This window comes from Nomascus leucogenys, chromosome 20 (genome assembly GCF_006542625.1).
Source record: "Nomascus leucogenys isolate Asia chromosome 20, Asia_NLE_v1, whole genome shotgun sequence".
In the NCBI taxonomy this organism is placed as follows: domain Eukaryota; kingdom Metazoa; phylum Chordata; class Mammalia; order Primates; family Hylobatidae; genus Nomascus; species Nomascus leucogenys.
Window position 1 is genome coordinate 70,975,882 of NC_044400.1, and position 72,089 is coordinate 71,047,970.

The following is a 72,089-nucleotide window of genomic DNA, read 5'->3' on the forward strand; positions in this document are numbered from 1 at the left end:
CCAGGCTGCTTAGGTAAACAAAGCAGCCAGGGAAGCTCGAACTGGGTGGAGCCCACTACAGCTCAAGGAGGCCTGCCTGCCCTGTAGGCTCCACCTCTGGGGGGCAGGGCACAGACAACAAAAACACTGCAAGAACTTCCACAGACTTAAATGTCCCTGTCTGACTGACAGCTTTGAAGAGAGTAGTGGTTCTCCCAGCACGCAGCTGGAGATCTGAGAACGGTCAGACTGCCTCCTAAAGTGGGGTCCCTCACCCCTGAGCAGCCTAACTGGGGAGGCAACCCCCCAGTAGGACAGACTGACACCTCATTCAACCCCGTACTTCTCTGAGACAAACTTTCAGAGGAAACTATCAGACAGCTGAATTTGTGGTCTCACAAAAAATCCGCTGTTCTGCAGCCACCGCTGCTGAACACCCAGCCAAACAGGGTCTGGAGTGCACCTCTAGTAACTCCAACAGACCTGCAGCTGAGGGTCCTGTCTGGTAGAAGGAAAACTAACAAACAGAAAGGACATCCACACCAAAAACCATCTGTACATCACCATCATCAAAGACAAAAGTAGATAAAAACCACAAAGATGGGGGAAAAAACAGACCAAAAAAACTGGAAACTCTAAAAACAGAGCACCTCTCCTCCTCCAAAGGACACGCAGTTCCTCACCAGCAATGGAACAAAGCTGGATGGAGGATGACTTTGATGAGTTGAGAGAAGAAGGCTTCAGACGATCAAACTACTCTGAGCTACGAGAAGAAATTCAAAACAACAGCAAAGAAGTTAAAAACTTTGAAAAAAAATTAGAAGAATGGATAACTAGAATAACCAATGGAGAGAAGGGCTTCAAGGAGCCGATGGAGCTGAAAGCCAAGTTTCGAGAACTACGCGAAGATTGCAGAAGCCTCAGTAGCAGATGCGATCAACTGGAAGAAAGGGTATCGCTGATGGAAGATGAAATGAATGAAATGAAGAGAGAAGGGAAGTTTAGAGAAAAAAGGATAAAAAGAAATGAACAAAGCCTCCAAGAAATTTGGGACTATGTGAAAAGACCAAACCTACGTCTGATTGGTGTACCTGAAAATGATGGGGAGAATGGAACCAAGTTGGAAAACACTCTGCAAGATACTATCCAGGAGAACTTCCCCAATCTAGCAAGGCAGGCCAGCATTCAGATTCAGGAAATACAGAGAACGCCACAAAGATACTCCTCGAGAAGGGCAACTCCAAAGACACATTATTGTCAGATTCACCAAAGTTGAAATGAAAGAAAAAATGTTAAGGGCAGCCAGAGAGAAAGGTCGGGTTACCCACAAAGGGAAGCCCATCAGACTAACAGCTGATCTCTCAGCAGAAACTCTACAAGCCAGAAGAGAGTGGGGGCCGATATTCAACATTCTTAAAGAAAAAGAATTTCAACCCAGAATCTCCTATTCCCGCCAAACTAAGCTTCATAAGTGAAGGAGAAATAAAACACTTTACAGACAAGCAAACGCTGAGTGATTTTGTCACCACCAGGCCTGCCCTAAAGAGCTCCTGAAGGAAGCACTAAACATGGAAAGGAACAAACCGGTACCAGCCACTGCAAAAACATGCCAAATTGTAAAGACCCATCGAGACTAGGAAGAAACTATAGCAACTAACGAGCAAAATAACCAATTAACATCATAATGACAGGATCAGATTCACACATAACAATATTAACGTTAAATGTAAATGGGCTAAATGCTCCAATCAAAAGACACAGACTGGCAAACTGGATAAGGAGTCAGGACCCATCAGTGTGCTGTATTCAGGAAACCCATCTCACGTGCAGAGACACACATAGACTCAAAATAAAGGGATGGAGGAAGATCTATCAAGCAACTGGAACAAAAAAAAGGCAGGGGTTGCAATCCTAGTCTCTGATAAAATAGACTTTAAACCAACAAAGATCAAAAGAGACAAAGAAGGCCATTACATAATGGTAAAGGGATCAATTCATCAAGAAGAGCTAACTATCCTAAATATATATGCACCCAACACAGGAGCACCCAGATTCATAAAGCAAGTCCTGAGTGACCTACTAAGGGACTTAAACTCCCACACAATAATAATGGGAGATTTTAACACCCCACTGTCAGCATTAGACAGATCAATGAGACAGAAAGTTAACAAGGATATCCAGGAATTGAACTCAGCTCTGCATAAAGTGGACCTAATAGACATCTACAGAACTCTCCACCCCAAGTCAACAGAATATACATTTTTTCAGCACCACACCAACCTATTCCAAAATTGACCACATAGTTGGAAGTAAAGCTCTCCTCAGCAAATGTAAAAGAACAGAATTATACAAACTGTCTCTCAGACCACAGTGCAATCAAACTAGAACTCAGGATTAAGAAACTCACTCAAAACCGCTCTACTACATGGAAACTGAACAACCTGCCTCCTGAATGACTATTGGGTACATAATGAAATGAAGGCAGAAATAAAGATGTTCTTTGAAACCACCACGAGAACAAAGACACAACATACCAGAATCTCTGGGACACATTCAAAGCAGTGTGTAGAGGGAAATTTATTAGCACTACATGCCCACAAGAGAAAAGCCAGGAAAGATCCAAAAATTGACTCCCTAACATCACAATTAAAAGAACTAGAAAAGCAAGAGCAAACACATTCAAAAGCTAGCAGAAGGCTAGAAAATAACTAAAATCAGAGCAGAACTGAAGGACAATAGAGACACAAAAAACCCTTCAAAAAATTAATGAATCCAGGAGCTGGTTTTTGGAAAAAGATCAACAAAATTGATGGACCCGCTAGCAAGACTAATAAAGGAAGAAAAGAGAGAGAAGAATCAAATAGATGCAATATAAAAAATGAAAAAGGGGATATCACCACCGATCCCACAGAAATACAAATCTTACCATCAGAGAATACTACAAACACCTCTATGCAAATAAACTAGAAAATCTAGAAGAAATGGATAAATTCCTCGACAAATACACCCTCCAAGACTAAACCAGGAAGAAGTTGAATCTCTGAATAGACCAATAACAGGTTCTGAAATTGTGGCAATAATCAATAGCTTACCAACCAAAAAGAGTCCAGGACCTGATGGATTCACAGCCGAATTCTACCAGAGTACAAGGAGGAAACTGGTACCATTCCTTCTGAAACTATTCCAATCGATAGAAAAAGAGGGAATCCTCCCTAACACATTTTATGAAGCCAGCATCGTCCTGATACCAAAACCTGGCAGAGACATAACCAAAAAAGAGAATTTCAGACCAATATCCTTGATGAACATTGATGCAAAAATCCTCAATAAAATACTGGCAAACCGAATCCAGCAGCACATCAAAAAGCTTATCCACCATGATCAAGTGGGCTTCATCCCTGGGATGCAAGGCTGGTTCAACATACGCAAATCAATAAATGTAATCCAACATATAAACAGAACCAAAGACAAAAACCACATGATTATCTCAATAGATGCAGAAAAGGCCTTTGACAAAATTCAACAACACTTCATGCTAAAAACTCTCAATAAATTAGGTATCGATGGGACGTATCTCAAAATAATAAGAGCTATCTACGACAAACCCACAGCCAATATCATACTGAATGGGCAAAAACTGGAAGCATTCCCTCTGAAAACTGGCACAAGACAGGGATGCCCTCTCTCACCGCTCCTGTTCAACATAGTGCTGGAAGTTCTGGCCAGAGCAATCAGGCAGGAGAAGGAAATAAAAGGTATTCAATTAGGAAAAGAGGAAGTCAAATTGTCCCTGTTTGCAGATGACATGATTGTATATCTAGAAAACCCCATTGTCTCAGCCCAAAATCTCCTTAAGCTGATTAGCAACTTCAGCGAAGTCTCAGGATACAAAATTAATGTACACAAATCACAAGCATTCTTGTACACCAATAACAGACAAACAGAGAGCCAAATCATGAGTGCACTCCCATTCACAATTGCTTCAAAGAGAATAAAATACCTAGGAATCCAACTTACAAGGGATGTGAAGGACCTCTTCAAGGAGAACTACAAACCACTGCTCAATGAAATAAAAGAAGATACAAACAAATGGAAGAACATTCCATGCTCATGGGTTGGAAGAATCAATATCGTGAAAATGGCCATACTGCCCAAGGTAATTTATAGATTCAATGCCATCCCCATCAAGCTACCAATGACTTTCTTCACAGAATTGGAAAAAACTACTTTAAAGTTCATATGGAACCAAAAAAGAGCCCGCATCGCCAAGTCAATCCTAAGCCAAAAGAACAAAGCTGGAGGCATCATGCTACCTGACTTTAAACTATACTACAAGGCTACAGTAACCAAAACAGCATGGTACTGGTACCACAACAGAGACGTAGATCAATGGAACAGAACAGAGCCCTCAGAAATGATGCCGCATAGCTACAACTATCTGATCTTTGACAAACCTGACAAAAACAAGAAATGGGGAAAGGATTCCCTATTTAATAAATGGTGCTGGGAAAACTGGCTAGCCATATGTAGAAAGCTGCAACTGGATCCCTTCCTTACACCTTATACAAAAATTAATTCAAGATGGATTAAAGACTTATATGTTAGACCTAAAACCATTAAAATCCTACAAGAAAACCTAGGCAATACCATTCAGGACATAGGCGTGGGCAAGGACTTCATGTCTAAAACACCAAAAGCAATGGCAACAAAAGCCAAAATCGACAAATGGGATCTCATTAAACTAAAGAGCTTCTGCACAGCAAAAGAAACTATCATCAGAATGAACAGGCAACCTACAGAATGGGAGAAAATTTTTGCAACCTACTCATCTGACAAAGGGCTAATATCCAGAATCTATAATGAACTCAAACAAATTTACAAGAAAAAAACAAACAACCCCATCAAAAAGTGGGCAGAGGACATGAACAGACACTTCTCAAAAGAAGACATTTATGCAGCCAGAAAACACATGAAGAAATGCTCATCATCACTGGCCATCAGAGAAATGCAAATCAAAACCACAGTGAGATACCATCTCACACCAGTTAGAATGGCCATCATTAAAAAATCAGGAAACAACAGGTGCTGGAGAGGATGTGGAGAAATAGGAACACTTTTACACTGTTGGTGGGACTGTCAACTAGTTCAACCATTGTGGAAGTCAGTGTGGTGATTCCTCAGGGATCTCGAACTAGAAATACCATTTGACCCAGCCATCCCATTACTGGGTATATACCCAAAGGACTATAAATCATGCTACTATAAAGACACATGCACACGTATGTTTATTGCGGCACTATTCACAATAGCAAAGAGTTGGAACCAAGCCAAATGTCCAACAACGATAGACTGGATTAAGAAAATGTGGCACATATACACCATGGAATACTATGCAGCCATAAAAAATGATGAGTTCGTGTCCTTTGTAGGGACATGGATGAAACTGGAAAACATCATTCTCAGTAAACTATTGCAAGGACAAAAAACCAAACACCGCATGTTCTCTCTCATAGGTGGGAATTGAACAATGAGAACTCATGGACACAGGAAGGGGAACATCACACTCCGGGGACTGTTGTGGGGTGGGGGGAGGGGGGAGGGACAGCATTAGGAGATACACCTAATGCTAAATGACGAGTTAATGGGTGCAGGAAATCAACATGGCACATGGATACATATGTAACAAACCTGCACATTGTGCACATGTACCCTAAAACCCTAAATTATAAAAAAAAAAAAAAAAAAACCAAAAAAAAAAAAAAAAAGAATTTCAAAACAGGGACAGCAGAGCATTAAACTAAGCAATAGCCCTTCTAAGTGTGAGGGCCTATGGGACAAAGTTACTCTGCCTACGGATGGATGTGCAGGAAGTTTGCCTCTGCTGCTTTTATATCTTAGAGTCTTTTGTTCAAATCTGTGTGAAGATCATCAGAAGCATGACTGTGGGGATGTTATTTTTCTGCAAAATAAAACTCTTATGCTGGAAAACTTTCAACTAAATAAGGCTTTATTGCTACCAAAACCAGTCTTAGTAAACTTTATTAAAACTCGGTGCAATAAACAATAGTGAAACAAAAGGAAATAAGAGCAACCAGAGAAAATTTTTAAGGAACCAGGAGACTAAAATCCCAACTAGACTAACTCCTGTTGAGCAAAGTAATTGTCTAAGATCAGAGGCAGCAAAGAACTCCTTGAGTTCCAGAATTCCCTCATTATAATTGAAAAACACTTTAGAATTTCCTGAAATCATTGAATTTTTTTCCCAAACAGGGTTTGAAAGTACAATGCAAGAAAAACAGAAACATCATGAAAAATTATCTAGGAATTAGAAACATAAAACCTTTTATGTTTCAGAAATAGAGGCCATAAAAACAAAATATCTACATTTAACTGCTCCTGTGGATCGTAATGAGATCTTTGTAGAAGAGAAAAAGCTTATAAGGCATCTGTGCGCTGCCTTGTTTAGATCAGGTTAGATTACAATGGAATGACTAACCAACTGCAGGCTTTATGGTTAAACACAATTTCATCTTATTTATGTGTGTGTTCTCTTTATTGCTCTGCAAAATTTCTGCTTCTTAGCATTGAATATGGACTGAACTCTCATCTACTTAACATTCAGGAAAGCAGGGTCATTTTTTTCTTAAGGGATCAAGTGTACCAATTGAAATAAATTACCGAAGTAAAGTAGTCATGGGGGATCTCAGAAGAAGTCCCAGTCTTCCCACTCAACAGCCTAGGAGATGTGCTCATTAGCTAAGCCTTGGGACCTCTGCCCAGACCTCAGTCTCTCTTGGTTTCTTCTGAGTCTATGACCTCCCCTTCCTGTAAGCATGCGTCTTGTTGGGATCCACCTCCACATCCAGGCCTTCCAGAACTCCTGTGCAAGTCCTTGAGAATGAAACAGCAGCCTGAGCATTCAATTCAATGGCATTTAGAACACCAAGTAGGAGTTGAGAAGATGGTAGTTATGTTATTAGAGCAATGATTAATAATAATTGACATTTACTGAAAAGTCACAGTTGATTGCCAGAGGGTTTAGCATTTTGCACGGATTATGTATTTCATTTACTCATCACAACAACTCTGGGGTAGGTACTATTTTAGCCCCATTTTAAAATGAGAAAACTGAGGCCTAGAGGAGCCAAACCCTTTCCCAAGGCCACTCAATTGGTTTATGACAGAGTCAGGATTAAAACCCAGCCAGGTAAACTACAGAGGTTGTGTGATTAGCCACTGGGTCAATGTTTTCCAAACTTTGGTCAGTTTTACACCACTGTAAATGTCTTTATTTATTTCCTTAAAATTCCATTTTTATTAAATTGTTTGAAATAAATAAGATGTTTAAAAAGATGTAGCTACCATAATGTTACCTGATGTTTTTATAGAATAGTTAACAATTTTTAATGTTTAATAATAAAAGATTTATTAGATTTTACTATGCTAGAGAAGAAAACTTTGCAATCATTACAGATGAACATATATATATATTAATACGTTCAGTTTATATGTTCGGTGTCTTTAAAAAGACATTCATCTATTGATTCCAGTTATATATCTTTCCTACAACATTAAAGTTAATATTAATACATGGAAATGTAAGTTATTTACCACATACCTTCTAAGATCATCTTGAACACCACTCAAATTCATTTGACAAATATTTATTAGGTCTTTGCTAATGTGCCAGGCATGGCATTATAGCAAGAAAATAAGAAAGGCAAAAACCTTTGGAGAAAGACATGATTATTGAAGAATAGAACACTCTGCTGATGTCCCATAAGGAGTCCAAGGAGACAGTTATTCTAGAAGAGCACAGCTGGGTTGAAGTGGACAGATTTGATGGGAACAAAGGAGGCATTGTCCCATTTTATGTTATGACTAGTTGGGGGCTCTCAAGACAGGACACCAGAAACAAAGAACGGGACACAGCCCTACTGTAAGTGACCTCCAACTGAGAGAAGATAGGACCTATGCCGAGTTTGTCACTCCACATATCCGTGTTCCCGCTACACCTCTTGCATCCCTCCAGAGGTGCACTGTTTATTCTGTAGCATATGCGCACACGTGACTGCTATCTGTCCCAAGTATGAACTCTAGGCCAAAGAGTAGGTCAGCATTTATCTTTGTGTTTCTCTGGAATAGTGGCTGCTTCTTGGTAGGATTCCTTAAATGTACCATAATGAGAAAAGTTTCTATATGGTGGAGCATACTGGTTCTCCTCAGGTATCCGTCCCCACTGGTTTCTGGATGTGCAGTCAGAACCAGAATGTAGCTCAGCTTTTCAAAAAAGAAAAATGTCCAAAGGAACAAGCGTGTGGAAAGGCCTAAGATCTTTCCACCTAGGCAGAGAGCAAATGAAATTGATTAGCCATTTCCCTGTCACCTCTGCAGGGTTCTTACCTAGCCTGGATTTCTACCTCCTAATCATCTGTGAAAGAAGCACAACAGCCAGGAAGCACAAAGATAAACATTAACAACCACTGAAATGAATCTTACTGGAATGGACACTCCCTGTGGGCAGGAACTTGCTGTATCTTGATGCCTGGAACCTCCCATGGCGTAGGGTTGATGCTCAATAGCTATTTGTTGAATTAGTAGATAAATTAGAACAGGTACCTTCCTTCCTTTGTAACAGTAAGTTGAAGAGGTAAAAAAGTGATGTGAGTCAAAGATTCACTCATGTATTGTGTAGTTTAGACTTTTCCAGTATCCCCTGAAGAAATACCCCTGCCCTAAGAGATGTGATATTCAATCTAGTTTTATACTGATGCAAGTTACTACACTTTCCCAGAATACCTTATCTCCTCAAATCCTTCTACCATAAAAAATTCAAAATTTATTGGGGATTTACCACTCTGAGTGAATCATATATATTATTTAAATATTTTAAAACTTACATCCCAGGAGGCAGGTAGTACATTATCACAACTTTACAAAAAAAAAAAAAAGAAAAAATTTGGTTACAAAAAGTTTTCAAAACATGCAGCTTGTGAGTGTTAGAAACAAGAGTCAAACCCACTCAATCCATGTTCTTAACTACTGTTTTATTGCCATCCCAATGCTCTCAACCCCAGCTCTAACCCCAGCGTAAAATTGCAAGATACTGGCACCCACCTTCAGGGCTTCATCCTCTCTTCTCTGTGACCATTCATCCATTTCAGCCTTTAATACCACCCTCACTGCTTTGTCTAGAAACAGCATGCGATGGTTAATTTTATGTGTCAACTTGACTGAGCCACGAAGTGCCCAGACATTGGTTAAAATTATTTCTGGATATGTCTGTGGGTGTTTCTGGATGAGATTAACATTCAAATCAGTAGACTTGAGTAAATTAGATTGCCCTTCTCAATGGGAGTTGGCCTCCTCCAATATGTTGAAGACTTAAATAGAATAAAAGGCCGCACTATCTTTGACCTGGGCTATTGGTTGTCTCCTGCCTTTAGACTCAGGCTCAGACTGAAACTACATCATCAGCTTTACTAGGTCTTAGCCTCTTTAACTGTGTGAGTCCATTCCTCCATTCCTTATAATAAATGTATTTATATATATAAATAAACAAACACACACACACATCCTATTGGTTCTGTTTCTCTGGAAAACACTACATAGCCCCACCAACCTATTCTTATTTCTAAATAGGAAGATAAGTCATTTATCAAAGCATACATTTACTAGGGCGTGATTCCCAGGTTAACTGCCATGCATCTGCTGATGAGTAGAAAGAAAATGGATCATTTTTTAGGTTAATAATTTATGTTCCCTCTTTCTCCTCCCATTTCATTTGAATGAGAGGGATGTCAAGTCTTGAGCAGTGCACCAAGATAGAAACAGTATGTGTGGAATAAACTAGAGCTCTGCAGTTAGACCCAGTCAACTGGGGCTAACTCCATGTCTACCAGATCCCATCTTGTTCACTTCCTCTTGTGATTCTCCATGACGGTTTCTCATGTCAAACTCTATGCTCAGCTCTAACGTGGTTCCTCCTGTGTCTTGGGTACCATCCTAGTGGTCTTTTTACCTCCCTTAGTTTCTCAGCCAAGAAGATGGCTTTCCTTTCCTTTTTGGGTCTGATCTCTGTTCCTGGCACCTGATTAGTTTAACAATTTGGCTTAAGGAGCTCTCCAGGAGCTGATACATTAAGGCCTCGACCCCCAATTCCCTTCATAAGTCAATGTTTTGACTAATTAGCTGGGATCATGATGCCTCTTCCCTGTCTCAGGTTCTACAATTCTACACACTGAGGGACAACTATTAAAAAGTTACTGATTTTTCACTTCATTATCTGTATAATCAGAAGCAGCAGTGAGTCAATGAAAAGGTCATTGAGATTAAAATCAAAAGAACTAAATTTAAATCTCTGCTTTATTACATTAAGTCCCTTAGATTCAGTCATCTCATCAATGTAAATGATAATAAAGCCTCACTCACTGATGTTTTAAGGTTTCATTAAGATAATGTGCATGAAAGTGTGTGTTAATTATTATAAACTACAAAAAAAATGTCAAATGCATTTTTAATATTGTCAGCTTCATCCTGTACTGAGATTTTCTAAACATCATTGGAACTAAAAGAGAGGATCAATTCAAAGCAACACACATTTCCTGGTCACCTGCTTCTATGCCAGACTTTGTGTCTGCTGCTAGGCACAATGGGCACACAAGGAGCTCACAGCTTGGGTGGCACCAGAGATGGTAAATAACCCCAGTTAAGATTTGGAAATACCTAGTACCCAACAGGTATTTTTTCAAAAAGAAAGAAAAAAAAAAGACTTGGAAATACCAAATTATGCCTGAAGATTAGTGAAGACTCATTTGTCATTTGGAAAAGCAAGCCAGGCATGAGTCTGTCCAAACAAGTCTTTTAAATACCTGTATATCACCTTTAAAAACAAGTGCTTCCTGGAGTGATGTCTGGTATGTCTTCATTAACTAGATTCGATCTGTAGTAAGCCCTCTAGAGGTCAGTTGACATTATCGTCTGCATTTTCTCCTAGGAGCCATTAGTTCTTGCTTTAAGTAGTAACTAATTTCCAGGTGTGGACTGCTAGATCTCAGAGAATTCAGTACTCAATATCAGCTTTTAAAAAGAAAACTAATATTGAAATGGTAAAAATATTAATTTGCTTTAACCTCATTTATATTTTCAGAAAAATGAAAACCTTGGAAGCAAAATTTGAAGAAGCATAATACTCTCATATCCTCTGGTATGTTTATTCCTAACTTGCAGCTATCTTTATTCTTTGTTTAACTGAATTCTTATTTTCTCCTCTTACTACTTAGCAAAAACATATTCTTATGAACTTTTAAGTTTGTAAAGAATACTGTCTGTTGAATGTTTGCTCAGGTTCTTGAGTAACCCTTACATGTTCACTTTCTTTTATCTTTCAGAAAAAATAAAAAAAACTTTTAGGCTTTAGAAAATAATGAGCTATTTTTACTGCCCAAGGTAATTTATAGATTCAATGCCATCCCCATCAAGCTGCCAATGACTTTCTTCACAGAATTGGAAAAAACTACTTTAAAGTTCATATGGAACCAAAAAAAGAGCCCGCATTGCCAAGTCAATCCTAAGCCAAAAGAACAAAGCTGGAGGCATCACGCTACCTGACTTCAAACTATCCTACAAGGCTACAGTAACCAAAACAGCATGGTACTGGTACCAAAACAGAGACATAGATCAATGGAACAGAACAGAGCCCTCAGAAATAATGCTGCATATCTACAACTATCTGATCTTTGACAAACCTGACAAAAACAAGAAATGGGGAAAGGATTCCCTATTTAATAAATGGTGCTGGGAAAACTGGCTAGCCATATGTAGAAAGCTGAAACTGGATCCCTTCCTTACACCTTATACAAAAATTAATTCAAGATGGATTAAAGACTTAAATGTTATACCTAAAACCATTAAAATCCTACAAGAAAACCCAGGCAATACCATTCAGGACATAGGCGTGGGCAAGGACTTCATGTCTAAAACACCAAAAGCAATGGCAACAAAAGCCAAAATTGACAAATGGGATCTAATTAAACTCAAGAGCTTCTGCACAGCAAAAGAAACTACCATCAGAGTGAACAGGCAACCTACAGAGTGGGAGAAAATTTTTGCAACCTACTCATCTGACAAAGGGCTAATAACCAGAATCTACAATGAACTCAAACAAATTTACAAGAAAAAAACAAACAACCCCATCAAAGAGTGGGCAAAGGACATGAACAGACACTTCTCAAAAGAAGACATTTATGCAGCCAAAAAACACATGAAAAAATGCTCATCATCACTGGCCATCAGAGAAATGCAAATCAAAACCACAATGAGATACCATCTCACACCAGTTAGAATGGCCATCATTAAAAAGTCAGGAAACAACAGGTGCTGGAGAGGATGTGGAGAAATAGGAACACTTTTACACTGTTGGTGGGACTGTAAACTAGTTCAACCATTGTGGAAGTCAGTGTGGCGATTCCTCAGGGATCTAGAACTAGAAATACCATTTGACCCAGCCATCCCATTACTGGGTATATACCCAAAGGACTATAAATCATGCTGCTATAAAGACACATGCACACATATGTTTATTGTGGCACTATTCACAATAGCAAAGACTTGGAACCAACCCAAATGTCCAACAATGATAGACTGGATTAAGAAAATGTGGCACATATACACCATGGAATATTATGCAGCCATAAAAAATGATGAGTTCGTGTCCTTTGTAGGGACATGGATGAAATTGGAAAACATCATTCTCAGTAAACTATCACAAGGACAAAAAACCAAACACCGCATGTTCTCACTCATAGGTGGGAATTGAACAATGAGAACTCATGGACACAGGAAGGGGAACATCACACTCTGGGGACTGTTGTGGGGTGAGGGGAGGGGGAGGGACAGCATTAGGAGATATGCCTAATGCTAAATGACGAGTTAATGGGTGCAGCACACCAACATGGCCCATGTATAGTATGTAACAAACCTGCACATTGTGCACATGTACCCTAAAACCTAAAGTATAATAATACAATAAAATAAAAAGAATGAGCTATTTTAATGTCTCATAAATTCTAGTGCTCTGGCTTATCTTTATTTTGTGACAGGTATAATTTTTGCACAAGAAAGTAGTTTTTTAAGTTCCCTCCTCTATCATAACCTATGGGCCATATAGTTAATCTGGCAGCTTATCCTGGGCCATCTTTTGAAAGTTGTATCTTGGATATGTTTTTTTTAAAAAGTGTAAGAATCAAACTTAATATTACTCTTTTTGAGGTCGATCAGGATTTATACATGGTAAAAAGTCAGTGAATGGCTGGTGATTGACTTGAAATAATTCTAGGTTCCCAGCTTCTCTTCCCACCTTAAGCATCTGAAAGAAAGAACAAGGTTTTAGAATTTGCTTGTGCACAAGAATAGATTCTCGGTAATAGCCATGGATTTTCTCTGACCTTGATGGCCTTGAAGCTGTTTAGTAATTATATCTATATTGGAATAATGAATGTCGAAGCTGTTTAGTAATTATATCTATATTGGAATACTGGATGTTTTAACTACAGATGATAGATAGACTTGATATCCTTGTCAGTTCTGGGTATAATTTTTAAATGTCACTTGTCCCAGGAAGAGGGAAAGAATATAAAGACACTGGGACAGATACCCAAAGTCCATGTGAGAAAGAAAGGAGTTGCTGAAATGGAATGAGGGAAGGGGCAGAGGCTTGCCATTTATGCTAGCTACCTTGATGGAATAATCAGATCATTACTTGATTTTGTCTTTTTATTTTCTGGAAGATTTTCTCTTTCTTCCCTCTCTTCCTCCATTTCTTTCTGTATACCTGTTTTGGAAGACTTTTCACTCCCCTGAAAGCTTTGGTTTCCAAAAGAAGGGACTTACACTAGACAAAGAGTGTTGACCTCTTTTAGCTCTCACTGCTTCCCAGGTATATTCATCAGGGCTCTCTAGAGAAAAGGAACCTTCTTTAAGCTTCTCCAGAGAAACATAGCTTTCTCTTATAAATATATTATCATAGATAGCAACAAGCTGGAGCCTGTGGCATGGGCAGTTAAGGAATTTACCAAGACATTTGTAAGTTAAAAAAAAAAAAAGACAGATTTTTTTTTTGGAGAAATTATGAAAATACATTGCAAGGGCCAGGCATGATGGCTCACATCTGTAATTCCAGCACTTTGGGAGGCCAAGGTGGCCAGATCACGTGAGGTCAGGAGTTCAAGGCCAGCCTGGTCAACATGGTGAAGCCTCCTCTCTACTAAAAAAAAAAAAAAAAAAAAATACACAAAATTTGACCAGGTGTGGTGGTGGGCACCTGTAAGTCCAGTTACTTGGGAGGCTGAGGTAGGAGAATCGCTTGGACCCAGGAGGCGAAGGTTGCAGCGAGACAAGATCACGCCATGGCACTCCAGCCTGGGCGACAGAGCAAGACTCTATCTCAAAAATAAAAATAAAAAAATATAGAAAATATGTTGCAAGGATGCAAGGGGCAGGCTAGCAAGAGAGGAAAGAGAGGAGCTGACTGCAAGGAGACAAAGGCTTGCTGGGAATTTTGTAGGATGGTGCTTGTGCTGGAGAGGGCTACATGCAGTACTGATAACATCAAAGTTGCAGTGAGCTAACTTGTATTTTTCTATCAGCCAAGGGTCTGGTGATAAGTCAGGTGCAGGATGATTGTGAGTTATTTTTGCAGGAGGGCTCTGAGTCCTGGACCATGAAAAAGGCAGATTTATATCTTATCTCCTTTTTTTTTCTTTTTGCTTTCCTGTGCTCCCACGAGCCTGAATCCTTTTTGTTATTAGTACTCCACATATATCTATAAGAGAATATTTTATTAAATATAACTGTAAGAGAAGATTTATTATAGGAATTGACTTGCAAGGTTATGAAGGCTAAGAATTCCATGATCTGCTATCTGCAAGTTGGGGAAACATGAAAGCCAGTGGTATAATTCAGTCTGAGTCTGAAGGCCCAAGAACCAGGAGCACTGAGGTGTGAGAGCAGAAGATAGACATCCCAGCTCAGAGAGAGAGAGTGAATTTATGAAATTTAGGCCCTCAAGAAATGGAATGATGCCCACCCACATTGGGGAGGGTGATCTTTTTTACTCAGTCTACTGATTCAAATGCTAACATTTTCCAGAAACAGCTGCACAGATGTTCCCAGAAATAATGCTTCATCAGCTTTCTGGGCATCCCTTAGACCAGTCAAGTTGACACATAAAATTAGCCATTACACCAGCAGAAGAGAAGTAGTTTGTCTAAGAGGTGAACATGTGAGAAGTAATTAAAAAGGATCAGCTCAGCTCTTTCCAGGAGGAGCCTGTGGCTGCCTGTCTGTGGCAATGGTTAGGTTTATAAGTCAGTGTAATTTGGGGGTAAAATATAAGCAAGTCTATTTGATTATAAATCTAAAGTCATATTCTACCCCAGACTTTCTCCTGCATCTTACCCTCAGTGGTTCTTGGGAGTATTACTTACAGCTACCTGAAATCTGAAATTTCCTTCCGTGTCCTTCTGCTTTGAGGTGGATTTCAAAATTACATATAAAAAAATAAGATAAAATACTAGTAAGGAGAAAAACAGAAGAGAAGGATGAAAAGTTAGAAATAAAATAGAATAAAGCGAGTTGATTCTTGTTTTATTTTTTATTTTTTTAATATATATTTTTTATTATACTTTAAGTTCTAGGGTACATGTGCACAACATGCAGGCTTGTTACATATGCATACATGTGCCATGTTGGTGTGCTGCACCCATTAACTCGTCATTTACATTAGGTATATCTCCTAATGCTATCCCCCCCACCCCACAACAGGCCCCGCTGTGTGATGTTCCCCCTCCTCTGTCCAAGTGTTCTCATTGTTCAATTCCCACCTATGCGTGAGAACATGCGGTGTTTGGCTTTTTGTCCTTGTGATAGTTTGCTGAGAATGATGGTTTCCAGCTTCATCCATGTCCCTACAAAGGACATGAACTCATCATTTTTTATGGCTGCATAGTATTCCATGGTGTATATGTGCCACATTTTCTTAATCCAGTCTATCATTGTTGGACATTTGGGTTGGTTCCAAGTCTTTGCTATTGTGAATAGTGCCGCAATAAACATACGTGTGCATGTGTCTTTATAGCAGCATGATTTTTAATCCTTTGGGTATATACCCAGTAATGGGATGGCTGGGTCAAATGGTATTTCTAATTCTAGATCCCTGAGGAATCACCACACTGTCTTCCACAATGGTGCGAGTTGATTCTTTATTCATTCATTTGACACATGCTTTTTGCGACTCCATTGTGTCAGGTTCTATTCTATGTTGGGCTGTGTAACAAAAGACAGACAAGATTCCTTCATCATGGACTTTACAGAGCACATACACAGGACCATGAGATCCTACACTTTCTTGTAGAGGTAAGAGGCAAAGTGTGTACTGATCTTAAAATAACAGTCCAAGAAAAGAAAAATCATGATGAACAACTATGTGAGGTTCATTTCCACTCTTCCACTAGGAACTGAGCTTTGAATAAGTTTAACTGCAGTCACAGAGAAGTACAACTATTTATTTTCAGTACTAATGAGTTTCACACAACTTTTTCTACTTATCTACCTGCCTCATTCACTTTCCCCATTAAAAAAAATATCTAAAATCTGTGACAGCTTTGACACAATGAACAGTAAAACCCTAAAGCAAATACTGCACTTTGGCTTGTTCTTAATATCTATTAAAATGCATCCCTTGCTTCTCTTTTCTTCCATTTCCTGCCATGTCTTTTGTTGATTTTTAAAAGTGCTTTTTATTAATTTATTTATCACTTATGCATCCTGGACACTTTCAAAAAGGTACCAACTGATGTAAGATGGTTATTTAACTTTTCAGAACACATTGGGGGCTTAGCATTTCATCTCTTCATCTAATTTCTGACTTGTCATTAAAACTGATTCTGAACAATCACTTCTGACTCCCAACAATCTTCAGCATTTGACGTTGTAAATATTTCTTCCTTGTGTAATTTAAACCTCACGAGAGGCTAGAGATGAAATGTGGTCATTGACTTTTTGCAACTTAGAAAAAAAAGAAGAAAGATATTTAGATTAAATAAAATGCTATGTTCATCCTGTTGGAGCCATAGCAGCTAAAACAATATTCCAGATAAAAGAGTAAAACAGTCTCTCAAACCAAGATTGCTTTTCCACTCTAGGATGTTATACTTTCATGACAACACCTGGACATAGTTCACAGTGACGGTCTACGATTCTGATAATGGCTTCTAAGTGGTTTCCTAACAGGAAACCAAGCCAATTTTCTTTTGTCTAGTCTGTGATTAAGGAAACTGAAACTGAAGTATAATACACAAATCTTCCTCATATTAAAAACAAAGAACATCAACAATAAGAAAAAAGAGAATCACAGCTCAGAGGCAGTGGTGAAGCCAAAAACACAACTGTGTTGCAACATCTGGATAATCCAGACATTCTCAATAGTTGGCAATGAGAAAGCTCAGTTGGAAGTCACCATTAGAAGTTCTTCAGCAGTGATGATCAGAAGCCTTGGCAGTTCAACAAATTCGTGGGACTTTACCACAAATCTGCATTGTTTTTCCTCAGTGGTAGCTCTCTTGATCTGAAATCTTCATGAAATTTTGCTCTTTAACATCAAAAGTATTCAGTTAGCTATTTAAACTATTGGATTTTGTAGCAGTAACGCAAAAACAGGCTAAATACACCTAATGAATTTTGTTCTTAGAGGCCTAATATTAGTCGCTGACCAATTTTAAACAATTCGGTAAGAATACAATTATTGAAACGTGGTGTATTCTGTGAAGCACCATCTCCATGTTAACCCCAAACTTGTATCATTGAAAGTGGTTCAAAATGTCCATTTCAGTCATTTCCAAAGGGAATACCTTCGCACAGAGCCCAATAGACCCAATATTACAGAATCTGTTCACATAGTTACTAATTGTTGGACGTCTCTGGGATGTTTTTATCAATTTCCAAAATTCTTATGCTGTGCCATCTTCTTGGCTACTGTCTTTTGCTTCTGGTTGAATCAGGTCTTCTGGAAACTCAGCCTCAAAGATAGAGCAGATGCTAAATGACTGAGATATACCCATAGAGTTGGAACCTAAAGGCAGACACAAAAACATAAGGTATGATTCATGCCCATCAAACCTATGAATTGTTTCTGAAATTAGATTTTCATTTCCACTGAATAGCTCTACAATTCTTTGACAGCTGTGATTCCATTGACTTCAGGGTAGTTTAGCAATGGGAATTGGCTATAGTCTCGAGTCACCATCTGTTCAATCCTCATGTCCAGCTTTCTCCTGAGTGGCTTTACTTTCTGAAACCAATCAGCAGAATTGAAATATATGCTGTCTTTTTACAGCATCAAGTTTGGCGAATCCGTATCTCTGCCACGGCAGTCTAAAATTATAATTGAGCGTTTAAAGATGTGGGTTGTTTAGTCATCTGATTTACCAAACTCCTTAATCTGAAAAAGCAGATGAAAGAACCTCTTTCAAATTTTTTCCTGACTCAATCATCCACCTATATTAAATAAACAAATTTATATTTCAAGTTTTTTAAAGTAAGTAGTAATAGGTATGCAGAAAATGTACAGCCTTTATCATCTCCTCAATTAAAATGCTCAATAAATTAGTTTTTACAAAATTCAGAGCCCTAACTCTCTTGATGCTTGGAATAATTGAAACCAAGTTCACCAATGTACTCTTGTGACTCACATTTATTACATAACTCTTCTTTTATTCCTTCATCATAGGTCTTCCTATAATAATTGAATTCTGCTTTTAGTGCAGACCAAAATGCTTTAATTTCTTATGGGAAGGTAGGTTTACCCATTCTATGTCAGTAGGTAGCGTTTATGTTTTGTAGCATCCTCAAGGTAAATGCATTTGGCCTTATGTTGATTGTCCCTCTGAGGTGGTCAGATAAGTGAGTAGGGAAGAGCTGGTGTCATAGTGCGTTTTGGGCTGCCATAACAGATGACTGGGGACTGCCTAACTTTATATAGAAAAGGGATTTCTCTGTCACAGTTCTGGAGTCTGGAAAGTCCAAGCTCAAGGCACCAGCATCTGTGCCTTGTCTGGTGTCTGGCGAGGGCCTTCTTGCTGCATGCTTACATGGCAAGTAAAAAGACAAGGAGAGACCAACATTATGTCTTCATATGGCAGAAGAGTAGAAGAGAGTGAACCCACCCCCATGAACACTTTCTGTAATGGCAGTATCTATTCATGAGGAACGAGATCTCATGACCTAAACACTTATTAGGACCCAACTCCCAATGCTGTTGCATTGGGAGTAAGTTTCCAACACATATGTTTTGGGGTACATTCAGACCATAGCAGCTGGCTATTGGAACTGGGGTTCCTGTGAATGCCCTTGACGCATTGGTATCTGATTTTAAAATCTGAGGTCTGCTACTTTATAGAAATGCAGAGGGGGCCCCGGGGGAACTAAATCAAAGCCATTCACAAATGGTTTCCTCCAGAGGTCCCTCCTTGTTTCTGCAGCTCCTTCTTTTTATCAACACCTGCTAGCGTGGCTTGTCAACCTCCTTTTGGATTTGGATAACTGTTCCTATATACCCCCGTGTTTGTATTTGGTAACTCACTTACCGGTGATTCTTCACTCCACTTTTCCCACTTGTTTTTGGTCACTTTATGTATATTGTGCTTTGGTGAATTGCTTAAAATCTCCTTGTAACTGAAACTGGCCATGATCCCATTTGGAACCTTGCTGTTCCTGCATGCTGGTGGTTACCCAAAGGGCCATTGTTTTACCCAGGAGGGGCCAGGAGAGTCCTGACATTGTCACAGAGAAGGCATTAAGCTGGGGTGGGAGTGAGATGCAGATGGTTTCTAGCCATGTTCTCTTCCCACTAAGGAAAAGCAGGCTTGTTTGTTTGTTTGCTTATTTATTAGTTTTTATTCTACTTGTGTCTGAGAAGTCAATATCTGAACAAACACTGTGAAGTTAAATTCAGACTGTTTTCCTTCTGGTGTTAAACCAAAACACTTTTCTTTGTGCTCCCTAAAATAATGCAACATATTAGGATAACGAGGTTAAAAAACAAGCCTTTAGAGTCAGGCAGGCCTAAGCCCGACCTATCCCATCCCTTTCACTACTCCTCTGAAGCCATGCATGCTTAACCTAGGTCCTCGGCCCATCTGTGTCAGTTCCTGTCTACAAAATGGGGATAAAAGTAGCACCTACCGCAAAAAGTGTTATGAACGTTATATGTAAAATCACATACAATGTGTCAAGCCAAGTACATGGAATACTTATGATGATAACAACATACCACATTCTGTTGACCAGGTTTTATTCTCTGACACTTTACATAGATTTGCTCATTTAATCTTCATAGGTGCTGTCTTTGTCTTTATAGATGAAGAAGCCAAGGTTAAGAAAGATTAATATATATTACCCAAGATCACAAAACCGGCAAGGAAATGGGCTGGAGTTTGACACCAGATCTCTTTTATTCCATAGCTTCTGTTCTAAAGATAGTGCTTTAGAACAGAAAAGTAAGGCATCCTGTAGAGCTTTCTATTAAGTGGTGAAGTGAAGGCAGACCTCTAGTGAGAAATTGAATCTGGAAGCCAATTTTCAGGTAAGTGTGCTATACAGTGTACCAGGAGGAGAGTGCGAAAATTATTGGTGAGATATTTGAATTCTCAAAAGCAGTCTTTCATTGCTATCAGTGTCCTTGATGCTTTGTGTGATTTTCTGCATTGATGAAACAGGTATTGGGTGTCTACTCAGTACCAGGTGGTGTAAACTACCATTTATACCAATAGAAATAATTGTTACCCCAACCCTCACCTTCTTAGCCCCATTCCCTAAAACACATCTTTTACCATGGCTTTTTAGGAGACCACATGAGCATTAGTTAAAAAGAAGTTTTCCGAACGGTATAATACGAAAAATTTCATTAGGACTTGGGCCTGGGATCAAATCATGCCAATAAAACCTGATGTTTGAATATCCTAAGACTTGGTTTTCTCAGATGTAAAATATGAAAAGCCAGGTAGTGAAACATCAGATCTCACCCTACTGTCCGGAATCAAATCGGGTCCTCCCAAAAAACATGTTGAAGTCCTAACCTGCAGTATCTGTACAGGTGATCTTCTTTGGATATAGGGTTTTTGCAGATTTAATTAAATTAATATGAGGTCATTACATTGTGCATCAATATGACTAGTGTCCTTTTAACAAGAGAAAAATGTGAACACAGACACAGAAACACAGGAATACTATCATGTCAATATACAAAGACATACAGACACAATGAGGAAGGCCATGTGAAGACAGAGTCAGAGATTGGAGTGATACATCTACAAGCCAAGGAATACCAAGGGTTGTTCGTCTACAGCCACCAGAGTCTATGAGAGAGGCCTGGAACAGATTCTCCTTCAGAATCTCTGGAAGAAATCAGCCCTGCCAACACCTTGATCTTGGACTTCTGGACTCCAGAACTGGGAAACAATAAATTTATGCTGTTTTAAGCCACAAACTTTGTGATATTTTGTTACAGGAGCAATAGGAAACTAATACACCTGCCAAGTAATGAAGTCAGGAAATAATTTCTTAGGAAGTTTAAAATGATAGATGCAGGAGGAGAGAACCCGCTCTTAGGTGGCTTGCTGCATCAAATAATGGAAGCCAAGTCACAGTGTGTTGAAGTCTAGTTTCTATTGGGGATTAGAAGATTATCTGTTAACACCTTCTCCCTTAGTCCAATTCTTCTTAGAGGAATGTAATCCTCACGCCCACGAACCCACTGTTTTCAGCTTCTTCAATACATGCAGTTGTCTTCACCCACCTGCCTTTTCCTTTTTTTCTGTTTATCTTTCTACACTACTTTTTTAGTCCACCTGTACCTCAACTCAAACTTCATCTACTTTCTACTACTATGCCTTGTCACTTTAATTTAACTTGAGCACAGATACGCTGCTTCTGTGCCCAATAATTGATTTTGTTCTATTTGTCTTTAAACATGACCATGTGTAGGGTCCCATCAACTCTCACATTTCACTCACTCCTTGAAAAGCCTATTTCAACACTTTTGTAGACACAAGGAAGCTAGTAGCTTAGTTTTGTATCTAATGTGTTTTAAATAGTCCCTAGATGTTCCATTCTTTGTTGAAGAAAGAAGCTAAAGGGAGGGGAAATGAAAGTGTCTTTTCCAAATTAGGTGATTGGTGAATTCTCAACAGGCCCAAGATTCCTTAATAAGAATAGTAACAGCCAGATTCAGACAAGCTGGCTTTGAATTCCCAAATCTCTGCTCTGGCACTGACTAGCTCAGTGCCCTTGCAGGAATTCCATAATTTCCATATGCCAAAATGGTCGGGCTATAAAGTGAGGTAACAGTTGCGCCGGGCATGATGGCTCACACCTGTAATCCTAGCACTTTGGGAGGCCGAGGTGGGCGGATCATCTGAGGTCAGGAGTTCGAAACCAGCCTGGCCAACATGATGAAACCCCGTCTCTGCTAAAAATACAAAAAATAGCTGGGTGTGGGGGCAGGGGCCTGTTATCCCAGCTACTTAGGAGGCTGAGGCAGGAGAATTGCCGGGAGGCAGAGGTTGCAGTGAGCTGAGATCACACCATGGCACTCCAGCCTGGGCGACAAGAGCAAAACTCCGTCTCAAAACAAAACAACAACAACCAAAAGTTGGGAAGGTAAGTGGATTAATAATGCATGTGTATTTTATGCCTGGTTCTTAGTAAGGTCTCATAAACATTAGCTCTTCCTATTTGTCTCCTAGATTTTTGGCAAATATTTCATTTTTACAATAATGCATCCACACAGTTGTCTTCATTATTTGTTTAACTAAGACCTTTGCATACTTATTTTTATGCAGTCTCTTAATAAGAAATTAAAGCATTAAATTGAAATATAAATCTAATAAAAAATGGAATAAATTTTTAAAAATTCCATGCTAGTAAATCTTAGTGGAGTGTTTTTTTTTTAACTGCTTGCCGCAGTTGATTTTACACCAGCATTTTATGAAGCGTATTTTATTTTTTCTAAGTATTCAATTACATCAAATAGGTATACTAGTACAGGCTGATAGCTATAACTAGAAATAACAGTAAATTTTAAAAAGCTTTTTTTTTTAAAAGAAAGAACATTTCAAAGTTACTGTCAAAGCTTTTCCTGTTTGTCTGAGATTGTGCACTTTAGTAATGAAAAGAAAAATTGAAATATACTGGAGGGAAGTTATACTCATTGGCATGAAATATAGGAGAAAAGCATGCAAAGAAAGCAGTCCAATATATCAAGGCAATTCTAGCTCTGGTCATTATACAAACTTAACATTACATCGTGGATATAAATTTCTTGAGTGAGTAGTTGATTCCTGCTGGATGGAGAAAATGTAAATGGAGCAGATATGCTTTCAAATAGACAATCTTTAGTCTTAATTTGAATAAATTTGGCCCAGAGGGTTTTTATTTGTTTCCTTTGATGAGGTTTTTTTCTTTTCTTCTTTTATTTATCATTTTTTGGAGTGGGCTACTATATGATTTAGCAATTAAATGATTTAAGCTAATTAATGATTGAATGGAAAGATGAGTGAATCAATATATTTATAAAAGTCTGTTCTCTCCAAACATTCTAAAAGACAGATAGCAGATGTCTAGCATGTAATAGGCACTTGATAAAACATTTTGAATGACTAATTCAATTTTATAGATCCTTTATTCTCCCAGATACCTGGTAAATTCTGCATCCAATAGGCATCAAAGTTGGCTGTTTATGTACTGTCATTTGGCATGTATCAGTCTGACGCAAAGACAAAGTTACGTGAGCCAGTGCCAATGTGAACAGATTCTGATCATCAAGATCTACTCCCAAGAAAAGGTGAGGATACAGGAGGTGGAAGTACCAAAGGAAAGAGGAAACTTCCCTCTTCCCACCACTTACTTTAATAGAGGAAGTCAAGCATAAGACTTTAAAATTAGAAGGAATGAATTTAGTGTCCATACTTACTTGCTGTAAGATATTGGGCAATTTTCTTAGCTACCCTAAGTCTCATTTTTCTCACTTGTAAAATGGGAAGTATGCTTTCTCAGTGTTTTCCCAGTGGTGAGGATTCAATCAAAGAAATCTCATGAATGTGTGCATTAAAATTTAATGTACTTCACAGATATGAGACAATAACCACATCATCCACATTGGATGCAATAGAGAAGGTCAACTCTGTAAACTGTAAAAGCATAAAAGGTGAGAGACCTTCCACAGACAACTGAGGTTTAGAGACCTGTGAACTTCAGGACCACATGACTCTGTTGAATGAATATTTTAATCCTTTGTTTTTAAGCAATTTCTATAATGTGAAATTAAATAGCAAAGCTTGATAGCAAAAGGAACAACACAGGTATATTTCAACCCCCCAACCTCTTCCACAGTCATTCCTATAACTCCCAATCATATTTTTACTAAGTAATAAAAAAGGTGCTTTCTTCCTAGCAAAACCCAAACAGCCATGATCTGGACTGTGCCTGGAATCTCAGATGTTGTGTAAGACAGAAAGCATTATAAAACATGAGCTTGCCTCCCCTCAGTGCAGCTTTATTGCATATTTATGCCTGTAGTTCCTGGGTGCTTCTGAGGCAGGAGATATGCTTGTTTACCATTTGGACTGGTTCCATTTCTACTCACCTGTGTGGAGTTTAATCTGGAAACCCCCTTCTGAGCCCCTTAAAGCTTTTTTTAATTTATTTTTTATTTATTTATTTTTGAGCCAGAAGGAGCCTGGGGAGTCTGCATAAATCCAAAGACTCCACATCAGGCACTGGCAGGAAGAATGTGTCGAGCTATGAGGCTTTTCCAGAACTTGCAGGATTAAAAACACAACGGTGATATAGCAAGTGCACAGTGTCACAAAAGACAGGCACCAAATCACACATGCTAATCAGAATGTCTGAAGGTTGGCAGAATTCAGGCAGCAATTTCTCTTCCACCAATCTCCACTTGACTTTTCTTGGGAACCAACAGGGAGATGTTGAATTTGACTATTAATGAGTCAGTACACACTTTATTGGTCCTAAAGCACATTTGTCATGGCAATTTACATGAGTTAGCACCATGTTTCTAAAGCTTGCTACAGAATCTAGCAAGCATTTGTTTTAATGAGCTAACACACCCAGAATGACTTATATTTTTTATGGTATTTATTACATATTGTCATAAACACTATTAACTTAAATTATGGAACCATTTGCACACTCAAAGAAAAAACAAAGTGTTCATCATTAGAGCAAGAAAGAATCTTTAGAGATACCCACTCCCGCGCTTTGTATTCTGTTATACAGAAGAAAATCTGGTGGCATTCTTTGTCTCATCTTAGCTAAAAGGAAATCTGAAGATCTGCAACTTCGCTGGGGTCCTGGAAGTCTGGGATGGAGAGGTAAGGTCCATGGACTACAGTGGGTTAAACATAGGGACCTTCCAGTGGGTAGAACCCATGAGAAAAACTGAAGCCAGCTTTAGATAAATAGGGAGCCAAGTTATCAATCCTTAATAATTAGGAAGGATAGTCCAAGTCATGGGAAAATTTAAGGATAATATACAGATTAACGGAGTCTGGAGAGCCTCCTGGAGTAGGCAAAACATAGCACCAGGCACATTTCATGTTAGACTGTACGCTTGGCTGTGTGGTAAGAAGCTCTGTCAACTTGGACTTAAGCTTTTCATAATAATTACTAATTTCCTGGCTCTTAATGTACATGTCCACTTGCAACTGGAGTAAACTGGTTTTAAAGGCCTTACTTTGATGTGATGTGTCTCTCTAGGATTTTCTGGAATGCTAATATTCATCATCTCCCACTTTTCATTAATCTCTCACACTCAAAGCTCTTTCTTGATGATGCTGCCTTCCTGAGAGTTAATGTGAAATGGTGATTTAAGAGTGTAGACTCTGGTTCACCAACAAGCTATTTGTCTTTGGGACACTTACTTAACCTCTGTGTTGCAGGCAAACAACTCAACCTCTGTGCTGTGTGTAAACGGGCACAATAGTAATCTCTTTAGGGTTAGTGTGAGGATTGAGTTATAATATGCCAGGTCCTTAAAATAGTGCCAGGCAATTAATGAATGCTATTTAGGGGTTTCTAATATTTATTAATTTTAATTATGTATCATCCCTCCTCTATTGTCTAAGGCTAGCAATGTGCAGGGAAGCAAGCATGTAACAGTTTAGATTTTAAAAAAGTTAACAGCATTTGATTTTCAGCTTAATGGATTTTTTAAAAAATGTTTTTCATTTTGAAATAAGAGAATGAGACACATTGGTGTAAATAGGCAGAATCCCTTTGAATGTAAACTGATGCAGTTATGTTAAATTGGTGACTCAAATTACTTAACATTGTTATTACTTTTTTCCACATTTTTTTAAGACTATAAACCTTTGGATTGAAAAAAGTTCAATGAACCTCAAATTGAGTAAATGTAAAATTCAAAATCATGCAAAGCAAATCACTATATCATTTAGAAATAGATACATATATGAGTAAAAGCAATAAATAGGAAAGGCAAGATTAACAAAAATTCAGGATTGCAGTTACCCCCAGGGAGAAGAATGGGGGACTCAAAGGCTTTAAATATATGGGTAAATTTTTTTCCTCAAGTGACCTAAGGGGTAAATAAGTAGTATTATTATTCTTTAAATTGAATATGTACAAAATATGTTTTGCAAGTATGTTAGATATCACAATAAATAGAAAATAAATTAATGAAGTTCATCCATTCTTTTTATGTGTTACTTATAATAACACTAGTCAGAAAACTGGACTCATTCTTGACCACTCCCTCACCAAGCAAATCTAATTAATTATCACATTCTACTTCTCCCTACCTTCACTATCACACCCAGGCCCAAGCCACCTTGACTCTCACCAAAAACACTGAAGTCCCTTCCTCTCTCTTAAACCCCTGCTCTAATCCGTCTCCAGATAGCAGCCAAAGGAAATGCTTTAAACCTTATCTCTCTTCAACTTCTCTATCTCTCCATCCCCTTTGCTATCAGAAGCCACAGAGTGACAAGTAAATTGCCCAAAGTCGCACAGCCGGGAAACGGCACAGGCAAGACTTTTGGGACTTTCGGTGATATTGGGAAAGGCTTAGCCACTGCCTCACGCAGGGTAATCTCTGGATAAAGGACAGATTTATTTCTCCTTGAATCACTATCTCACCTTCTTTGTCTGCTTAGTTTTCCTTAACTCTGACCTCAAACCACAATTTCCAAGAAATGCCTTCCTAAGTCCCTGGCCCCATTGCAGCAATCTCCACTGGTTGTCCTCCAGCACTTCGTACATTTCTAGTAACACCCCTCCTCCACTCTATTGTGACCTCCACAAGGGTAGGAGCCTGTTTTGCCCACCTTCATAGTGCACACCTTACACCCTTGCTCACTCTGGTACTCTCCATGTCCATCTCTCAGTGAAAATGATAGGTCACCAACCAGATCTCTCATCTTACATTCCAATAATAAGCAATCTGGTCTGCTGACCCTACCCACAGTGCTGTGTGTGAGACAGGTGGGCTGGGGACAGAGATCAGCCCTGGCCTATGGAACCTGAGATAGCCTGCCCTGTGGAAGGGTCCTGGTGCCCAGGTGGAAATGAAAGTGAGTTTGGATGCCCAAGACCTCAATCTCTAGAGCCAGTGAACAGGTCACAAATTAGCCCCTTCTGCCCCTGTTCCTTCAATCATATCCACCCCTCTCACTTGGAGATTGGGTGGAGGGCATCTGATGTCTACCCCAATTATGCCGGGGCTACTAGTGACACAGACCAAGGTGGCCAAGCAAGATAAAGTCAGGGTAGGGGTGGGAGGGCAGGGGCAGGCATGGCCAAGGCTGTGGAGCTTCTCCAGAGAGCTGAATAAGCTTGATCCTGCTGAGGTCTGGCTCTTTTCCTTGGCAGCACTGAACATATTTACAATTATTGTCCATGATTTTTCTGCTCCACAATAGAGGCAGGGTACCTTCACGCTCCTCTGAATTCTTGTGTCCAGCACAGAGCATGACCAAGGGCATATGTTCAAGAAATGGGTGGTGCGGCCAACCCCCATGAGTCCTTCAGGTCTGATGCAGGTGCTTCACTGAGAAGTCTTTATTCCTTGACACATTTTTTAGTTGTTTTGATGTTCTTCACCATGAGACCCCATAGCCTTGGTGCTCTTGTATTGTGAGCTCAAAAGACATCTGCTGAATGAATGAATGGACACTTGCAGGCTGACTCTCTCCTGAACAGTTGCCAGGTCCAATGCTCTCTGTCTGGAATCCTCTTTCCTCTTCATTTACCTCTCAGTTTATCTCAACATTTGAGGGATTACTAGATGATACACTCTCTTACTGGGCTCCAGGGTCACTTCCTCCAGAAGGCCTTTCTGGCTCTTTCCTTTAGGGGCTCCTCTACTCCATGGCCACTGCACCTAGGTGGCCCTGTCTGCCCCAAGATCAAGATGGTACCTTGAAACCAGATCTGATTCATCTTTCTGTAGCCATCATGTGGCCATGCTTGGCACCAGTATGGGTTCAGGAAACACCTACTGCTTGCATCATCTCTTAGGAGAGAGACAAACTCTGAAGCAGACTGATCCTGATTGGGATGCCAGCCCTGCACTTGAAAGCATAGCCAAGTTCCTTTCTCTCTATTAGCTTTCTGGGGTAAAACAGCCTGCTGAGCCTGGAAATGAGGTCTAAACTATCTGGCAGAGTTGCCAGGATAGTCATTATCCCCTCAACCTCAGGAGACAGCAGGACAGGATAAACCCCTTAATATCTGGTACTTGGTAGTCCAGATAGCTGGGAAAGGTGGGAGGAGGAGGAGAAGTTAGAGTGGAATTTATCCTTTTCTGCCCTAGTCTAAGGTTCTCCTTTCCCTCCACCCTCAAAGTCACCTAGAAAACAGAGCCCCAAAACTAAATACTGATGTTTTATTTGGGGAGGTAAAAACTCAAGGCATTAGGAGTGAGAAGCAAGGGAAGAAGCAAGAGAGGAAATAATGGGAAGTAATACAAGATGATGTATTACCAGGCTGGGCACTGCTTCATGACAAGCCTTGAGGAGGAATAGCAGTTGTGTGCACCTGCTACTTGGGAAATCTCCCCATAGACTGTGCTATTTGGGAGAAATGGCACTTTGTAGCCATTCATGGAAGGGAGGGAAGAAGGGGGAATTTATCCGCCTGGCAGTTAGCTGTCTCCCATTTTCCATTAGTCAAATTTTACCCCATAAGTATTAACTCACTCATACTTCTAGGTTTGCTGGTGGCAACTTGGGATGCCAGATCTCATGCCCTGTGGTATGGCATTTTATCAATGTCTTTAAAGTGGTGGGAAGAGACAGAGACTCTATGCATGTGGCCAGGGAGAATCTGATAGAGTACATATGTCCTGTCCAGTACAGTCCAATATTGGTTTTCTCGTTTTCTGGAAGAGAACACAAGGCACAGTGATCAAAGACTTTTCCCAGGGTCACATGCTCATTAAGGATTTGAGTGCTGTCTGGCTCTGGAAACTGTGGAAGACCAAGATAAATAACTTGAATTTTATGTAGCAGGTAAAGGAGTCACTACAGGGTTTTAAGCTTGAGAGGCACATGAGATAAAGAGCTTTTTAATGAAGCTCCCAATCTCTACCGTGCCCTACCTTCCCAACCGGCTAAACTCCAGTAGAAGCAGGTGGCCGCAGAAGAGTTAGAGCATTGAAGACAGGTTTTGAGAAGTCTCTGGGTCCAGAGCTTCATTTGGGCTTTAAGTATTGCTCCATAATCATCCTGTGTTCATCTAAGCCTCCACCTACCAAAGAGACAAGCTGGTCAGAGACAGATAATGAGCTGGGTAGAGAAGCCAAAATGAGAAGAGACTGACCTAAAGATGAGGAGAAGGGAGACCATCCATCTCTTCATCATCAGCCTATGGATCTGTAGATTTTGGCATCTGCTGATGAATCCTTTAGTGTTGCCTGAGGTGATCAGATCTCATGAACTGTCAGCCCCACTGATCACATCTATGTGATCTATATCCATTATATATCCACATATTTCGCCCAAGCTCATCAGAAGGGAAGAAAGGCCATGTACAGCCTTCCCATCTGCATGTGTAGGGCCTCTTACTCGGGCAGCCTGGTGCACCACCTGACACTGGCTTAGTTCCTCAGCCTCCTGATCCATTTCAGCCTAGTATCAGCTGTACATGGGAACTGTGTGGGGTCCAGATCCACTTCAGGCCAGACAAGAGACCAGTCACCACAGTGTCACAGGTGGGTGTCCAGAAACCACCACATCCAATATTGCCATTTGGATCAACTACCCCTAGTAAAGTTCTGAAAAACTAAAACAATTGCTTATTGATTTGTACATACATTGCATTTCTGGAATTCAAGCATGTAATAAAAATAAGCAAAAAAAATACTTTAGCATTTTATAAAAACTAGACATATGTTCTAGGCCCATGCAATTATAATCAGGTTTTTTACTTACATGAGTGTCAGGTTGGCCATTCAAAATCATGTGGGGCACGGGATAATTATCTATTTCGTGGGAGGGACTATGCAATGTATTACAGGATGTCTAGCCTACCTAAGCCCTGCCCTCCAAACACCAGTAGGCCCCTTCGGTCATTCATCATAATAATACAAAACCATCTCCCCAAATTTTCAAAATGCCTCATTGGGCAAATTATTGCCCTAGAGAGTATCCAGGACTGGGAGGTAGCTTATTGGTGGAGTGAAAGCCACAGAGTAGGCAAGATTGCCCAGAAGTTCAGAAAGAGTAATAAAAGACCAGGGACAAGGTCAAGTGAAATACAAACATTTAATAAATAGGAAATGGTAAGAAACAGCCTGAAAAGACTGGAAACAGACAGAAGGAGAACAAGTTTCAAGGCCAAAGGAGAAGAGGAACAGAAAAGGGGAAATAACGTTTTCTCTAGAAGAGATGAGTCAATAGTGTCAAATGAAATAGATAAATTAGGTGAAATGAGGAACTGATGTAAGTCTACTGAATTTCACAATTAAGAAGTAATTTCTGAATTATCCCAAGGCTGTCAGTGCTGCCTTTGTGGATTGAGAATGTATTGCAGCAAATTTGAAACTGGATATCAAAACTGGAGACACTACACTGTCAAATCTTTCTGAAAGGGGGAGAGAGATGGGAATTACGATTGACATGACTCATTGGATCAAGGCAACTGAATTTTAATTCACATTCCATCGCATTTCCTTCAAGAAGTACCTTATCATTCCATGCTTGTAAAATGCACAAGCAATGCCTGGCTTCAATCAAACTCTAAAGAAGCGTGTTTACCTGTTCATATATTTGCTTTTAAAACAAAAACATTTCTGATTTAAATAAGTGAGACTTTCTTGAATAAATTCTACAGTGGGAAATTGAACATGCATAGACCTCTCTCTTCCTCTTTTTGAAGTCTCTGGCAATATCTTTAAGTGTGGTCTGTGTACAGCTACAAACTTCAGCTCATGTAAACAATAGCATGTTTCTTTCTCTTTCCCCAACATTAGCGACTCTGACACTTCTTCTGTTTCTTTCCAGGAGACAGAGGTCAATATTGCTGTGTCTGAAATCCCATTGCAGAGCTTCACTAGGGCTCTTCACAATAACTACACCTCTTTTCAGAAACGTCAACAATACCTGAGTTGTAAAGAATCTCTTTGCCAAAATGTGTCTTTAGTCTTGCAGTTGAATTGGTAAAGAATAGCATCCTCAGCATTTTATGTTAAGGGTAGAAAACTTGAGCATGTTTATACGCCAAAGAGAGCAAGATAAAGAGGGGGAGGCTGATGGAACAGGTGTTAAAATGATTAATGATGCAACAAGAACATCAAGACTGGAAGAAATTGAACTAAAACTCTTAGATAGAAGGAGACCCTCTTTCAGTTTATAGAAGGAAAAAAGAAAGGTATCATCACACCTCTAGGGAGTGGGGCTTGGAGGGTGAGATGGTGCTTTTTAGAAGCTCATATAAAGGGGCCATATCACTTGAGATGCATTAGACTGCAAATAATGGATGTCCTAAGTAAACTTGGGTTAAACAATAAAGATACTTATTATCTCATTTAAGAAGAAATATATCCAGATTTATTTAATAATAATGTGACACAGTGAATCGAATTATCTGAAAATGACCATAAAAACTCACTCTCAGTTAGGAAAGCAGGCCGGCTGTCATGAGAGAATGCAGAGTGGTTGCTACCTTCTCTAAGTGGGCAGAACAGTAACCAGCCTAAGCATTCTGCGTAGTGTGACCATTGGCTCCCTTCCCCTAGCATTCCCAGACAATTTTTTTAAACTCATCGTTTTCAATAGATGATCCATGGTCCCTAAAGCAGCAGCATCCACATCACCTGGGAACATGCTAGACACGCAAATTCTCAGGGCCCACCTCGGAACACTGAATTAGAAGCTCTGGGGGTGGGGTTCAGTAATCTGTATTTTATCAAGCACTACACGTTCATGCTAATGGTTAAAAACCACTGTTGTGAACATCTGACACCCAAAATCCAGATGCAGGGACTAGATCATTGAGGGTTTCAAAAGTAATGAAAAGAACTTTATGGAGTCAAGCAGGAGAACAGTTCTGTGTAATACATATGCCACGCTGCTAGTAGCCACCCTCCTGGAGTCATTTCAAATTAATTCTCAAATTCAATTAGGAAAAGCAACGGTTGCTGTTTTTTAGCAAATGTTGCACAAATTTGATCAATCACAAGGGTATTCACAAGAGTACTGCAGAGACAATGCCCTAAAGGTCATGCTGATTCAGTTTTACCTGATAATTTGCCTCAATAATATAAATCTGAGAAGTATAGTAAGAGAACATGAGACAGACCTAGACTGGCATCCGAGATCTATTTTTCACCATGTGTATCTTAACTTCTCTGAGATAACTTTACTCATAAAGCTCATACACACTGATCTCTTAAAGTTACTGTAAGAGAAAGAGGATAACATGCACTATACATAGCACAGTGTTTGATGTGTCAGAAGAGCTTAGTAAATGATGTGAAAAAAAAGCTCATTGCTGTGTGGTTTTTGTTGTGACTCTTGTAGTTATTGGTGCCTGGGTGTGATATTGAAAATGTAAAGAGGAGGAATGATAATAGCTGAAGTGAATGTCTTAGAGCTTTCGTAGGAAGTGCAGACTGGGAGAGGAGGGAGGCTTCCAATGCTAGAGATGCTTAAAATAAATCTTGAAGAATGAGTAAGAGAGAGAAGAGGCTCAAGGAAAGGTGATTCAAAGCTGAGGACACAACATAGATACTGGCATGGAGGCACAAACAACTCTGCCTTTTAGGGAATATCTAAGGAGTGTTGTTGGAATGAAGAGTAGGACCCATGACAAAGAGAGTGATGAGATGAAATTGCAGGTTAAGCCAGGGTCCTGACACGAAGACCCTACTTGGTCTACCTAAGGAATTGGATATATATTTGAAGAAAATGTGAGGACTGGTGTGTCTTTAGCAGGAAAATAATATCTGCTTTCAAAACCCTATAGAAGCTAAAGGGAGGAGAATGTATAGAAATGAAGAAGAACTTGGAGTCAGAAGACTTGTTTGGAGCTTGTTATCATAAATCAGGAGAGCAAGATGAGGGCCTGGGAAAAGCCATGAGGGGAGTGTGAGCGATTACCCTAAGAGATTTTAATTAAAAAATGTTTTCTGATAGATAACAGTATCCTGATTATCGAGACTTTCCACATTAAGAAAAAAAGAATAAATGGAATGGACTCTGAATATGTCTTATGTGACTATCAATGTGCCAGGAACAATGCGGCTTGGTTCTTGAGTTTAACACCTTACAGCATCACAGGCAGAACAAGCCACACGTGCCATGTACTGTTAGGAAAAGTCAAATTAAGTATGTGCTAAGTGCTAGTAGGTGTGCTTGAGACACAACTAAAGCAAGGTCTTGAAAAAACTATTCTGGCCCCAAACCCAGAGTCCCAGGATATAGTTTCAACTTTGTCATTGCTTTAGAGAGTAGTGACCTTCACTGTCCCCTCTGGGTCTTATATTTCTCCTTTATATAAAAGACAAGATTGATTTGAATTGAAAAGACAAGAAAATGACCCAGGCAATGCTTCTCCAAACAGAGCTTATGCCTGCAACCTGGCATACTGAAAGTTACAGAATAGACAATATGCATCATCTCCTGATAATAAATAATTCAGATACTATCCTTCTGTTGAAATAAATGTAGACATAATGATTTTGTGTATAATGTAAATATTCATACATTTTAAAGATAAAACACAAAGCTTCAAAGACATATCTGGCTTGCAAGGTATAATAGACAGACTTCTAAGATGGCCCTCAATGATCTACACCTCCTGGTATTTGCATCCTTTTGCATTTCCCGTCCTTTGAGCATATGCTAACCCTAGTCACAGAAAAAGAAATAATCAATAGAGTGAACAGTCAACCTGCAGGATGGGAGAAAATATTTTCAATCTATACATACAACAAGGGTCTTGATATGGTTTGAACCTGTGTCTCGCTCAGATCCCATGCAACAGTGTAATCCCATGTCACGGTGTATTCCCAAATGTTGGAGGTGGGGCCTGATGGAAGGTGATTTGTTTATGGGGATGGTTTCTCACGAATGGTTTAATACCATCCTTTTTGTACTGTTCTCACGATAGCGAGTGAGTTATCATGAGATCTTTTCATTTTTAAAATGTGTTAACACCACCCCCCTCTCTCTCTTCCTCCTGATCCAGCCATGTGAAGTGCCTGCTCTCACTTCACCTTCCACCATGATGGAAAGTTTCTTGAGGTCACCCCAGAAGCCAAGCAGATGCCAGCATCATGCTTCCTTTACAGGCTGCCGAACTGTGAGCCAATTAAACCTCTTTGCTTTATAAATTACCCAGTCTCAGGTATTTATAGCAACGTGAGAATGGACTAATCTAGGTCTAATATCCAGAATTTACAAGAAACTCAAACAACTCAACAAAAAAACCCAAGTAATCTCATTAAAAAGTGGGCTAAAGACATTAATAGACACTTTTTAAAAGAATACAAATAGCCAACAAGCATACGAAAAGATGTTCAACATCACTAATTATCTGAGAAATGCAAATTAAAATCACAATGAGATACCTATTTACACAAATCAGAATGGCTATTGCTAAAAAGAAAAAAATAATAACAGATTTGGCAAAAATTTGGAGAAAAAGGAGCACTTATACACTGTTGGTGGGAATGCAAATTAGTACAACCTCTGTGGAAAACCTCATGGCTATTTCTCAAACAACTAAAAATAGAACTACCATAGAATCTAGCAATTCTCCTACTGAGTATCCATCCAAAGAGAAAAAAATCATATCAAAAAGATACCTGCACTGGTATATTTATCACAGCACAATTCACAACAACAAAGATACAGAATCAACCTAAGTATCCATCAATGAAAGATTAGATTAAATGAGGTATATATACATAGTGAAATACTATTCATTCATAAAAAAGAATGTCTTTTACAGTGACATGCATGGAACTGAAGGCTATTATCTTAAGTGAAACAACTCTGACACAGAAAGTAAAATACCAAATATTCTTGCTTATAAGTGGGAGCTAAAGAATGTGTAAACATGGAAACAAAGAGTAGAATGACGGACAATAAAAACCCAGAGGGGTGCTGGGGTGAGAGGGGGGTAATGATGGGAGATCACTTGGTGAGTTCAATGTGCATTGCCCCAGTGCAAGCCTTGACTTCACCACAACGAAATATATCAATGTACCAAATTGCACTTACACCACATGAATGTATATATTAACAAAAATAGAATAGAATAGAATACAGCAAAAGTAATAGAAATAAATTTGCAAGTTTGGGTTAGAAAAAACTAGAAACACTCACTCTCTCTTTCTTTCCTCTCATTTAATCCCACTGATGAAGCCAGTTTTCATGCTGTCAGCTGCCCTACTGAGATGACCACCTGGTCAGAAACAGCCAGCAAAGAACTAAAGCCCTCAGTCAGACTATCCACATGGACTGAACTCTGCCAGTGAGTAGATACATGAACTTGGAAGCATATTCTTCCGTATTCGAGTCTTGAGATGATTGCAACCCTGGCTGACCCTTTGATTGGAGGAGATCCAGTGACCCCAGATAAGGTGTACCTGGATTTCAGCCCCATGGAAACGATGAGATAATACATGTTTGTTACAGTGGTAATCTCTTATGTAATGCAACACACACAAGGGATCACTTTGGGCTGTGGTCAGAAACACCCACTGAAATAGTTTTTCCTTTGTCTCTGCTCTTAGCAGCAGTTGGTGGAAATGTCTATGAAACATCTTTAAGAAGAGCAACCTTTAATGAGGTGAGGGTAAGTGAAGGAGTGTTCCATTGAAAGGGTGACCTCAGATTCCAGATCTCTAGAAAAAAACTTCTCTGGGTGAGAAAGAGTTTATTTCTGCTGCTCAAGAACTTTTTTGAAATAAATGAAAGTAAGGGAGATTTGTAAAGACTGTCTTTAGAGATAATAAGTGAAATTATTATTGGCATCCATAACTCAAAGACAATGTGGATGAAGATGTGTAATGTGAATGTAAACTGTGCAATTTTATATGTGTTTTATTTCACTTTAACGTGGAGGTGTGGGTTGGCAGACAGATGTATATGGGTGGCAGCTATTTCTTATAATTAGCAGAAATTATTTACTAGTTTGTGCTTATCATAGGAAAAATGGAGGTTCTAGAGCAGGACAATCTGAGTTAAAATTTCAGCTCATCTGCTCACTAGTAGGGCAAGTAAATTGCCTCTGTTTCTTCCTCTGTAGAATGAGTATAATAATAATAATAATATCTCTTTATTGGTTTGTTGTAAGGATCAAATGAGTTAATTTTTGACATAGTATATAAATTGTCTATTACTACATCTATGTAACAAACAACCTAAAATTTAGTGGCTTAAAACAACAATGTCTTTTTGCATGTGAGTCTACAGGTCACCTGGATGGCTCTGCTGATCTGAACCAGTATTGGTAGATCTCAGTGGGGCTGGCTCATGAATCCGAGGTCAGCTGGTGTGGATGGGCTGAGGGCTGGTTTCTCTAGGGTGGTCTCATTTACATTGTTGGGAATTTGGATAACTGTTGGCTAGGGTGATGGAGTTTGAATGAGCCACATGTCTCAGATCTTTCAGTAGCCTACGTTGAACTTGTCCATAAAGTAGCAGCAGTGTTCCAAAAGAAAAAGAGGAAGCATGCAAGACTCTTGACACCTAGGCTTCTAACTGGTAGAACACCACTTCTGCCTTGTTTTATTGGTCAAAGGCAACCACAAGGCCAGCCTAGACTCTACCACTTGATAGAACTACAAGCTCATACGACAAAGGGAAGGGAATAATTGTCACTATTTTTGCCAACAATCCGCCATAGTTGTTGGAATTGAAATGTTAGCTATTGTTATTATGATTAGATGAGGTTGTGGCATAATAATACATAAAATCCTAGAATATCAGAATTTTAAGAGCCCTCAGAGAACCATTAATTTATATATTCAATGCTTTTATTGTATACACAGGGAATGCAAAGAAAGCCAAGCCATTTGTTTTAGGTTTCCTGGTTAATGATGAGCTTGGACTAAAACCCAGATCTTCTGACGCCTAGGCAATATTCTTCTCAAAGACTCTGAACCCTAATGTATATGACTATCTATGAATGTACATGACTACATTATTATTATTTTTATATATATGTACTTATAGTCATGTTTTTACTTAGTCTACAAAATATTTTCTAGATATTTGCTTCTTTACTTGTTAGTTTAAGGCATCTGAATGCAAAGATTTTGTTTTGTTTTTGTGTGTGTGTGTGCTGATTGTATTCAGTGACGCCTAAAGGATGCTATCAAGGATCTTTGAACAAGGATCACAGAATGTTGAATTGAAAACATTTCCCAAAGCCCCAAGACATATTTCAACACTCACCTCCAGAAACCATTGTTGCATGGCTGCCCAAGATAAGACCGGCCCTATTTTATAATTCAGCTTTACTTCAGGGAAGAGGGAGTGAGGCAGAGCATCGTAAACCCAGCCAATGGAATGTGTTATAAAAGCCCTTGTTCTTTCACCCTAAGGACAAGCTGTGGAGAAATGATATGGGAAATGTGGACAGAGAGTCCCTGCTTCTAGAGAGCAGTGAATTCTTAGAAAAGCCAGTCCAACCCTCCCAGTGACTATCATTGCTATGGAAGCCCAGAGGGCTACGCATGGAGACACAATTGTGTTTGCTGCTGCTGGTGGTGTTGTGTTGCCATTTTTGGTTGTTGTTCTAATGGTCCTCGGCACACGGCATGGTGTCATTCATCCATTTGGGGAATATCTCAATAATGGGGAGCCAAGTGTTTTTTCCTTGTGTGTTGCTTTTGTCAGGATGATCTAGATTATGCTGCAGTAACAATAAAAAATTCCCAAACCCCAATACGTTAAAACAAGAAATGTGTGTTTCTTACTCTCATGAAATTCTCATTATGGATGAGCTGGAAACTGTACTGTTTCTCTCTTCAGTGCCCAGGCTGGCAGAACAGCCCACTCAAAATCACTGCAGATTGTTGTGGCAGAGGAGAAGACAACATAGTGACTGAGAACTGATTCCAAGGTGTTTGAGATAGCCTGGCATTTAACTGGGTGGGCAAAGCAACTCCTACAGCCATGCCTAACTGCAAGGGAAGAGAGAAGTGCAATTTTACAAGATGCCCAGAAAAAAAACCCAGAAACTATAATACTTTGAGGAGTTTGAATGTCTACTAGTCACATACCCTCAAGTTAAGGTTATAGTAGAGGCTAATGAGTGGCAGGTATATGAATATGTGCATCAACATTAAACCCTCAGATTTTATGACAAAGCTTACAATGTCCCATTCTCTTTAGGCAAATGAGATTCTCCCTCGCTTCACTCCTACTTATTAGAAAGAATACAGACAAGGCAGTAAGACTTCTGTTCATGGGTAATCTCTTTTTTACTCCCATCCCATGGTAACCACCTCATTTGCTATTTTTATGGGATTTTGTTTCATGAAATTCCCTCTCTCTTCTGTATCTCCAGACACATTATGTATCTGATGTCCCCATTCCCAGTGATCACCCTTTCTCTTCCCATCTTTTCACAATCAAGAATCTTTTTTTTTTTTTTTTTTTTTTTTTTTTGAGACGGAGTCTCGCTGTTTCTCCCAGGCTGGAGTCTCGCTGTGCCTCCCAGGCTGGAGTGCAGTGGCGCAATCTCCACTCACTGCAAGCTCGGCCTCCCAGGTTCACGCCATTCTCCTGCCTCAGCCTCCCAAGTAGCTGGGACTATAGGTGCCTGCCACCACGCCCCGCTAATTTTTTGTATTTATAGTAGAGAGGGGGTTTCACCGTGTTAGAATGGTCTCGATCTCCTGACCTCGTGATCCGCCTGCCTCAGCCTCCCAAAGTGCTGGGATTACAGGCATGAGCCACCGCGCCCAGCCTAAGAATCTTAAGCATACTCAGAATCAACTCTGTTTGCTTTCTAGTCTCACATTCATCACATTTTCAGGTTCTACTCATACTCTAAGGGGAGGGAATAAGAAAAGGGTGAGAGTCAATGAGGTTATCTTAGAATTCTGTCTGCCACAGCAAAGGCCAAAGAACAATAAATGTCAAGTATAGGTGGGAGCACTATTTCACTTGCTTAAAATCTCTAAGCCAATAGGATAATGCCTGTTGAATGAAAAAAAAAATTGAATGAATGAGCGCATGACTCAGGCCTCTGAATCATCCTCTATAATGCTACCTTTATCCCTAACAGATAGTATCTGTAGTACTTGTTAGTAGTACCCTGGAGGGGTGTACCACCTGTTAGGGGTAGACTACCCAGACATCATGGATATCTTGGTCATCTGAAAATCCTGTCACCCCAAAAGGAATGCTTCTCACTATCTTACCTTCAATGTAGCGTAATGCCCTGGCATAAAACCTCTGCCACTGAATGGTCAGGGTTCACATTCCACCTATCCTTTTACTATTTTGTCATGCTATCCAAAGTCACTGAACCTCACATAGACTCAGCCTTTTTTTAAAAAAATATAACAATAATAACTGCCTCATAGTGTTTTCACAAGGATTAATTAAAATGTTGTAAGCACACATCTAGGCACACACTGAGCGCTCAACAAATGTTAGTTAACATTGTTATTATTGCTGTTGTCACTTTCATCTATTCCTTTAAAGCATCAACACCTTGTTGTTCACCACTTTTCTTTTTCCTCCCTTTAGTCTTCTTCTTTCACAGAAACAATCAGAAGCCGATTACATTTGCTAAAGTGCTGATACCAAAAAAACAAAATCACCTTTTAGCCAGCTCACTCTCCCAAAAAGTGATAGGATTAATTTGTGTTCCCTCCCCATCACCCACTTCCTGGAACTAGACCACAAGGCAGAAAGTAGAACATGGGGGCTAAGAAGGCCTATTTTTTTCTTCATTTGAATACAGTGATGTGGATAGAAAGGGCCTACAGAGAGGCTAAAGGTCTCAAAAAGAAAATCACAGATGGTTTATTAGAAATGGCTTTTCCATTAACCATCTGTGTGACCTTGGGCATGTTGCACTTCACCACTGCAGTCCTGTGTCCCCTCCTCTGCAGAAAGAGGAGCTTACCCTGTGATATCTGGCATCTCACACTGACATTCTGACATCCATGATATGAGGGCAGCACTGCAAACAGCCCAGAGCCTCCTGGCAGGAATGGAACACACATTGTCCTGATGGCTGAGGAAGGCTCGGCTCATTGATTTGACCAGCCTTGTATTGCCAGCAAAGAAAATGGTATCTCCCTCCATGAGATAAAGCTGAAAGTCATGGAGCAGAAAGGCAGCAGGAATGGGAACTCATTGATACCAATACTCTCCAGGTCTATAATATTACATTGGATTCTACAGAGCACTTCCATGTATATCATCAATCTGGATTTCACAAACAATGGCATGGGGTAAGTAGAGTGGTTATTAGTATCTACATTTGCGAGAGACCTAAGTTCAGGCGTCTGCCCAAGATGAGAGAGCAAAGGTTAAGACCCAGATGTAGCGTGGTAAACAAGTTAAAGAGATTTTAGGTCTATAGCCTTAGATTTTTGTCTATTGTCTCTCTGGTAGTTGACTTTGGAACATGACCTTTTACAAATTCTCTACTCTGAGACTTGCACCTTCCTGACCTATAAAAGAGGAATAATAATAATAATAATTAAAATATCAAAGGGTGGTTGCAAGGTCCACATCAGATCACATATATGATTCCACTTCACTGACTATAAAATGGTGAGCTTAGTTTTTTTTCGAATTGCCTTGGCACTTGGCACTGCATTGTATTCACTCTTCCAAAAATGATAACTCATAGACAGGCAAAACAATCTACATCATGTGTCTGGAAGATTTATATTCCAGAAACTACTCCTTCATCTGTCTCATTCTATGTGTCACATCACAGGCTTAGCAAGCCCCTGACACTTCTCTCCCAAAATCTATGTCCCTGTCTTAAAAACCATCATAAGCTTTAACCCCACCAAGGACTTTTACAGTGATTAGACCCTCTTAATTCAGCCACTGCCCCCTCCACTGAACTCAGAGATGGATGGTCGCCTGTCAATCTGTCCAATTGCGCAATATCTACCTTGGTAGAGAGACACTACCCACCTACCTTGTTATTGGCAGGCCACAGGAAACAGAAGGAACACATACTTGGGAGGGGTGAAAATAAGTAATTCCAACTCTAAGCTGTTGGAACTTCAAATTATTTTGAGCCTTAAAGGAATAAGATCATAGGGCCTGAGTCGGGTGATAGGCAGCTGCAACATAGGCAGCTGTAACGTAGGCAGCTGTAAACTTTGTTTCTTTTACCGTGGATTAGCCTCCTCCTTCACCTATATTGTTTTATAAAATGTAAATGACTAAAGGGCACCAGGGAAGGGAAGACCCCTACCCTCTTATTGTTGATTTTTGTTATAGAGTAACTTCCCTCTTACCTCTCTCACACAAAGACCACAGCTGTCACATTAATCTAGTAGTCCTAACTTTTTTGACACCAGGGACCAGCTTCATGGAAGATAATTTTTTCATGGGTAGGGGTAGAGTGGGAGGAATGGTTTCGAGATCAAACTGTTCCACAAGAAGTATGCATCATAGATCCCTCACACGCACAGTTCACAATAGGGTTCGTGCTCCTGTGAGAATCTAATGCTACTGCTGATCTGACAGGAGGCAGAGTTCAGGGGGTAATGCTTGCCCACCCACTCTTACCTCCTGCTGAGTGGTCCAGGACCACTGGTCTGTAGCCCAGGTCTTGGGGATGTCTGGTCTACTGGAATGTTAAATATATTCTTTTAAATTGGAAAGGAAATGAAAACAAGTTGTACAGAAGAGAAAAACTGTAACTAAATTGTTGTAACTCATAAACCAGCCTTGTATAGAAAATGTTGTAATCCTGTCAAATTTTTTTGTTTTCTTCCTTCATAGGCAAAATCTTAACTTTTAACTTCAAAGAACTGACCTCACTTCTCTGATGTCTGTTTTCCAGGTGGCCATTCCCAGCTTTTCATGTGAATACACTCTTTAAACTGTATTCTGATCTTTCTGATTATTTCTCTCCCAGCTCTGCCACTGGCCAGCTGGGTGACTTTGGTGAAGTCACTGAATCCATCAGAAGCACAGTTTCCTTTTCTACGAAGTAGAAAATACAATTCCTGTCCTACAATCCCACAGATTTCTGAGCATCAATAATGGAGGTGTTGTAGAATCACTTTGTGAATTCATGTGCTACGGAGACAGTCCTTGTTCTTGATTTGTTACTTAAATATTGTAATTTTGTTTGATTGTTTACTGAAGTGATGTCTGAAAACTCCCATCTGTAACTAATCTCTGACACAATGAACTTCCATGATAATGTTTTAAGAGAGAAAAAGAAAAAAAAAAATTCTGAATACCTACTAAAAGCTAGATAATGTATTAAATTGACTTGTATTGCTTATCTCATTTTAGTCCCACAACAACCCTCTGAGGAAAATAGGATTCTCACTTCCCAGAAGGTAAGCAGCTGTCTTGGGTTTCTGGCCTGAGTGACCACAGGCTTAATGATGCTAATGACAGACAAAGGGGGACTCATGGGCTCTGAGCAGATCCTGGGGGGTACTTGCTGATATACCCAGAGGGAGCTGTCCCGCAGGCAGGCAGAACTCAGGTCTGCACCTGGAAGGGGTATTAGCTGAGCCTGGACACTTGTGGGTCATTCATGAGGAGGAAAATGAGACTGAGTGTGTAAATGTGGTCAGTCAGGGAAAATGTATAGACTGAAATATGGAGACCCCAATGGAATGCTTGGAACTAACATTTTAAAAATGGACTGAAGAAGAGAATGAGATGGAGAAAATTGAGGAGCTGCTAGAGAAGCAGGGGGAGCATGACAGTGAAAAAAGGTCTCACTTAACATTGTCAATAGGCTTTTGGAAATGGCAACTCTAAACAAAACAATGTGTGAGTGTGACAAAACCAATTTTACCATAGGCTAATTGATATTAACAAGACTTAAGTTTGTACTCCATATTCTGGTCAGAAACATATCATTATACTTCTAAATGGAAACTCCAAACACTTCTAATATTAAACATTGAAATAAATGTGAGATATGCATGTGTTTCAGAAAAAATAATAAAAACAAGTTAGATAATTATTTACTCATTTATTCTAGTGCAGGATCTTGGGTGGCTGGAGCCTGTACCAGCAGCTCAGGAGCCAAGTGGGACCCAACCCTGGCCAGGATGCTGTCCCATCACAGCACACACTCATGCCCACATCCACGCTCATTCAGACTAGGACCATTGAGACACACCAACAAACCTAATGTGCATGGCTTTGACATGTGGGAGGAAACTGGAGTACTCAAAGAAAACACAGCAGACACAGACATGGGGAGGACTTGCAAACTCCACACAGACAGTGGCCCCAGCTGGGCATCAAATTTTTTTTCATAAACATTATAATGAAACATTGTTGAATTAAACAACATTATTTGAGAAACTGCCATATGCCGCTGCAGAATTCAGCAAGAGGAATTTCAAGTAGGAGGAAGAGTTTGACAATGCTTACAATTGTTTGATTTTTATAATATAAGGACTAAAAAGCGTCCAGTGAATTTGGCAGTTAGTTCTTCATTAATCACAGGGAGGCCATCTTCAGTGGAGTCATGATGGCAGAGGAAGGCTGCATCACTGCAGTTTAAGGAATGACTGGGAAGTGAGGAGCATGCAGAGAGAATTAGTTGACAACCCCATGAGAAAGTACAGACTGGTGAGTGATAACCGGGAGAAGATGAAGCCTCCAGGGAGAGGTTTGTGCATGAGAAATGGCTGATAAACTTGTAGAAACCCAGCAGTTGTTTGCAGAGGAATGGTGAGTCTGGAGTCTTGCCATCTGTGCACTACTCAGAGATACCTGAAGAAATGTGGTTCCAGCAGCCCAAAGCTGAAAAGAGACATTGGTAAGCTAGAGCACGCCCAACAAAAGTGATGAACATAAGAAAGTAATTCAACATTTCCGATGATGCACACACACACAATACACACAAACACATATACAACATATGTATCACACACACATTGAACACGCAACACACACAACACAACACACAAACATATGCAACACATGCATATTACACGCATACACAAAACATGCATTAACCATGTATACAATGCATCATATGTACATCAGACACACATTACATACACAACACATCCAGTACAGGTAAAACACCACATACACATATACATCCACACACTAGACAACACATATAGCATATATGTGATGCACATGTGCATATATGCACCACATGCTTGTATGCACAAAACATCCACATAACACACACAGAGACACACACATACACAGACACACACAGAGTAGAGTTGTCTAGCAAGCCAAAGATATACATACCATAGTCCCAGCAAGAAGCATGGGAGGAAGGGAAGAGACTGATGTGTACTAGTCTTTGAAGGGCTGCAAGCTCACATGTTTAACCAAGCAGAGAGAAGGCAACCAAGAAAAAAAGGCATGAGAACAAGATGTGATCACCCTCAATCTCTGCCAATGCAAGCCACAGTACCATTGTGGGAGCAGAAACTGTAACCCTTTGAGCATACTGTTGGGTGTCCAACACTGAATCAGAGTGAGCTACTATTCCTTTACAGAAAAGAAAAGACACTCAAACCGCACCCCCCCACACCTTTTTTTTTTATTTATTTACAATGAATGAGTGGTCTCTTGGAAACTGTCCCATGTCTACTTCAAATGTGCTGTTTGAAACGCTGAATATGAAGCATTGTACTATAAAGACATACACACATGTTTATTGCAGCACTATTTACAATAGCGAAGACAGGGAACCATCCAAATGCCCATTAACGATACGCTGGATAAGGAAAATATGGTACATATATACCACAGAATACTATGCAGCCATAAAAAGGAATGAGATCATGTCCTTTGCAGGGACATGGATGAAACTGGAAGCCATCATCCTCAGCAAACTAACACAGGAACAGAAAACCAAATGCCACATGTTCTTGCTCATCAATGGGAGTTGAACGATGAGAACACATGGACACAGGGAGAGGAACAACACACACCGGGGCCTGTTGGGGGTGGGGGTTGAGGTGAGGGAACCTAGAGGATGGATCAACAGGTGCAGCAAACCACCATGGCACACGTATACCTATGTAATAAAGCTCCACATTCTGCACATGTATCCCGGAACTTCAAGTTAAAAAAAAAAAAAAGAAAGAAAGAAAAAGAAAAAAGAAATACTGAAGGCATGGGAAGACCATTACATATAGCTGCTACAGACTTAATTTCTCTTGATAGAAAAAAGAGACTTGGACAAAGGGCACTGGGCCAAACCTGAGGTAGAAAGAAAAGAGGTTTTCTGCCATCGATGGGCATCATCATTTCACACTAAGGCCACCCCTCCATGATGAGTCTTGGAAAGTGTTTTTGTTTTATCTGACTGAGTTCTTTTTTTGTTTTCTACATAGGAAGAATCCCAGACAAACATGAAAATTCATTCCTTTCCTTGTTGCCTCCAGTGAAAAGAGGTGGAGATGAGGGAGAAATTTACTGTTTACTCTTTTTTTTTTTTAAGGTTTTTGCTATTTTCTTATTCCCCCGAGTAAAAAACTCTGGAAATGGTCTCCAGGCTCTCAACAACAATATTCTGTTTCCATTTCTTACTGCATTTCTTTTCTTTCCCAGGACTCTTCTGACAGTGCCAAGTTGCACGCTGGGTTGTCATAGAATGTTCTGAAGTCGTGTAAAAGGAACTTGCACAAAGGAAGAAAAAAAAAGGTTTTCTCCTACTCTGCTTAAATTAGTCATTGTCTCCAGCAGCAATATCCATTTCCTTTCACTTTCCTGGTCTGGCTTCTTCTTCTTTTTCTTGTTTTTTTTTTTTTCCCCCTGCAGATATTCTGATTTGAGCTCAGCGCACACATTCACCCCAGAAGTTCCCAGGATGCCAATAAAGATCCTTGCCAGCAGACCTTATCATGTTCCTCTTGAAACGGTTTTGTCATTCTTTGGATGACTGTGGAACATCTAGTCTCATACATGCCTGTTTTTTTATTGGGTTTCTGCACAGTCACAACCCAATAATGCACAATGGTAAGATGTCCCAACTGACACAAAACTAAAGAGTCAAAATGCCCTCCGTTGTCAATTGCTGCTTAGCTCAGAGGCTGTTCCAAGATTTGCCTTGAGTTCAAAGAATTGGCCCAAGGTGCATTTATCTTTGAAAATACATATTCTGTACAGTGCTTTTTCCTTTTGCCTGGGAAAGTCCTGGTTTGTGTCTATCACCCAGGAGTAATCATTTATAGCACCCATTTCATTCTCACAAGTGTCTCAGTTTGCACAGCAAGTTCCATAGCCAGCAAGGATACAGTATACACTGGAGACACAAAGATGCAAAAGACAGTATCCTTGCCTTAGAGGAGCTCAGTCTTTTTAGAAAGACAGGCAAGTAGATGATTATAATATAAGAGCTAAGATAAAGATATGAATAGAGTTATATGACTTTGTCCCACTGTCTCTATGTCCCTTCTGTCCAGCACACTGTCCAGAACACAGAGGTGTTTGGTAATTTTATTGTTGCTGCTTTTGTTTTAACCAATCACAGTGTTCTTTCTATAGACAGAATGTTCCCAATAACGGGCCATTCTCCCTTTCTTCTGCCCTGTCTTTTCTTGCTCCGTTATTTTCTTCCATAACTCTTGAGTCTCCTGGACATATAACCTCAAAAAAAAAAAAAAATCAAGAGCATGGATGAAAATCACAAGGGTAACAAACTGACATGCTAGCTCTGAGTCCCTCCTCAATCTTTGCATAAAAATTACAGGAGGTGCTGTTTCTGCCCCTTTCCACATGTTCTGTAGCCCTGAGTGCCAAGTTACATCTGCCCCTGATGGCCCTAGTTTGTAGCTTTTTCCAGCTGTTTCTGCTTCTGCTGCCTTGGCTACTGGTAATACAGGCAGGTCTCGCTAATAGAACTTAAGATCAATACTGATATTTTATCCAAATATGGTCGAGTTAATGCTGGGATTGACCTAATGGCTCCTGCTACCCCCAGGGAGGGCATGATCACTGCCAAAATCATGGGCTATGGCCTCACACTTCTGTGGCCATGCATAGGGCCCTTCTTGAGATGAGGGCAGGTGCTTCTCTACCCCAGTTATAACTCTTCTTATTCTCTGAAAAGGATCACTTCACTTACCATTTACTCATAAGATTCTCTTGCAAGCAACTCTTGTGTACGACTCCGACAAATGAATCTTTCAAGCTGGGGGGTTCCATCTGAGTAAAAATGCAGCCTCCATGTACAAATGTTAAATGTTCCTGGGTTTATTTTCTATGTTTAATTTTTATCAACTTTTTAATTAAAATGTCATTATAAATTTAAGACAGAAGGAAAGGATAGGAGAGAGGCCAGGATGGGAGAAGCATGTTAGAATGTATTGAGTTGTGTAAGCTGTTTCTTTATTTCTTTACGCTAAAGTGTTCTGAATTTCTGACATCTTGATATTTTTAGTAGCTTCAAATCCTGAAGTTTGTGAGTAGAAAATTGTGAGGCACTGACTTGCCAAGTGGCAAAGAAATAAAAACAAAGATGAAAACCAGAAAAGTTAAGTGAACAACTGCAATTCTGTGAGATAAAGGCTAAAGCTGCGATGAGAACAGAGACTTCTGAGGGCACAGAGACAGGTGTCTAAATGGGGGATGGAGGGACGCAAGAACATAGGATATTATCATCTCTCAGTTTCTTCTTGGGTTGTTCCCTAAGATATCTTGCCTCCTAAGATTGTTAAGTTCTTCCATGGAAAGGACAGTATTTTATTTCTCTGCCTCATTTGTCCATATTACTTTGTAGTGCTTAGTACAGTGGAGAAGCTTCAGACCCAGGTGGTTTCTTGCTTGTTTGATTGATTGAATTAAAAAAAAAGGGAGAGGAAATGGGATAATCTGGAGAACTCCTAGAGTGGTTGAGTATTGCTGTAAAGTCTGCCAGTAATTCTCCGTGTGACCTTGAACAATCATTTATCTCTTAGTTTTTTCAACTGTAAAATAAGTATGACCAGATAATCACCAAGTTCCAGACTAGTTTTAAAACTTCATGAGTCTATAATTGTGACTGTTAGATCAAGTTAAAGGAGACACTGTAGGGCTTGATAACGCATATACAAAAGCCATTTTAAGGGCTGAACTTGGACCTTGGTTTCTCTACTATAAATCAAAGATATTAGAATAGATTATCTTTTTTATTGCTTCCTTCCAAAATACAAGAAATATCTGAATCAAAACACTAATCTTCATCTTCAAAAACCAAATCCCAATGACATAATATCGGTCCTCAATAAGGAAAAGGAATAGACTTTATTCACATATAATTCACTGGCCCATGGATAAGAAACCTGTATTTTCAGTAGGTTCATTTTTATCTAAGCCATAAAATCTCAATTCTGTCTCAAACATGGTATTTTCCCTTTCAATATAAGATGCAATTCATTTTATTGTTACTTGAAACTAAAGGAATCCAATAAACTGGATTGGAGCCAAAGAAGACCATAATGACAAAATGATTGATCCTTTTATAATGCTATTCTAAGACTGGAGAAATGCAATATAGACAATATTCATTTATACCACCAACCAGTATTCATCTCTGTAATAGAATGTAATACTCCTTTGCATTTATTAAGTACCTGTCACCACTAGAAATACAAAGTAAAATGGCTTCACTGTTAATTTTCGGGCATGCTCAAATATTATTTGTTATGGCCCCACTGACATGAAGAATCTGTATGGGAACTTGAGGCAGAAATGTCAGCTCTATTGCATAGTGAGAACAATAAAAATGGTGTGTCTGGGATCCATTGGGGGAAGCAGAAATTAAGTAAGCAGATAGTATTTGAAAATAAGGACAAAAAAAAAGGATATTTTAAGCAACGGGAGCTGCCCAACAATGGAGGCTGGCAAAGGGTGTTAACCCCAGAGATGGGGCTCTAGACTAGTTGTACTACATGCCACCTTGGTAAATCTTTGCAGCACCCGTCTGAGACAAATCTTAATTTCCATCACACAGATGAAAAAGCAGAGTCTCAAGAGAGTTAAGCCCTTTTCCTTGAGCTATTGAGCTATTACATGATTAAGGCAAAACTTGAAATGAATTTTGACTGATCCTAAAAGCCTATGTATTTTCATTATGTTACAGTGCATTCATGAAGTGGTTTCACTTCATCACCTAATATTCTCAAAGAAAGGCCAGCTGATAAAAAACAATAGGAATAGTAAATATTTTTTGAGTTCTTAGAGTCTACCGTCCTTGGTTGAGAATGGTCTTGGACTATTTGAGGTCTTCAGGAACACCTCCCTCTCAATTATTCTGTGCTAACTTAATGGGACAGGTGTCCCATTAAGAGTTGACTACTCTTCCAAGCCTTGCTCAGACTCACTAAGATCCTGTGATTTTCAAGTTTCTCCCAGCCACCTACCAAGGCAATGCTGGGGAAACATCTCTGATCTTACCACAGTGGTCATGCCATTCTTGAATCCTTGTAGTTAAGAGGGCTCATCACCTCCCCAAAACCATGCTCACTAAATTTTGATCTGTGATGTGCTGACTTGTTCCATCTTTGTACAGCTCTAACTCCTAGAAAATGTTCTATATATTCAGTTGAGTATTTTTTTATAATTTCAAATCACTTATCTTTTTTGTCATTTGAAGTCAAACAGAAAAAATTAACATGAGCCTTCAAAGTATTTCAGAAAAAACATATACTTTCCCAAGAGTATGATGGTGGAAATGATGAAGGTGTCACCCAGACACAAGCTCACTCTTAGTTTGCTTCTTGCCTGTGCTATGAGTACTTGATCATAGGTAGGTTATTTTGCCTGACAAACCCTTCTACACCAAGCCATAGATCTCTTCTCTGAAAAATGAATGGGTTGAATGTAATGAATTTCTGAAGCTTCACCCATGATGTATTCTAGGTGAGTCTCTTTGATCCTTCAGAATAAACAGAGTTAGTTTATTCATGCCCTGCTTTTGCTGTTTTCCAGGATTTTCACTGGGAAGAGGAATTTAGTCCTTGTACACATTTTGCCACATAACCTAAGGATCCTCCCATAAGGCGCTTTTCATCTTGTTCTCACCACCTAATCTCAAGGACCCAGAGCAATAAAAACTGTCTCATCCCCTTCTCCCACAAAGATATAGCGTTGCATTTCAAATGTGCTTAACTCTAAGTATACACCATTACCATCACCATTAGCAGCCTGGGCCTGAAACTTTTATTAATATTTCCAAATATTCTCCTATCAGAGTCTCTTTTATGTTTTAACAGATTTGTTGAGATATAATTGATATATGTGAATAAAAATCATACAGCTAATATACTACTCAATGGTGAACATATGAAAGCTTTTCCTCCAAGAACAGTAACAAGTTGAAGATATCCACTTTCATCAGTTTTATTTAATATGTACTGGAAATCCTAGCCAGAACAATAGGACAAGAAAAAGAAATAAACATCACCAGAACTGGAAAGGAAGAAGTAAAATTTTCTGTTTGCAGATGACATGATCTTACATGTAAAAAAATCCTAGAGACTTCACAAAAGAACAATTAGAACTAATAAATCAATTTAGTAAATTTCAGGATACAAAATCAATATATAGAAATCAGTTGTATTTCTATATATTAAGAATGAACTACCTAAAAATGAATTTTTAAGTAAATCCCATTTATAAAAGCTTCAAAAAACATAAAATACTTAGGAATAAACTTAACCAAGAAGATAAAAGACTTGTACACTAAAAACTACAAAACACTGATGAAGAAATTAAAGAAGACACAAGGAAATGGAAAGACATCTTGTGTTCAATGATTAGAAGACCTAGTATTCTTAAAATGTTTATACTACCCAAACTAATTTACAGATTCAATGCAATTCCTTTCAAAGTACCTTAAAAAATGAACGCTTGAAGTAATCTTTATATTTTGAAATACTTATTTATCACAAAATGCATTATAGGTAATAATTCTTAATTCCTTGGTTACTGCTTGTACTAATCAATGATCCATGTCACCAAACTTTGAAAATTCTGACCTTCAGGAAGGTAACCCACACAAGGAAATTGTTATAATTCCAACAATAAGTGGAGGCAATTTTTATGTGCATTGACCATTTTGATATTGATGCTGGCCAACATCTAATTTCTGTTTGATATTTTGATACATTTAATGGTCTATAAGCCCTCACTCATCTCTTTACTAATGCTTAGGGACTGAAGACAACAGATGGGGAGCTTCTGTTCAAAGCCTCCCATGCCCTACTGTGCACTCTAAACTTACAACAGCCTTGTGTTGTAAAGACGTCAGCTTAAACCACTAAGGGAAATCACAGGTGGGTGTAGCAGAGGGTAGGCAGCGGTACTGTCTGAGGCAATCACTTACCTTTGATAGAGACAAACAAGGACAGAGCACTCCATGTAGTTTGTGCTCTGTCAAGTGGGTGACTTTTTGATGCCAAGTCAGGCAAAGATTGGGTTGTTCCTGATCACAAATGTTGAAAGTTGATTCTACTTCCCCAAAAATTAAGGTTGAAGAGCCTGAAATTGGGAAAGGGAACTGGTTTCCCTTAGCCCTGTACTGACCAAGTTCTGGAATTAATGGCAAATGCTTGATTCTTATTACTCAAGGCAGTTTATGACTCTGTAAGGATCAGTATGGTTTCTCCACACTCAGACTGTCAGGGGCTGTGTTACCCAGAGAATCTCACTCTTTAGAGCTGAAGAATCCTTAGACTTCTCTTTGCCTTTCATGTTTATTTGAAACAAAATTCAGCCTCCATTCACAATTGTGCTGACATTTTAAACTTCACTTTTCTGTTGTGCAACAAAAAATACTTTTTCCCCATCCATTTTATGACTGCTGAAATGTTCCTGGGATTTTCTCTGGTAAAAATGCCTCAAATGACCCAGTACACCATCCAAGAATTTGACTGAGAATGGAAGTTGAAGATTTTTACATTGAGTTTAACCAAATCTCCTGTGATGGACATCTAATGTTTTAGTCTAACCACTATCTAATTACTTCTTTAGCGCAGCTCTCCCTCCTTTTCTTCTCTCCCCCTAAAAGATAAGCATCTGACCCAAGATGGAACAACGATAGCACCTCACTTCTCAGGTGACAAGAATTAGTTCACAGAGTGGAATGGCATTCCAACATAGATCAGTCAGTGACCTCCCATTGTATGAAATGCATTTTTTCCTCTCAAGTGGTGAAGACCTGAGTGACCGAGCACAGAAACTTCTACAAGTTGTTCTTCCAGCCTTCTAAAGAAAGACAGTCTGCAAGAGGAAAGGTTGAAGGCAGATGCAGAGAAAAGCAAAGATGAGTTGAGGAAAGAGAGCCCTCCTACATAACCTTCTACACTCACATTCCTACCTTTCCCAAGGTAGGGAAAGGTAGATAGATATCAATTTCTATTAATTCAAGTTTGAGTTACCAATCTTGCTACTAAAAGGTGTCATGAATAGAATAGTTCTTTAGCAAGAGATGTTCTGGATACAAAGCAAAGGGGAAAATTTGCGGACTGTGGCCAGTATGCCCTCCTGAGGTCTGGGTTCTACTCCTATATACTCTTTCCAGCTGTCTCCACCTCATCAAGCCACTTAACTTCTCAGAATCACATTTTTCTCAAGAGAAATATATAAATAAATACATACATATATTAACCATGTCTTTTTGTTTTCTATATTTTTGATGCTTTGACATCTGGAAGGCTTGCTGACTGGAAGGATTGCCTTTCCCAGGACTAGCTAATTCCTACAAATAAAGGACTTGCCTAGGAGTCCTTCGTTTGTAAACCAGCCAATACAGAGCCCATACCCTTGATCATCTCATTTATCAGGCTCTAACACTTCAGGTCACTATTCCTCTGCCCTAATCACCCCGGTGCCAGCATCAGGCAACTAGGGACAGCTCCTATGCCCCCAAAGCTGCTGAAATGATTCTAACTAGACAACCCTAAACTACTTACTCTACTTCACCTGTTCCTTCCCAAGAAAGCAACAACAAAGGCAGGCTCTTACCCCAGTTTTCCTCTTGCTGTCTCCGCCTCCTGATCAGTCTTAGTGCTTTCCCATGCGGCCCCTGTGGCATGGTGGGCTTCCTTTGTTTGGGAACTGTAATACATTATCTTATCTGGCAATTTTCCCCTGGTCTGTTGGACTCACCACCATACCTGAATATTAATAAAACCTAAATTTTAAAAGACTACCTCCCAAGACTGAATGAGAAGAAAGTACCTTGAGTTATGCTAGGTGTGGTGGATTTTGAATATTTAGCTATTCAATCAATGTGAGCAAAATACTAATGACTGTTAAGATTGGAAGGCAATTTGAGAGTGACAAAAGCTGTTGCACTTTGGATCACAGTGGTTGATACTCAAATTGTTTCCTTACAAACCTTGAGAGAAATACATTCTTTGATAAATGTGTGTGTCAAGTTTTATCTCATTTACTCATGCTATGGATATATATTAAGGACCTTTTCTGTGCTAGAGCAATGAACCAATCAGATATATTGTCCTGCCCCTGTGAAACTTAATCTTATGCTTTAAAGATGTTGAAATGTGTAAGGCTACAAAAGTGATATATACTGTGGGCACTAAATAAACACTGTAAATGATGACTGGGAACTTCCCTTCCTCTTGCTTAAGGGGAAATAGAAAAAATAATAATGTTTAAGATTATTTTCTATACTTTAGCCCATTCTTCTATTTGTCCTATATTTTTCTGTTATTAATTTTATACCTATCTTAATAATATAATCGTCTAAGTAATAATATCCTATATATAATCTAAATAATAATGCTTCAAATGCATACAGTGCTTTACAGTTTACAACCTGCTCACATGTACTAGAAACTATGCATGTTGAATATTAACTTACAAAGTATTTTAGTCTGGCCCACCCCTAAAATCTGCTTTTTGTTTGTTCGTTTGTTTTTTTTGTTTGTTCTGAGATGCAGTCTCGCTCTGTTGCCTAGGTTGGAAAGCAATAGCCTGATCTCGGCTCACTGCAACCTCTGCCTCCCAGGTTCAAGTGATTCTCCTGCCTCAGCTTCCTGAGTAGCTGGGATTACAGGCATGCACAACTGCACCCAGCTAATTTTTTTTTTTTTTTGTAAATTTAGTAGAGATGGGGTTTCATAAAATCTTGATGCTCAGATCTGAGCAGTTAAACCAAGCACTGGCTAGAACCAAAGCTCTGACTTCCTCCAACCTCAAACAGAGAGTAATTAAGGTTTGGCAGAATGGTGCTGTTGCCATTGTTGAATTAATACATAATAAATCACTGGGTCATAGTTTGGATATCTCTGAAAAACAGACAGATGGTGCCTATGATATTCTCCCTGATATTCTCTGATCTTGGAAAAGTTACACATCACACTGTACCTACCAAAAATTAGGTCTATAGAATGTATGGAGGGAGCACCATGAAGATCAAGATCTCTCCAGCTGTGATGGTTAAGGATGAAAACTGTCTTATCTATATGCTCAAGTCATACTCTCTTTACTCAGCTGTGCTGTAGAAGGGAGGTGGACTGTCAAATCCATGTCTGCAACTGCTGTCTCAATGTTGTAAAAATTAGCATTTCAAAAGACAAAAGAGACTCACTGTCCAAATCAGATTTCTTCACAGGTGAAAATAAGGAATTTTCTCTTAGAAGCAACACTCTTCTGAAAAGCCAGTCAGAGCAGCAGCCTGAAGGGAAATATTACCTGATTCCAAGCAGTCAGCACTGCGCTCACTTTCTCGGCCTCAGGGACTCTGCTGAGCCTGAAAGCAGTGCAGAATTGCACCAGCAATTTGCAAGCAAGGGGTCTTGAATATTAACAACCAAATACCTGAAGCTACCCCTGACCCCTGACCTGCCATCCTTGAGGTGGATCTTGACTGCTCCAGTTTTGTGTCAAGAGAATGCATGCACAGCAAAAAGAAGGAGGCTGACCTTCTGCTGGAAGAACAGGGCCCAAGGGATCCCAGTGGAGGAAACTCTCAGAACCAGAAAACCAAGACTTTGAAAAATGTTGGTAACTGACACACTTTTACACAGGCAAAATTCATGCACGTAAAGCTCATAAGTTGTTTGGGAAAAAAATAAAGTGCTGATATCAAGCCACTTAAGCAATCCTTGACGGCACCATGCTTGATTGAAGAATAAAATATGGTGCATCCCCATGGGCACACTGTGCTGACTTCACAAAATTGCTACAGCTGAAAGCCCGGGGAGCCCTTTCAGCACAGTGATGGGTGAATCTCCTGAGGTTTAGAGTTCAGGTTCAGTTCGGGTAATGACTTAGCTGCTTTTATGCTTCCTGAAGCTTAATAGAGTCTGGGGGAGTAAGAGGGGGTCAAAACAAGGGAATTGCTTTGAGCAGGGGATTGCAACTGCACAGATTAGAAAAACAGAAAGGATGGCTGGAGAGGCATGACCTTAAGCCAGAGATGGCACGTGGGGGCGTGCCATGGCACTAGTCCTTGGCTATAGCAAATGAAAATGGAGAAAGACAAGGTGCCTGCTCTCTTGCTTCTTATTCTAAGGCCTTGAGTCAAGTTAAAAACATGAAGGTCATATATACAGTTCCCTTTGATCCCACCTGAAATGCAGTTAGAAATGTGCCTCATCTTTTCTGCCTGCAGTGTTTCATCCATTCCTCTGGACTAGCACTGACTCACAGTACCACATCTTTCATCCACTCAGCAAATGTATTTTAGGGCCCATCACATGCTGTACAATGTTTTAATTGCTGGCTTTAGAGCCAAATTACCTAGGTCCAAACCCCGACTCTACCACTTATTTCTAAGCTACCTTAAATAGGTTATTTTACCTCCCTATGTCTCAGGTCCTTTCAGAAAAAGGAGTAGGTTGAGAGGATTGTTGAGAAAATTAGATGAGTGAATATATGAAAAGTGCCAAGAATAGTGCTGGGCATATAATCAGGTCTATATCGGTGAGGAAAGCAGACACTCATCAATTAACTGCCAAGAAAGTGAAAAATTATATCAACTGTAATCTGTATCATGAAAGAAAAGCATATGGGTCTATGAAAACACCTAAAAGGGAGACACATATTAATCTGAGAGCGGGAGAACTGAAGAGAGTTACCCAGAAGTTTGGAAGTGGTCTGGTCCATTTAATTTCAAGCTGGTCCACAATCATCTATCTTCCCCTAGATGAGTGGTTGGTAAACATTTTCTGTAAAGGGCTTGCCATAAATATTTTGGGCTTTGCAGAGTATAAGGTCTCTGCTGCAACTTCTCAACCCTGCCACTGTAATATGGAAGTGAACACGGGCAATGTGGATTGCCTACCCCTGCACCAACTGTACTCCCAGGCCTTAGACCCTGTCTTAGTCATCTTTGTATCCACAGTCTCTGATACTGAGAAGGCTTTCCATGAATGTTTGTTGAAGAAATAAAAGATTAAGTAAGCAATACAAGTACCTACTCAAGAGAATACCTTAATCCCACGTTTCTGTTAGAAATATTGAAGGGTCAAGATACACTATAACTTAACTCTTGCCTGTCAGAGAATGTTTCTCTGATAAATCCACCCTCAATGCTCATTATAACAATTACTATGATATTGTTGCCTCTATTTTCAGCACTCCATCTCAATGAAGTCATCACAGTATTATCTTATTTCACATTTAATTTCAACCCAGGAGTTTAAAGAAGAGGTTACTTGTTCCTTCGAAATAGGGTAAAGGAAACCTAAAAAGAGATTGACATAGTTTGGATACGTGTCACCTCTAAATCTTATGTTGAATTGTAATCCTCATTGTTGGAATTGAGGCCTGGGAGGTAATAGTATCATGGGGGCAGATTTCTCATGAATGGTTTAGCACCAGCTGCTTGGTGCTGCCCTCGTGATAGTGAGTGAGTTCTCATGAGATTTGGTCATTTAGAAGTGTGTAGCACCTCACTTTCCATTCTCTCTCTTGCTCCTGCTTTCACCATGTGATGTACCTGCTTCTGCTTCACCTTTTGCTTGAGTAAAAACTCTCTGAGGCCTCTACAGGAGATAAGCAGATGCCAGTGCCATGCTTGTATAGCCTGCAGAACCGTGAGCCAACTAAACCTCTTTTCTTTACAAATCACCCAGCCTTGGGTATTTCTTTACAGCAAGGCAAAAATGGCCTAACACAGAGATCTTGCTTTCTAATCCTGTACTCTTGGGCCAAATCCAGCATATATTTCTGGCTGAGATTATCAGCTTTTGTTCAGAGATAACATGCTTTTCCTTCCATAGCTTTATGTTGTTGCTGGGAAACAGCTGCTCAGAATGATTCTATCCCTCTGCGACCCCCACCCTTGCATCTGAGATGATTTGACTAATTCTCACCAATAAAATGTGGACAGGAGAGATAATTATTACTTTCAAGACAAGGAGCTACAGATGTGTCATGCCTTGCTCACTCTTTGTCTCCATCTCTAGATGAAGGTGGAGGTTTTCAAGGCAAAGAGAAGGATGGAGCCACAAGATTCACTCACTACATAGAAAGCTACACATTGACCAGGAACACTGATGTATTAGAGTTCTTCAGAAAAACTGAGCCAATAGGGCACACGTGAACACACACACACACACACACACACACACAATGTTAGCTCACAAGGTTGTGGAGGCTGAGAAGTCCCATGATCTGCCTTCTACAAGCTGGAGACCCAGGAAAGCTGGTGGTATAGTTCAGAGGCCTGAGAGCCAGAGAGCCAATCCTGTGGATTGCAGTCTGAGTCTGAAGGCCTGAGAACCAGGAGTGTCAGGACAGAAGATCCATGTGACAGCTCAAGCAGTCGGGTAGAATGCAAATTCAACCCCACTCCACCTTTTCATTCTATTTGAGCTCTCAATGGATTGGTTGATGACCACTTACATTGGAAAGAACCATCTAATTTACTCAGTCTACCAATTTGAATGCTAATCTCTTCTGGAAACACTCTCACCAACACACCCAGGAATCATATTTTACTAGATATCTGGGCATCTTATGGCCCAGTCAAGTTGACACATAAAATTAACCATCACAACCCACATATGACTAATCTTTGAGTCAGAAATAAACTTTAAGTGTGTTCAACCACTATAATTCTGGTTTTCTTGTTGCTGTTATTATATCACCTAGTGTTACCTTAACTGATATATTTTTTACTGGAATTTGAAATCCAAGTTAAAATTCAAGACAGACTGAGTTCCATAAAGTCAAAGTGAGTGCCTTTTTTCTATGTGAGAACTTCTTATCCTACAGCTTGGAACCTAGTAGTGCTCGGGATATGACTTTGAGGTGAAAGAATTGCCACTAAACTAAATTTTAGGAGTATTCAATGATCTGGAAACATCCCCAGAACTTCCCAGAAACCAGTAGTGAAATCCTGTCAAAAAGGTCTAGGCCAAATGAACAGAGAAGCTCCTGAACCACACAGTAGCCCAAGAAACCATGTGCTCCCTCCTTTCAGTGAAGATAATACTGGCATTACTGGTAGTATGAAGTCTACTACAATAAACTATGAGCAGTTATCAAAAGATTAGCATGTGGCAGTCACTGCTTGGTGTTCTACATGCCTATTTGTAGTAATTGTAACTGCCTTATGAAATTTGTGTTTGTACCTTGTTCTAGCTTGCTTGGGCTTCCATAACAAAATTCCACTGACCAGATAGCTTACACAACAGAAACTTGTTTTTTCATAGTTCTGGGGAAGACCAGAACTAGAAAGACCAAAGTCAAGGTGGCAGCAGATTTGGTTTCTCCTGAGACCTCTTTCCTTGGCTTGTCAATGGCTGTCTTCTCACTGTGTCTTCACATGGTCTTCCCTCTGTACATGTCTATGTCCTAATATCCTCTTTTTATAAGGACACCAGCCAGATTAAGTTAGGATGTACCCTCATTGCTTCGTTTGTACTTAATCACCTCTTTTTTTTTTTTTTTTTTTTTTTTTGAGACGGAGTCTGGCTCTGTCGCCCAGGCTGGATGGAGTGCAGTGGCATGATCTCGGCTCACTGCAAGCTCTGCCTCCCGGGTTCACGCCATTCTCCCATCTAGCCTCCTGAGTAGCTGGGACTACAGGCACTCACCACCATGCCTAGCTAATTTTTTGTATTTTTAGTAGAGACGGGGTTTCACTGTGTTAGCCAGGATGGTCTGTATCTCCTGACCTCGTGATCTGCCCGCCTCGGCCTCCCAAAGTGCTGGGATTACAGGCATGAGCCACTGTGCCCGGCCACTTAATCACCTCTTTAAAGGCTCCATCTTCAAATACAGTCCCATTCTGAGGTGCTAGGGGGTAGGGCCTTGCTATGGTGTGCTTCTCCTCACCAAAACTCATGTTCAAATTTGATCCCCAATGGGGTAACATTGGGAGGTGGGACCTGGTGGGAGATATTTGAGTCACAGGAGTGGATCACTCATGAATGTCTTGGTGCAATTCTTATTCTTATGGTAGTGAGTGAGTTTTCACTCTGGTGAGACTGGATTAGTTCTAGGGAGACTGGATTTGTTTCCACATGAATGGCTTACTTTCTGTGAGAAGGGGTATTTATAAAACCAGGATGGCCCTCCAGTTTAGCTTATTTACACTTGTCCATTTTCCCTTTGACTTTCTCCATTATGATACCATGTAGCCTGAAAGCCCTTGCCAGAAGCCAGTGCTGTGCCCTGAGCTTCCCAGACTACAGAGCTAAAGAAACCTCCTTTTTCAATAAATTAGCCAGTCTCAGGTATTCTATTATTGCAACACTAAATGAACTGACAAAGGCTTCTACATATAAATTTTGGGAAGACACAGTACAACCCACAACATACTTGAACCTAACGAAGAAAGAATTGAGGTTTTAGTCAAACTATATTATTACAGCCGAGCTTTGCATCCAGGATTCTGATGAAAAAGCCCCTACTTGTTAATATGAAAGCACCATAGTCCAGCCAGTGGGCATTCCCAAGAGTGGGTTCTGTCCCTCCATCCTTGGCCCTCTGCATCAGCACTCACAGCCCCCGATTGCTTCTCCACCTGTGCTGCCTGTAAGCCGCCTGGGAAGAACCTGCTGACCCAGCCTTCCAGAGGGTCCTGCAGTTGAAGGGTCTTTTTGGAAATGGTGTTTCTGTGGTAATGCTCTTTTGAAAAAAAAAAAAAAAATTCGGGTCTTCCAGGGACTAGCCAGTTCATCTAGCTCTCTCAGCAGCATGACCCCTAGAGAACAGCCTTTTGGAGGCTTTTAAGCAACTTACACAAAAAATCTTAGGGTTTCATTTTTCTTTTTTTCTCAATCTCTTCAGAGTCATGTATCTGCTAACTCTCAGCTCCCTCTTCCTATACCTTGGAGCAGAGGTCAGGTCCTCTAATTCTTCCTTAACCTTCATCTTGAGATGAACTGATACTATTACAATAATGTATGACAACTGTTCATTTCTTCCTCATCACTGTGACCTCTGCTCTTGTTAAGACCTTTAGCTCCCAGTGACTTCTTAACTGATCTCTCTCTTTGTGATCTCTTCCCTTCGAATCCATCCTCCGCTCAGGCCATTGGAATGATTTGTTTGAAACCAGAATCTCTCCATGTCATTTCCAAGCTTAATTAAAGTGCTCACTTCGTCATGTTACAGGAGGAGGTGAAGAGTATTATCCCCTACTTCACACTCCTGCCCTCCCATAGCATGGAGCTTCTCACAGTCATTGCTCCAACGTTTTGGTTCCTCACCTCCATATCTGTGCTTACCTTACCCCCAGCCCCAGCCTGTGATGCTTTTGCCTGTCTTCCTATTATTCTTTATACTGTTTGGCATTGTTTTGGAAAGAAGTCTTTTCTGGTTCCTGGGTTAGGTCCCCTCTCTAGCGACCTATTTCCTGCTACTGCTTCTCTAGCCACTATTCAGGTCTTTATAATTGCAATCACTGCATTGCAACATATTTCCTACTGGTGCTCATCTTCCCCATGACTATGAGCTTCTGCAGAATAGAAGCTAGATAAGTTGCTGTTAAAGTCCTAGTTGTTAGCAGTGTCCCGTAAAGAAAGTGGAACCTCACCCAAGCTGAACTAAGCTCATGCTCCCTAAGCCTTCACCTCCAAGTCCCCAGCCCATAAACAGAAGATATTTTAGGTTAGAAACCATCACACCCTCCTAATAGTGCTCAAACCGAGATATGCAAGAAACTTGGCAGTAGCCCCAAATTCTTATTCATTTTTCAAATCCATTGGCTCAGGGACACAAATGCAAATAAAATCTTAAGAATAACTCAAGGTAGTTCATCATTCCCCAAGGCAAGTATGTAAATTAACCCCAGATAATGTCTCTGGGTTTTTCCAGCTGTGGAATTATGATGAGGGAGGATACTGAGTCTTTCTTTTTTTTAACTTTTAAGTTCAAGGGTACATGTGCAGGACGTGCGGGTTTGTTACACAGGTAAACATGTATCCGAGGGGCTTGCTACACAGACTGCTTCATTACCCAGGCATTAAGCCTAGCATCCACCAGCCATTCTTCCTGATCCTCTCCCTCATCCCACCCCTCACCCTCCAATAGGCCCCAGTGTGTGTTCTCCTCTAGGTGTCCATGTGTTCTTATCATTCAGCTCCCACTTATAAGTGAGAACATGTGGTATTTGGTTTTCTGCTTCTGTGTTGGTTTGCTAAGGAAAGTAGCTTCCAGCTCCATCCATGTCCCTGCAAAAGACATAATCTCATTCTCTTGTTCTATTTTATGACCACATGGTATTTCATGCTGTATACATGCCACGTTTTCTTTATCCAGTCTGTCATTGGTAGACATTTGGGTTGATTCCATCCTGGCCCACTTTTTAATGGGGTTGTGTGTTTTTTTCTTGTAAATTTGTTGAAGTTCCTTATAGATGCTGGATATTAGACCTTTGTAAGATGCCTATTAGCAAAAATCTTCTCCCTTCCTGTAGGTTGTCTCTTTACTCTGTTGCTAGTTTCCTTTGCTGTGCAGAAGCTCTTTAGTTTAATTAGATCCCATTTGTCAATTTTTCCTTTCATTGTAATTGCTTTTGGCATCTTCGCCATGAAATCTTCTGGTGTGCCTATATCCTAAATGGTACTGCCTAGGTTGTCTTCCAGGGTTTTTATAGTTTTGTGTTTTACATTTAAGTCTTTAATCGAATTCGAGTAAATTTTTTATATGATGTAAGCAAGGAGTCCAGTTTCAGTTTTCTGCAAATAGCTAGAAAGTTATTCCAGCACCATTTATTGAATAGGGAATCCTTTCCCCATTGCTTGTTTTGTCAGGTTTGACACACGGCTCTTTCTGCTTGCACTTTGCCTCCATTGACACTTGCAATGAATCCTAGTTAAGCCCCATGTCTCAGCATACTTTTTGCCTAGATGTCACTCCTATTTCCTGATCCTGAACATAGCCTTACCTGAGAAACACAATAGAAATTGGCCAACAAAGTGAAGACAGAGTCCTGGCTCTCCAACTTCTCATGAAAAAGAAGGAAAGTCTCTCTTGTAGATAGAAATATACTGTTAAAATGTGCCTCTAGTTAATGCATCCAAATTATTACTATAAAAGTATGGGGCCTACCTCTTTAAGCCAGTGCAACTCAGTTGTTCTGAGTGCTGAGATTCTGGATTTCCATGGCCTCCTTGGGAAGCCTACTTCCTTATACAGTAAATAAGGGCTTTGAGAGTAGAGAATGAGTTTCGTTTCATAAACACCATGTGCAAATGAGAGTTGCTTGTCTAAAAAAAAGCAAACTCCTGAAATACCTGCAGCAAAGGTATCTCCATAAAAGATTCCAAATAACAGAGGTCTTCTGGGCTGCCTAGAGTCTAAAAAAAGGGGCTAAGCACCTTAGGTATCTGTGTGCACATAGTATGGCAAAATCTCCTCACCATAGGGGGTACTAACTCTCTAACCTACACACAGACTCACACTTTGATAGCAACAACTGCAGTCTTAGAACCACGAAAGCAGTCTGGCTCCAGATCGCAGCTGTGACGTCAAGTTGGAGTGTGCCTTTGGGAAAGTCACTTTTTGGGGTGGAGCTTCATCTTCCTCACTTCTAAATAAGATTTACTCTATTCAGCTTTTTATTGGAGGAAGTGGGGAAAGGTTCTATATCACATGCCCTTTTGAGATTCTGAAGAAAAAAACATAGACTCAGGAAAAATGCATCTTTTTCATACAATATCACTGAGAAACAGATTTCCTGAAGCCCATCCATCAATCCCATATCTACCCCCGGAATTCAGGTACAGAATCTCTGGGATAGACTCCCATCTGGCAGTAAAATTCTATGACTCTAAGGAGAAGAGCTGCAAAAGTAAGCAATAAAATCAACGGCAAAACCCTGGGAAGCCTGTAACGCAATCCTGTTTTTCAAAAGGTTCTGATTTCTGAGCAGGATAGTTGGCTTTAAGTTGCATTTGATTCCCATATGTGCTTTACAGTATAAATTCTAAGTAATGTGATGAATGGAAATCTCCCCCGTGTCCACCTGTCCCTCTCCACAGCTCACCTGTAATTCTCTGCAAGCCTCCTAATGCCCTCTCCCTACCCTGAATACCATAGCACATGTGACCCAGCAGGCCCACCCCATGACTTACCCAAAACCCTCCAGATACTTTTCACTCACCTCCCTTCATCTTCATTGCCATTGCTATTCCACGTCTGCTGTCCAGATACAGTCCCATTTTTAATTTATTCATTTTACTTATTATTATCTCTTTTTCAAATATATTGAGGGTGACTTATAAAATGGAGAAAGTTCTAAATATATTCTAAACATAGAAAAATAAACTTGAGACTACGGAAAGATGGAGAAGGGAGATTTGAATCGTAACTGTTAATAACATAACTGCAATTCCTTGCAGTCAGGACACAAAAGAAAATGTAACATGATTTTCCTTATAGGAAAAATAGAAACAGACGCATTCCTCATGGGACAAAATTACATTTTTAATTCTGCTGCTAAATTCTGAAAGAGATTTCTCATGTGAGCCCTTATGAAAATAACAGCATGATATAATAAGCAATATTGTTAGAATATTAACAATTACATGCACACACATTTCCTGGATGTTTGTTGAAGGCCTAGCAAGCTACTGGTTCCTAAGGATCTGAAGCACAACCCAGATGTTCTAGACCTCTGTGAGATTTGTGCAAGATACTGACTATAAACTAGTCAATTCCAGAACATTAAGATAAATGCAATGGGAAATGCAGAGAAGGAAAGCTGAGGACAAACCTGCAGAGAACAGTACATTTCATTCAGTCATATGCTCATTCAGTCAGTGAGTTATTACAAAACATACGTTGTCTTCCCAGGCCAAGCAATGCTGGAAGCCCATAGGATATTTCAGTGAACAAGATGGAAAATGTCCTCACCGTTGGGGAGCTTAACTTACAGTGAAGGAGATAGAAAACAAAACAATTAACGTGTGTGTGTGTGTGTGTGTGTGTGTGTGTGCATGTGCATATCTATGAGGTCAATGATGTTTTAAAAATCAAGAAAAATGAAACAAGAGAAAGAGAGGGAAAGGAAGAGAAAAAAGAGACTAGAGTTGCTAATTTAACAATGACATTCAGCCAATTCCCACCAAAGAGGATTATTTGAGCAGAGGTCAGAATAAAATGAAAGGCAAAGCATGTAAATATCTGAAGAATAAAAGTTCCAGGCAAAAGGACCAGAAATCACAAAGGCCCTATTTTGGGCTGAGTTTTGTTTTTGTTTTTGTTTTTGTTTTTTTGTCTGTCAAAAATGTTATATGTTGAAGTGCTAAACCCCAGTACCTTCAAATATGACTGTATTAGGAAGTAGGGTCTTTAAAGAGCTGATTAAGTTAAATGGGGTCAATAAGGCAGGCCCTAATCCAATATGACTGGTGTCCTTGTAAGAAGAGGAAATTAGGACACAGTCACAAACAGAGGCAAGAACATATGAAGACACACGGACAGGAGACATAGCTGCATGCCAATGAGAGGGGCCTCAGAGGAAACCAACCTTGTTGACATCTTGACCTGTATCTTCTGGCCTCCAGAACTGGGAAAGGATAAATTTCTGTTGTTTAAGCCATGTAGTTTGTGGTATTTTGTTATGGTAGCCTACAGAAAATGAATACAGATCTAAATATAGAAATTTGTTTGGCATTTATGGTAATGATACGGTTGCCAAAGCACAGTAGGGGATAGATGGAGTGGAGGTCTGAATGGAGGTCCTTGGAGGCTGTGAGGACACTGTGGGTATCCAGACTCATAAACCTTTGTCCCAACTCTATGTTCACCTGCAGCTATAGGGGGACTCATCATCCATGCTGATAGAGTCACACCCTAAAAGCCTGCCTTCTCTCCCCTTGGCTGCCTGGCAGTTTTCTCCCACACCATGGAGAGGTGTTGAATCCAGAGTCAGGGCAGGCTTCATGTGCCAGAAGTTTAATGTGCCCCAGGTCAACCCTCCACCAATGAAGAAAGGACATGGTAGATAAGTGCCCAGATTCACTATCCCTTGATGGAACAATTCTTAGCATGTTCTATGAGGTTCCTCAGAGAGTGGTGAAGTCCCAGTTCCCCACCATGATAACCTATTCATCAGGATACTCTTTCCCAGCTTGCTTTCTTCCCTGTCTCATTTTCATCCCAATATGCTATTTGAATTCAAGCCCTTGTTTCAGAGTCGGCTTTGGGAATATCCCAAACTAAGATACTATTTTGGACTTTGTTAAAAAATTGTTGTTTATGGAGAATTTTGAACAAGGATTTAACATGACCTGATTTTTCATGATTTAAGAATGTTTTTGGCTATGCCTTGGAAAGATGAGCAGCTTAGGCTGGAACTTGAACAATGCATAAGATTTTTAGGAATTTCAGTCAAAAGAATGCAGCATGTAAAAAAGTTCTTTTCAGATCAAAGTTGGGTACATCTGCAGGGAGATGAGAGCCAGTTCCAGTGAATCTGCCTGAGAAAATCACAACTGAGTGTGGGTGACAATGCCATCTCCTCCTCTAGGCAATGCCTTCCCTTGTCTCTAGGAGTGATGTTTAGACCTGATATCTGGTACAAGATTCATTTGCCAAAAGTTAAAAGCAAGTAAACTAGAAGTTAGCCAAGAAAGCTGTTATTTATAATGTATAGATGAAGAAACTCAGTCCTCAAAAGTAGAAGTAACTTACCCAAGGCCAATCACCAAAAAGCCAGGCAAGTTTTGAGGAACTAAGCCATGACTTACTTTTCTTTACATCTGTTCTAGTACCTAACAGATATGGCACTGGGTGCTCAGCAATATGGATTGATAAATAAATAAATGAGCAAGTTATAAGCAACAATCCTAGTTCACTTTCTATTTCTTGATGCCACACTAATGTCCAGTCAAGTCCCAAATATCTGTTCACTGCATTCTCTAACTCTTCCTTCTCCCATCCTGTATTGTAGCCCTCAAACTAGGGCTGTGTCTTACAGGGGCTTCCTGAACACAACTTGGAAAGAGGCCATGAAGACAAACAATGAAGGATATAAGTGAATTAACATTTCATGAGCCCACTCGGGGATCTGGCACTATCCCTGGTACTTTATATACTTCTTTGGTCTTCCACATTTTAGAGATAAGAAAACAGTGGCCCAGAGGTGTCAAGTCACTTGCACAATGACACAAAACATTTGGAATCGTGAACCAATAAGTCTGGCCCCAAAGGTCAAACACAACAGATATAACAGACATTTGAACAAAAAGTGCAGCTGAACACAGACTGTGGTGCCTGTGTAAGACCGAAATAGTTTCCAAGAATCAAACAAAATATAATAGGTGAGAAGGCAGGCCCATAGAGGACAGAGAACAGGACTGAGAGTGAGGCAACAAAAGTTCCCATCCAAATGTCACCAATGACCAGTGTATGACATGGAAAAGTTACTTAAATTATCTATGCCTTTGTTTCTTTATATATAATATGGAAACTTTAACATCTGCTTTAGCATAGATTGAAGTTGTACTGATCTGCTTTGCTAATAATAAGGCACTATTCAAATAAGAAGATAAAGGCGGACAAAGTCATCTATTTCAATTTTGCCCTCTTCCCTAGCACAAGCACACATATACCACAGTGTCCCAGACCAGATATGTGAGCCTCCTCTACAGCAAACCTGACACACAGTTTTCAGTCCTCATGTTAAAAGACATTTTCCTTCATGAAATTATTCATTTCACTGAGGGGTAGCTTTTAGGAAGGCCGGTTCATCTGCTTTCTATGCGGTCATCTCCCTTTGTCATCTACACAGTGATTTTTCTTATAGCTTAGACATAATTCACGTATCACATTTGGGAAATGGCTTAGCCTTTCTGTGCCTTTGTTTCCTCATCCACACAATGAGTATCTGCTTAGATATTCTGTAAGTGTTCCATCAGCTATAAATTCCATAGCTCTGTGTAAGGAGAAAAAAAGGAGAGAAGTTTCCTTTGAATGACACTGCTGTCCCCAGTCTAGTGTCTGGCATTAATCAGGATGATCAGATGCAAGTGGCTTCTGTGGGCTAAAAGGCAGGTTCATTGTCAGTCCATGGGCAATGGATTCCAACACTTGTTTGGAGGGTTTCTTGGGGCCTTTGATATAACTGATGGAATTTCTATTTCATGAAAGTCAGAAATGAGCCAGAAACCAATTATGAACATTTTGAACATGGTCTAGCCTAATCCCATCTTTCTTCCTGCCAGTAACCTAAAATTGACAAGCAAAGACGCTCTTGATTGCCCCAGTATTGCAGGAAAACAGCACCAGAATGGGAAGGAACACCCAGGGTTTTATTAACTCAATTAAATGTCTGACAAATAAGGTGCTAAATTCACCTCCCAGGGTTTCAATTTTTTCATTTGTCGAATGGGACCCTGATCCTGCCTGGCCCGCCTCATGTAGCTGCAAGAAGAGTGAAAATAATTGGCCCAGTTTACATTGTATTTTACAACCTATGATACAAATGAAACAACAACTAACGTGAATTGAATGCACACAGGCCCATTAGGACGAAGCTTTTCACAGGTCCCTTTTGGCCCATGTTCAGTGGAAAAAGACCTTAGTTAAATCAATGTGTAGGAGGGCTGGTGGGAAAGGGGAAGGATTGTCATTTGACATGTGCATCGGTCATTAACACTTTAGTAAGAATAAATTTCCAATCTTTCCCTAAGCAGGCTTGGAAAAGGGATATGTGAAGATGAGGACACATTGGCCACAGAAAGCTCTAAGGAGGGGAGGTGAAAAGGAAAGTGTAGATAATATAGGGAACAGGACCCTCTTGCTCCAAGAGGCAGCCTAGAATCATGGCATTTTGGAGTTAAACTAAATCTCATCTGAGATGGCAGCTTCAGTGTTGTAGAGTCTGCATTTAGTCCATTATGTAACCCCTCTGAGCCTCAGTGTCCTCATCCATAAACAGGGCTGTATTCGGGGCTACTGGGAAAATAAAACAAGTCAGTGCATGTGGAGGGCTGCCCAGTGCTTGGCCTGGAGAGATGCTGGTGTGTCATGACTCTTGGTCCTCTTGAAATGCTGCTTGGGCTAACTGCACTGCAAGAAGTGGACTTGTTTCTAGATTATTGGAAGATTAGAACCAGGAAAGAGCTTCAACACTGCATAATTCTGGCCCTGGGTTCAAAAGTGCATCCTGGGCCCAGTTTTGCCCATAACTTGCTCAGTGTTCTTTGGGTAAGCCCAACCATCCCTCTGAGGCTTCACTTTTCAATCTCTAAACACAAAAGCTGGATAATTTCCCCACTGAGATCCCTTTTGCTTATAACAATCACAGAAACCATTGTGCGCATGTGCGCTAAGAATGGGCTTGTGAGAGCAAACATTTACTTGGGTGTCTACTATGCCATACCCCAGCACTTGACATGTTGAAGGCTTTTTAGTCCTCACTGCAGCCCTATGAGACAGGCCCTTTCATCATCCCCATTTCTCAGAAGACAAAACAGAAGTACAGAATGATTAAACAACCACTTTGAGGTCAAGAAAATAAAGTCTTCCATATTAAAAACCAGGCAGTATGGCTCCAGAGCTCAAACTCCCTTTACACAAATACTCCTTTTGAGGTAAATATTCATCCAGCCCCATTTCACAGATGGAAAAAACTGAGTCTCAGACATTCTCCAAGAGCCTCAGACAAGTGGCAGACCCAAGACTCACAGCCAAAGTTTTCTGGTCCCAACACTTGCTCTCTTGAACAATATGGGAGATGTCCTTACCAGGAATTGTGCTCCATCCGGGATCCCACTGAGGTTTTCTCTGAATATGGCACTTCATCTCCTGGCTTACGTCTGCCCTGACCAAGGCTCATGTTGTTCCATCCAGCTTCCTCTTCCACCCGACTTCTAAGCTGGCTGAGGGGGAGGGAGTCTGCAGGTGAATGAGCAGATGCTTTATTTGAGATTTATGAGATTCCGGATCAAGTCCCCAAAGAAGCAGATTAATCACAAGAAGTTATTTTCCTTTTAATTAAAAAATACCATCAACAGAGGCTCCAGCCCGGCTGATTCTTAGAGCAGACAATAGGAGTGAGCATAGCAAGTGAGCAATATTAATTTTCCCCAACTAATTTAAAGATAATATCCCTCACATGTGCCAGCGACTCACAGGTCTGTTTGTGTACCAGCCGTCCTTTACCCCGGGGCTCTGTTGGGTTTCCTCTAACTTCTTGACTATTGGAAGCATCCCCAAGGAAGGAGACATGCAGAATACAAGGCAAAGGATGCGACTAGATAACCAGCATCTGCACTGGGAACAACAGTCATCTGGGAAGCTGAATGGAAGCACTTTTAACTAAAATCTGAAAGAGCACCTACTTCTCAGGGAAAGCATGAGCTTCTGGGCTCAGTGCTGACATGACGTGACTGTGGTGTTATGGGTTAAATTGTGCCCTGCTCCCCCATTGATATGTTGAAGCCCTAATGCCCAGTACCTCAGAATGTGACTGCATTTGGAGACAGGGTATTTAAAGAGGTAATTAACTTAAAATAAGGCCATTAGTGTGTGGCCTTGCTCAAATATGACTCTTAAACTTATAAGAAAAGGATATTAGGACATAGACAAACACAAGCCAGGGGACCATGTGAAGACACAGGGAGAAGGTAGCCATCTGCAAGCCAAGAAGAGGGTCCTCAGAAGAAACCTACTCTGCTAACACCTTGATTTCAGACTTCTAATCTCTAGAACTATGAAGAAATATGCTTCTGTTGCCTAAGCTACTCAGTCTGTGGTACTTTTGTTATGGCAGCACTTCCAAACTAATAAACTCGGGCAGGCCTATCTCTGGGAAAGTCTTCACATCTGCACAGTAGGAAGACAAATAGAATTGATCTCCAGGATCCCTTCTTGCCCTGGATTTCTTAGCTGTGCTATCAGAGTGACCATGAAGTTTGCCTGATCATTCTCTGACACCCTGCCAAGAATAACATAAAGATCTTTAAATACTTAGTAGACTTCGAAGCAGGACTACTTCAGTAAAAGACAGCCATTCCCTCTGTCCTCCAGGCAGGCTCAGAAATCCAGACATCCTCAAGATGGCCCACCACATTTACCACACTATAATGACATTGCTCGCTTGGCACCTTTGATAGATGGATTGCATTAGTGGCCACAAATAATTGTCCTTCTATATCTCTGTACTTTGCAGCAAGACTTTGTACCTTCTCCTATCAAAGCAGAGAGTCTATTTCCCAACCTCTTAAGTCTGGTCTTATACCTTGCTTTGCTCACTAGAATGCAGCAGAAGTCACTTTGCCCCAATTCCAAGCCTATGCCTCAGCAGGCATGGACAACTTCTCTTATTCTCTTAGACTTCCATATCTGCTATTAAAACAAACTAAGGCTGTCTTCCTGGTGAATAAGAGATCACATGGAGGACAGACCAGATTTCCCAACCAAGATTATTCTAGACTAATCTTCAGGTAGTCAATACCAAAACAAATGAAAGAGCCTAACCAGGATCGGCAAAACCACCCACCTCACCAAAGCTGACCCTTGACTCATAGGTGAGTATAGTTTAAACCAGAAGAATATCCCAGCAAAGCCCAGCCTAAACCACCAATGCACAGAATTATGAGCCAAAGGAATAGTTGTTTTTAAGCCATCAAGTTTTGAAATACTTTGTTACACAGCACAAACTAACCAATAAATCATTTTTCTTGCCTCTTCTGCTAGAAAGTCAGCATCTTACAAGCAGATGGTGTTACTTGGTCATCTGTGTGAAGTATGCATTAGAGTAGATGTGTGAAGAAAATGTATTGAATAAGTGAATTGTTGTTTTCATATACTCCTTTGTTCTTACATGATTATGGGAGATTATAGTTTTCAAATTGGAAGCAACAGTATTTCTCATTTCAAATATTCTTCTGTAATATAACTTTGCCTCATTCCCATCATAAGCTTCAGTCCATTCTTCAACCCCTCAGATCTGGGTGGTCTCTATAATTGCTTCGATTAATAAAA

The 72,089-nt window shown here is 40.0% G+C and overlaps 1 long non-coding RNA gene across 1 annotated transcript; it reads right to left on the bottom strand.

The window, feature by feature from the left end:
• Positions 1 to 16,520: 16,520 nt before the first annotated feature.
• On the bottom strand, positions 16,521 to 46,481 carry LOC100599571. Its single transcript, XR_180442.2, has 3 exons — positions 46,275 to 46,481; positions 29,268 to 29,449; positions 16,521 to 18,106 (listed from the first exon to the last, which is right to left on the bottom strand). It is a non-coding gene; the product is annotated as an uncharacterized LOC100599571 (long non-coding RNA).
• Between the last annotated feature and the right edge of the window lie 25,608 nt (positions 46,482 to 72,089).